General features: G+C 44.1%; 1 protein-coding gene and 1 long non-coding RNA gene across 2 annotated transcripts; one reads left to right on the top strand and one right to left on the bottom strand.

Moving 5' to 3' along the window:
• Positions 1-39,934: 39,934 nt before the first annotated feature.
• On the top strand, positions 39,935-44,374 carry LOC142494525 (uncharacterized). The gene is made up of 5 exons (XR_012801507.1): positions 39,935-40,188; positions 40,280-40,346; positions 40,712-40,737; positions 43,055-43,209; positions 44,316-44,374. It is a non-coding gene; the product is annotated as an uncharacterized LOC142494525 (long non-coding RNA).
• An 889-nt stretch (positions 44,375-45,263) lies between these two features.
• On the bottom strand, positions 45,264-46,846 carry LOC142494524 (uncharacterized). The gene is made up of 2 exons (XM_075598999.1): positions 46,773-46,846; positions 45,264-46,409 (listed from the first exon to the last, which is right to left on the bottom strand). The coding sequence occupies exons 1-2, from the start codon at positions 46,819-46,821 to the stop codon at positions 45,304-45,306; spliced, it is 1,155 nt and encodes a 384-aa protein (XP_075455114.1). The 5' UTR covers positions 46,822-46,846; the 3' UTR covers positions 45,264-45,303.
• Positions 46,847-72,089: the final 25,243 nt, after the last annotated feature.

Genomic DNA, 72,089 nt, shown 5'->3' with positions numbered 1-72,089 from the left:
ACTTGCCCTCTTGACCCTATTCCTTCCCATCTTCTAAAAACCTCTTGCTTCTACTATAATCCCTACACTCACACGCATGTTTAACTCCTTCCTCTACTCTGGTACCTTTCCCTCCTCCTTCAAACATGCAACAGTTATACCATACCATATGTAGTGGGGTTCCAGTTACAGGATACCATAACGATGTATCCGGGAATCAAGTAAGATTCTCGGATATATCAAAGCGCATTGCTCCGGGCAAACTCCTAACCTGAAATCGTTCTTGCGACTCACCGCTAGGATTCCTGCTGTAGCATGATCCAGACAAGGTAAACGGGGCATGAAGGGTTACTGTATACCTACAACATACAGGGGGTACCTAGTATAAGGAGGGATCCCCAGTACATGCCTAGGTACCCTGAACCTAGTATAGGGGTTCAGGAGATGCTCCAGCTATATTATAATGCTGTGGGGGATTTTTATGTGAAAAAGTTTAAAGTCATTTCTATAGTGTGGCAGGGATGAGGCTAGTGAGTGTAAGCAGTAAATCCCCTTATTTCATCCCTGACACCAGAACGGGGACGTACACATTTGTATCACACAAGATACAGGGAACAGTATATTTTATTAAAGAGTTATATTTAATATGTATATGTACTGATAACCTGTCAATGAACTGTGAGATTTCTGAGTCCTGGGTTCCGAGGGACCAAATGGCTACCAAGCTTGGTGCCTATAGGTCTGTGTGGAGTCCGGACTTGAAAGCCTCAGTGACGCCAAGGTGTTAGAACAGAAGGGGTACTGTAGTTATACTTGAGTACCTCCGTCCTGGGCTAACAAAGGGCTATCTGGCAACCATTTGCCCTTCCCCAGACTCTGCAGAGCCTGGACAGTGGGTGGGCTTAATATGCTAAGAGGCAGAGGTGCCAGATTGGCGGATGCTCTTTAGTAGAATGAAAAAAGGTGCCCACCCGACTTTAGAATACTGGCAAATTGGTGATTGGCTGGCAGGAGAATTCCCACACGCTGATAGGCTGTAGAGGTTTGTGAATGGAACACTGAAACCCATAAGAAACCTTGCAGCCAATCAGGACCGGAGATTCCAAGCGCCAAACTATCAGCGGCAAATTCAAAGATGCTCTGTGAAGAATAGATGCGAGCCGGCTTCAGAGATTTTTACTCATAACATTTTCTAAGTCCCGCTTTTTGAGAATGTAGCAGTCGCGGCTGGGTTTGCATGCCGAATTGCGTTCCAGGACTTTCGTGAGTACCTCCTGGTCATTGGAAAGGGCTCCTACAGAGGTTGTTTTTTACAATTTCGTTTAAAGGAAGATTTTATTTGTTAGCCCTTTTCCCAGTAAGTGTGTTAACTGTGTAAATTGTGTTATATTGTGTGTTTGTCTTTTCCTGAAAAAATTACAATTTATTTTACCTCCTTGCTTTGCTCAATCATATGATCCCGGTTTAAAGGTGTTGATAAATCTGTTCTCCCGTGACAAACATGTCAAAAATGAAGCTCTTCATATTTCCTCCAAAACCTGGCCCTACTACCTCCTTCTACATTACTGTTGAAAGCACTAGCATACACCCAGTATCACAAGCACACTGCCTAGGGGTCAAATTTGACTCCTCTTTTAAATTCTCCTCTCGCATTCAAAATGTAGCTCAAACCTATCGTTTTTTCCTCCGCAATATTACAAAGATACACCTTTCCTCTGTTTCTCTGCTGCTAAAACTAACACGGGCCTTATTTTCTCCCGTCTTGACTACTGTAGCCTCCTGCTCTCTGGCCTTCCTGCCTCACACCGGTCTCCCCTACAATCTATCCTAAACACCAGAATCACTTTACTCTTTCTTAAATCTGTCCCAGTGTCTCCCCTGGTGATATTGCTCTCTTAGCTTCCTATCAAATCCCATATCACACACTCAATTCTCCTCCTCACTTTTAAGGCTTTACCCTCTTCTGCTCCTCCTTACATCTCAGCCCTAATTTCTTGCTATACACCATCCCGACTCCTGCATTCTGCTCAAGGATGTCTTCTCTCTGCCTCTTTTGTATTTAAAGCCCTCCCCGCCTTAAAACGTACTCACTCCTCCTTAAGAAAGCATATTGGTAGCATCGTGGTTGATACTATACACTTCATATATCGACTTTGGCCCCTTGCAGATGCACTTACCAGAACACTTTCTTACTGTCTCAGTACATTCTTCCTACTTATAATCTAAGTGGTAAGATCTTCGGGGCAGGAACTCCTTTACCTAATGTTACTTACTGTATGCGTTATAGGGTGCGGTTATTTGGAGAAATTAGAGGGAGTAGTTATATGGAGCAGTTATATGGGTTAATAGGAGGAACTATAGGGAGTAATAGAAGGCGATATAAAGAGCGGTTATACAGTTCGGACTAATAGGAGGCATCATAGGGAGTGTTTATATAGGACAATATGTGTAAATATAGGGAGCGGTTATACAGAGTAATAGGAGGAGTTATAGGGAGCGTTGATGTAGGGCAATAGATGAAATTTTCAGGAGCAGTTATATGGAGTAATAGGAGGCGTTATAGGAAGCTTTATTATAGAGAAATCTGAGAAGTTATAGGAAGCTGTTATTTGGGGTAATAGGATTAATTAATAGGGAGAGATCATATGGAGAATATGGGGGATATTAGCGGAAGGGGTGTCTGACCCTTGCATTAAACATGTCAGCAAAAATACATTTGGAGTCTATTTCCCAGGGTCTCCCAGGTGGCTAAAAACAGCACCAGATGTTTCAAAGAAAAGTAATCATATCAAAAGCAGTTCGAGTTTTTCAGTTGATACATCTGGGGTTATTTTTTGCACTAGTTTTGTCCCAGTTTTGTAGCTGGAAGACTTTAGAAAATAGATTTTTAATTATTTTTTTTGTACAGTATGTAACGGTTATTCCCCCTATCCCAATTGCAGATAGAGTGCATGTGAGGGGGAATCTATGTGTTACCAGGTGTGGTGCGTATACCTGTAGGTTCACAAGAGGCCTGAGCCTCCGCTTGCTGGGAACCTGGGGTGAATCCTCTGGAACGATCTGGTTTGCAGAGCCTCCACCTGTGTATGGTTCTAGGAATGTAGAAGGTTGCCTACACAGGACCCACATACACAATAACTACATACACCGGAGTATATATAACACAGGTTTACTATATATGCAACATAACCATACTTCACAGATAACGTAATGTGTGTATCCCCTTTCTGACTAAGAGTACCACTGACTAACGCGTCACACAGGACGCAACTCTCCACCGTGTCCAATGTCCCACCACCATACAGTGCCCACAATAATTGGGTGCTCGGCACCAGCGTCCCTGTGTCCTGGATCCCCACCTAGATGTGGGGCAGCGCTGCTCCTGTGTGTATAGTATATATATAGAAGGTGTATTGTTGGTGCACTTATGAAGGTACCTGCAGCACTCGGGCCTGCAGGCAACTTCGAAAAGCATCCGCCGCTCTGTGATCCCATCTGCGATATCCTGCCTTTCCTAGCACGAGAGTCCGCCAGGGGCAATCCCACCCTGGAGATAGTCCTTCTCTCTTTGTGGCATAGGCTTGAGCCCAAGCCTCTGCACGGGGAGCGCAGTGTCCGCTGTGTCCCTAACTGACAATATCACTAATGGCACAAAGTCCCTTACCTAGGGCCTGTCCCTGAAGCACAACAAACTATAATGTGGCTCAGGACTTGACTGGGGCGTAGGGGGCTGCTGGCCTACTGCAGTGGGTCACAGACCCCTGCACTCACCTCCTAGCCCTAGCTCTTCCTGGTCCCGACTGCCGTGTCCTCCGCGCGCGAAATGTATCAAATCCCTGAGAGCAGGGAGATACTCCAGCCCTATTGGCTCCCTGGCGTCATGTGGGGCGCTCCCGAGGCTCATGGGACTTGTAGTCCCATCCAAGAGCCTTCCCTGGTAGGCTAGGGTTTCGTGGGCTGCACTCACATATGCGCAACTCCTCAGGGCCGCCGGAGCTCCACTGCGCATGCGCACACCTTGCGCAACCACCAGCTGTCCCCCCCCCCACACACCGGAGGCGCGCACACGCTCCCACACCTCCCGGTGAGTACTTGGAGAGGGGAGCTCTGACCACAGAGGGGGACCTGGCTACATGTAGAATCTATGTATTACAAAAATACACTTTGCTTGAAACAAACCAACAATGCTTTCTTATGTTCTTCACCACCAGAGCATCAATTCATAATTACACTGCAATGCACTTTACTGTATGCCTGTACTGTATGCAGAAAAAGACATGGGCAGTGAAGGGGTTAAATGATTAGTGCACCACTGCATTTATCTCTGAATTGGTTTTTAGCAAGAGCAGAGAAATCTCCACCCCTCCCCCCCTCAGAGGTCAAGTACTGAGGAATCAGCCACTTCTGCAAATAGCTCAGTGCTGACAGAGACTTCCTGGAAAGAGAATAAAATAAACCAGAAAGCAACACCAGGGAGAGAGGCCGCAGGAATAGTGCACCAGTGCTAACCCCATCAGTGCCAGAGGGAGTAGAGACCATCAGCAAACCTGGAGCTTTCATATGTTCATCACATCATCTTATGAATCACTCCACTCCCTAGACCTCCTATTGCTCTATATAACTGCTCCCTATAACTCCTCTTATTGTGCTACTTATATAATAACCCTTCCCTAAAAATTTCTGTAGCGCAATATAACTACTCCCTATAACTACTTCTATTGGTCCTTATAATTGCATTATTCCATTTGTCTCTTTTTTTCTGCACAACATATCAATTATATTGTTAGCTAGAGTATATGGGCTGATTCCCTGCCTATTGGGATTTTCAGATTAAACAAAGTATCTGCTGGCTCTCTTCACTTGAGACATTTCGTGCCGGTAATAAGACACTTCGGAGGTGTGGGGTAGGGTTGCCAGATGATATATATATATAAATATATATGTATATATGTAACGGGTATTCCCTGTGAATACAGACACTGCTGGTGCTTATTTACCTGTGTGGCCCTCAGGAGCCTAAGCCTCTGCATGGAGAGCCTGGGGTACATATATATATATCACAATATCTCGTGGTACAACGCCTCCACCTGGGAGGGATCCCGACGGAGTGGGAGGAGTCCCTCTCAGGACACAACACAATAATACTCACTGGTATAAACAGAACGGTCTTTACTGAACACATGCAAATAGATACTTATACTCTATATGAATCACAACAATACTTGCTCTCATTGAAAGTATTATCCTTCCCAACCACCGTGTACCCCCACACCGTGTCCAAATGAACTATACAGGGCCCTTGGCCACTCTACCACTTAAGTGTACCCAAGTGATACTCCCGCCTTTTAGGCGTGCTCCTTGCGTTGCTGTACAGTGTTGGTGCACTTGTTGAATGATACCTGCCCGAGGCTCCGGCCCCGGGTTCCGCACACTACGACAGGGATTCTGTCCGGTCCAACGTCGTCATCCGCCACCGCTTGGGGTGAATTCCGGCGTGGATAATATCACCGTAAGTCTCTGTGTCTTTGGTGATGTTCTGAGCCCAGAACCCACATCGCAGGGCTGCACTGCTTAGCACTGTGTCCCTGACTACAAAACAGATAATGGGACAGAGTCCCTACCTAGGGCCTGTCCCTATAGCACTACAAGCTGTTAATGTGGCTCAGGACCTAACTGGGGCCTAGGGGCTGCTGGCCTAATGCAGTGGGTCAAGGACCCCTGCACTCACCTCCTACCCCTAGCTCTTCCTGGTCCTGACCTAGCGTGGGCTGAGCGCGTGAAAAGTATCAATCCCCTGAGCAGGGGATTCGGGCAACCCTATTCGCTCCCTGGCGCCACTTAACCTAGCCCCTGTGCATGCTGGGGGTTGTAGTCTTTTTGGGAGCTATTCTCCCATTGGCCGCCTCATGCACACCTCACCTGCGCATGCACAAAGCTCCGCAATCGCCACCGTCTGCAGTGACTCACTGCGCATGCGCGAGCAAGAAGAAGATGGCGGCCTCCCTTCTGCAGGAGCCGCCGGTAGTCCCCGGTGCCGCAATCACCGGCCGGCACCCGCAAGCCCCCCTCTGTGGGAAACGAGCAGGCACACGCACTCGCGCCCGCTCCCTCTTGCCCCAACGACCGGCCGCATCCCTTCCGATCACCGCGGAAGTAAGTGCAGAGAAGGGGGGGCACAACCACCCAGAGGGGACCTGGCTGCATATATATATATATATATATAGAAACCCTGTCTTCCCATAAGAAAAGGCACAAAAGCAGCAACACTCAGATAAAGCAAAAAGACATGTATTAGCAGTTACAAAACAGCACACTATAAACCCAACGTTTCGGTCCTAGGCAGGACCTTCCTCAGGTCAAATATATATGTATAGAATAAAAAGAGAAGAGAAAGTCGCCTGTGTGCGATGAAACGCGTCAGGGAGCGTCATCACGTAAGCGACATTACGTCATCACGCAGCGCGTGATCTTGGCCGGATCACACATGGAGCAGACCGGTGGCTGCAATATCCAGAAAGCTGCACTGAAGCTCCTACAGACTGATTGCGGATATCCAAAAGGCGTCTCCAGCCCTCCAGTTTAACGTGGTGATCCATCTATATATCCATGAAGTGGGACTGTGATTGACAATCTGGTGCAGGAGACTTCTGGCTGGTGGTGAATTTATTCACAAATTGCCTCATTTTAACTTACCCTTGTCAGTGAGATTCCTTCCCCATCCCTACCTTTCCCATCATTAAATATACTTTTATACGCTATGGGGCGTGCGCTCTCCTCTTTTTTTTCATACAGTAGGTATTATTAGGATTTGGTTGATCCTCTTGAAAGCTGCCTGAGACCTTCCTCACTTGAACATATTATCTACTATCTGATGGACTTAATCTAAGGACTGGTTTTTATATAATTTTTTTATTTATGTTTGTATGTCTAATATTGTTTTATATACACTTGACAATTATTGCACTGAGTATATTGAATTTAATAATTCATTTTTTCACTTTAGTATTATGAACCGCATTTAATAGTATTTCACTTAGACTTAGTATTATATAGTGTCTGGCGCTACTATACATGTTGTTTGTTTGTTTATATATATATATATATATAGATATATTTGTCCCTTATTTCATTGCGCTGCCCCGTTGTCTATTGGGACGCATAAGTGTCCTGTACTAGTGACGACACAGGGCTGTCGACAAGGGGAGAGCTGGGACAATTGCGCAAGGCACGGTGGCTGCGCGAAGTTGGGCCCGGCCAGGGGTCGGCATGGCCGCCAAACATGCCAGACGTCAGCCCCAGCTTCCACATCTGCACACAGGACTGGAACGGCACCGGAAACCTCCCCCTAAGTGTAGCGTACTTTCCCCACCCCCTGAAAGATGTGTGGCTACGGTGTGTGTATATGGTGCAATACCTGTGGTGCACAGGAGATCTAAGTCTCCGCTACTGGGAACTCGGGGTAAACCTGAGTCGATGTTCGGTCGGTAGCACCTCCACCTGTACAGGATTCTATGATGTACAATAACCCCGCTACAGGACCCGCATACAATAAAACACACACTTATGAAAGATAACAATTTTACTAAACATAAATAACCTAGGATATCTATATATACCACCAACCAGGCCACGCACGGCCATACCCTCCAATGTTTTGCTCCCCCACCCAAGGTATGTGTGACAGCGCTGCACCACTATAGTGTTTGAGTTGGTGCACGGATGCGTTGGGTACCTGCCGGGTGATGCCACACCCGGGCACGCTGATCCCACGATGCTGGGATCCACGGATGCAATGCTGATAATGCAAAGCCTCCCCTCTACATTGGGTGGGTCTCTCGTTGATTTTACCACCATAAACAATATCTTTATTAATGTAGGCCAATCTGTGTTCTGGACCACAGGCCGCAGCCACTGTGCGGCGTCTCCCTGTGTCCTTAACACTAATATTGCTAAGCAGGGCAGGGTCCCTATCTGAGGGGCAAGTCCCTATCGCAGCCACAAACTATGTGGGAGTCGGGGCCTAGCTGGGGCATAATAGGGGGTATCTGGCCTAGTGCAGGTGCCACTGACATCTGCACATATAACTTACTCCTTCCTTGTCTCAGCTCCAACTGCCACTCTCCTAACTATCAGCCCAAACTTTAAGCACACGCTAAAGTTCCAATCTCCCCTCAGGAGATTCTAGCAGCCCAATTAGCTGTACTGTGTCATGTGTTGTGCAGCTGCTGGAACCTTTGCATGCGCGAACAAAATGGTGGCGCCCTTACCGGCTACCTGCCTGCAGCGGAGGTGAGGAAAGCTAAAGGGAGGACTGGGCTACATAAGGTAAAAGTGTGTGTTGTGGTGGGGGGAATTGTGTGTGTGTGTGTGTATTGTGGTGGGGAGTGGGTTGTGTATTGTGTGTGGGGGGGGTTTGTATGTATAAAAACTTAAAAGGTGTCAACCCTGGTGGGAGGGGGATTATTATATTGCTTTATTGGATTTTCCCTGAACAGACATGGTCCTTAACATACAGTAAAACAGATTTTGTTTTTCACCAGAGGATGATAAACATATTTTCTAGTGCAGAGTCATCCAGGGATAACCCCTGCAGCACTAAAGTGCTAAGTGGAGGCTCAGCTGTGGGGTACACAGGAGTGTAATGGTCCAGGCTCTCTGATCCAGGGGGCTTGTATTCTATAGCAGACGTCACATCTGATGCTGAATCTCCCCACATCTCCTGCAGCTCCTCACGCTGCCAGATTTATGTCAGCTGCAGTAATTAAGTCAGAGAGAGGTAGGAGGCGTGAGAACCACACCCTGCAGGGGAGCGCAACTTCACCAGCACACTCACGATGCGTCTACAAGAGATAGAGGGGTAAAGAGTATTAAAATAACCTACTATCTGCAAACCTGACATTTCACTGGCTAAGGGGAAAGCATATTGCTCTGCATCCTATTGTACTGCTCTGTAATGCATCACTCTGCATGTTACTACTGTACAATGTATTGCTCTGCAACACATTGCTCTAGATGTATTTATTATTCTGTATGCTATTACAATATTCTGTGAATTGTTTTGTTTCTCTGCATGTTATTAAACATAAATACTGTATGTATTACTACAGAATATTTCACTAAGAAATGTGCACCCACAGTTTATAATAGCAGTAAATCACAATAAGCATTATGTTTAATTCATTTAACCCTGTGGGCACTTTCACATATTTCTCCAAGTTTAGTCCATAGGACAATAAGAAATTGTGTTCTTTTAGTGTAGGTACCTGCTATATTTGGAGTTTACCTTGACAGGGTTAGCAGGCTTCTTCAAAAGATGCAACTAAATGGCTCCTTTGTTATTAGACTAAGGTTCAAAATGTAGAAATCTCACTAATATATTGCAAGCTAATTTGGGTGGAACGCTGGAATTGTATTTATGTTATTACAGATGTAGCAGACTGATTGCTACCTCTGATAACACAATATATTGTGATATAATGCAGAGTTTCCATAGGATTCAATGGCAGTGATAATGCAGAATATCTCACCATAACGCATCAGCGGGAGCAATAACCTTTACTTAAATATTATATTGCTCTGCATAATTAATTCACAGTGTATGGTTTTTACTGTATATCACTGCAAAATATTATATTACTCTGCACATTATTAGTTTATTTCCTGTTGTATTGCTCTGTATGTTGTTATATCACTGCACGTTATAATTTTGCTCATCATGTTATTATGTTGTTCTGAAAGTTATATTGCTCTACATGTTATTATATTGTTGTGTATGTTATTACATTGCTTTGTGTGTTAATATATTGCTTTGTATTCTAATAAATCAATATGTATGTTATTATATAACTGCATCTCATTACACTGCTCTGCATCCAAGGACAGACCATGTGACTGTGTAATGCTAAAGACCCCAACAGTACAGTAGGATAAATGAATGAATGAATGAATAGCCAGATACTTGTAGGGGGGACCCCTAAACATAAACTTGATAGAAGACAGGTACTGGGTTGCAGTCCCGGATGGTAAGCTCACTAATAAGTGACGCTGTTGTTAACAATTACACCATGAAGAGTGAGCATAATAACACCCTATAATGTACCAATTGTCTAAATAAAGTCCTGAACAGGAAAACATGTAGCAAGCGATTGACTCACTCTGAGTGCTGCACAGTCCATGCGATCCAAAGGTGAGGGGTCCCCAGGTGTGCTTCCGTCCAAGGGGTAGGCTAGTAGAGAAGGAGAAAAACTGGAAGAGCACTACTGTAGGTATCAAAAAAGTCAAAAGGAGGGTGCGTAGCCCATAAAAAGATTATTTATTGGTCATGGAAAAACAGGGCAATGGAGAGCCCTACCAACGTTTCACGCTTCACACAGCGCTTTCTCAAGGTAGGTGTGAAGCGTGAAACGTTGGTAGGGCTCTCCATTGCCCTGTTTTTCCATGACCAATAAATAATCTTTTTATGGGATACGCACCCTCCTTTCTACTTTTTTGATACCTACAGTAGTGCTCTTCCACTTTTTCTCCTTATCTGCATCCAAGGACATGGGCACCTTATCTGTAACTGGGGTTACCCAGCTCAAAGAGTGGTGTCTTAACCTTAGGGTTACCACTTCCCAAAGTGTATCACTTTTGCTTTGTAGATATCCATTGCTCTGCATACAGATAATTATGAATCTGTCTGTCTATCTGTCTGTCTAAATCTATACATTGCTTCAGATTTAATTATATATTGCTGTGTGTGTGTGTGTATATTATTTATTTATAAAATATTTTACCAAGAAGTAATACATTGAGAGTTACCTCTCGTTTTCAAGTATGTCCTGGGCATAGAGTTAAGACAAATAATACATGGTTACAAATAGAGTTACATAAGTGAACAGGGTATACATTATATACAAAACATTGCATGCACAGTTAAAGAATATATATATTATAGGCGTATGTAATAGTTACAGACCAGATTAAAATGTGAGACATATATTCTGAGACAGAGAGTATTGCCGCTCACCAAATGTACATCAAATATATACATATAGATAGGAGGTTCATACTGGAAAACGATACATATATTGAGGCAGGGGAGGGTTAAAGGAGAAATAAACCCAAAAGAATTCCTATTTGCACTCACCTATACTAATAAATGGTTAGGAGAGATTCGATCCCTGGGTAAAAACCCATACACCATTTAGTGATATACAATAAAATCATTTAATACCCAATTATGCAAAGACAAATACATTTGTTAAAAGAAACGGGGTGGGTGCAGAGAGTGAAGTGGGCAATCTGACCTTGTAAAGTCAGCACACAGCTAACAGACGCAAATGCTTATTGGTATGTCATGTCAGACTACTGCATAAACCCTCCTATCGTGCACACACTCTGGCATGCTACAAGCGGTGTATGCATAGCATAGTCATGGAAAAGTTTCCATGACTATGCTATGCATACACCGCTTGTAGCATGCCAGAGTGTGTGCACGATAGGAGGGTTTATGCAGTAGTCTGACATGGTATACCAATAAGCATTTGCGTCTGTTAGCTGTGTGCTGACTTTACAAGGTCAGATTGCCCACTTCACTCTCTGCTCCCACCCCCTGTTTCTTTTAACAAATGTATTTGTCTTTGCATAATTGTGTATTAAATGATTTTATTGTATATCACTAAATGGTGTATGGGTTTTTACCCAGGGATCGAATCTCTCCTAACCATTTATTAGTATAGGTGAGTGCAAATAGGAATTCTTTTGGGTTTATTTCTCCTTTAACCCTCCCCTGCCTCCATAAAATGTGAGACAGCCTTAGATTTGAAAGAACTTAAACTGGTGGTGGATGTGAGAGTCTCCGGTAGGTTGTTCCAGTTTTATGGTGCATGGTTAGCGGCCGGATACTTTGTTGAGCTTTGAGACTATGAACAGTCTTTTGGAGTCTGATCTCAGATAAGTGCTGCATGTTGTAGGGGTGAGGAGCTTGTTCAGATAGACGGGTAGCTTACCCAGAATGTATTTGAAGGCAAGACAGGAAAAGTGAACTTTGCGCCTAGACTCAAGTGATGACCAATCTAGTTCTTTGAGCATTTCACAGTGATGTGTGTTGTAGTTGCATTGAAGAACAAAACGGCATATTGAATTGTAGAGGGTGTCAAGTTTGCTAAGGTGGGTTTGGGGCGCCGAGCCATATACTTTGTCTCCATAGTCGATAATTGGCATTGGCATCTGCTGTGCAATACGCTTTCTGACCAGCAGACTTAGGGAGGATTTGTTCCTGTAAAGTACACCTAGCTTGGAATAGGTTTTGGATGTCCGGGTATCAATGTGCATCCCGAATGTTAAGTGGGAGTCAAACCATATGTCCAGGTATTTAAAACTAGTAACAGGAGTTAGGGAGGTGTTAGCGTTAGTTCTGATCTGGAGCTCAGTGTGACGATCGTGAGGGTTTGGCCCGGGATTAACGGGGTTACCCCCCAATGGCCCCCCTCTAACCTCACCAGGGAGACAAGGGGTTAACTGGGCTGAGGCCCAGAAATGTGATTTAACCCTTGTTATAACATGAAAATGCTTATTCCCCTGTGTAAATGTATTGTTGCTGGATCAGTGTCTGCATAACACACCCACTGGGACTTAAGGGGTTAATCTTATATGCAGTGCTGAATAAACAGTTACCTGAAAACTGGTAATTTGGGAACGGAGTAAGCCAGCACCCTGAGTCTTGGGGTACAGCCTCAGGGTCACCCCCCAAGTACACACATATTAGAAATATAACTTTGTCATAAGGGGGACATATATTTTTGATAAAGTGCCTCTCTGGGGCAGTCTTAAAATGTACAGTCCGAATGCGAATTGCCTCTGCCTGCCCTTTGTAATGCATACCAGAACCAAATGCTGTGCATATGAGCGGGAGTCACTTGCCTATGCAAGCTTCCTCTCTGGAAGTGCATATCAAAAGGGACCCAGAGGATTCAGGAGGTCTGGGCTTAGGTGTGACACATAGCACCAGTGAGCAAAAGGTAATTACCTAATTGTTTATGCGGGAGGCAGGCACAAGGAATGGTTAAGTGTTTGTTCTTCACACTTACAATGGAAGCCAAAAGCCTGCTTCAAAGGGGTTTATTGATGGGGGTAGGGGTGGCCAACCCAAGCAGGAAATCAGATTGAGTGACCTTATTAAATATAAGAATATTATGAGATGTCCTTGGCTGAACATGCTAAGAGTTACATATGTGTATTCATGGGATTTAGCCCATTTTTTTGAGTCTAAAAACTGTGTATCTAACAGCTACTAAGTGCCAGATATTAATATCTCTATTAATTTTCATATTACACTGTAATGTTTGGTCTCTCTGAGAGCGTCAGGTGTGATGGAATGTATTAATATGTCTCACCTGCCTGTCTGTAAAATTGAACGGAAGTTAGGAAGTGATTTGCAGTAAATATGAAATTTTGGTTGAGTTCTGAGAAACTGCCACCCCCTGTTATGATAATGAGCAGGAAAGCTAGAATTTACATCGCCTGGTCATCAAAGGCTAAATTGCTACATGACACACTTTATTCTCGCTCGGCTAGTCCCGCGAATTCGGGTATACCCGGGTGTATTCAGGTTTCTGATCGTTTTCTGCCAGAGTGCATTGCGTTATTTTCCCGGCAGGGATTTAAGCATTTTATTCCGGCTGGCTGAAATACTGCAATGCCGTGTAAAAACACATGGTGGCGCTTGCGAGCTGTTCTCTTTGAAGCCGTCCCCTATAATGAATTGTAATGCAGTATATATACTGTATATATTATATACTGTATAACAACTACCCTATAACCCCTAACATACAGTACTGTACACATACAGTACTGTATATGCACATACATAAATGATACTACTGTATGGGCGGCGGGGGCGAGATGTGTTTGCAGCAGAGAGAGAACCGCTGCTCTCTCTGCGCAAACATCGGCACATTAAAAATTATTTTAAATACTTTTTTATTGATAGTGTAGATGTGCAGGGGGTCTCCGGAGCTGAACCGCGTTGGTTTCAGGTCTGGGGACCCCCTGCTCCCCGAGATACAGCCCCCTTTATGAGGTGCCGGTATCCCTCTGCTTGGTTTAAAGGTCCCGATCACGTGATCGCGGCCTGTAAACCAAGCAGAGCAGAGGGATACCGGCACCCCCTAAAGGGGCCTGTATCTCGGGGAGCAGGGAGTCCCCAGACCTGAAACCAGTGCGGTTCTGCTCCGGAGACCCTCTGCACATGTACAGTATAAATAAAACACATATATACAATAAATAAACACTCGTTCTTTACCTTAGCGGCTATGCGCTATGGTAAAGAAGCAGCATTTCTGTATTCTAATAATATTGTACAGTGAGCAGGGGGTTCCCTGAGTCAGAAATTAATGCTCAGGGACCCCCCCTGCTCCTGCTCAATATTATTAAAAATACAGAAATGCTGCTTCATTACCATAGCGGATAGCCGCTAAGGCAATGAAGGGGTTAACTCACCGTGCCCGCTTTATTGTGGGTAGCGGGGGTGGGTGAGGGGGGTATTTGGCCCTTGGTGTGAGTTTAGGGCTTGCGGGGGGGTTGCGGGTGCACTTAACCCCTTCACGGCCGTAGCAGTTAATACCGCTATGGTCATGAAGGGGTTAAGCCCTCCCGCTACCCCCCGCAAGCCCTAAACAAGCACCGTTGGGGATAATACCCCCTTCACCCACCCCCGCTACCCACAATAAAAAAAAACTCACACACAGCAGCCGCCAAAAAATAAATAAATAAATCTAAATAAATAAATAAATGACAATAAATACATTTGAAATACATTTTTATTGATAGTGTAGATGTGCAGGGGGTCTCCGGAGCTGAACCGCGTTGGTTTCAGGTCTGGGGACCCCCTGCTCCCCGAGATACAGCCCCCTTTATGAGGTGCCGGTATCCCTCTGCTTGGTTTAAAGGGCCCGATCACGTGATCGCGGCCTGTAAACCAAGCAGAGCAGAGGGATACCGGCACCCCCTAAAGGGGCCTGTATCTTGGGGAGCAGGAGGTCCCCAGACCTGAAACCAGTGCGGTTCTTCTCCGGAGACCCTCTGCACATGTACAGTATAAATAAAACACATATAGAGTATACAGTAAATAAACACTCCTTCTTTACCTTAGCGGCTATGCGCTATGGTAAAGAAGCAGCATTTCTGTATTTTAATAATATTGTACAGTGAGCAGGGGGTTCCCTGAGCCAGAAATTAATGCTCAGGGACCCCCCCTGCTCCTGCTCAATATTATTAAAAATACAGAAATGCTGCTTCATTACCATAGCGGATAGCCGCTAAGGCAATGAAGGGATTAATCCACCGTGCCCGCTTTATTGTGGGTAGTGGGGATGGGTGAGGGGGGTATTTGGTCCTTGGTGTGAGTTTAGGACTTGCGGGGGGGTTGCGGGTGCACTTAACCCCTTCACGACCGTAGAAGTTAATACCGCTACGGACATGAAGGGGTTAAGCCCTCCCGCTACCCCCCCGCAAGCCCTAAACAAGCACAGTTGGGGCTAATACCCCCTTCACCCACCCCCGCTACCCACAATAAAAAAAAACTCACACACAGCAGCCGCCAAAAAATAAATAAATAAATCTAAATAAATAAATAAATGACAATAAATACATTTGAAATACATTTTTATTGGTAGTGTAGATGTGCAGGGGGTCTCCGGAGCTGAACAGCGTTGGTTTCAGGTCTGGGGACCCCCTGCTCACCGAGATACAGCCCCCTTTATGAGGTGCCGGTATCCCTTTGCTTGGTTTAAAGGGCCCGATCACGTGATCGCGGCCTGTAAACCAAGCAGAGCAGAGGGATACCGGCACCCCTTAAAGGGGCCTGTATCTCGGGGAGCAGGGGGTCCCCAGACCTGAAACCAACGCGGTTCAGCTCCGGAGACCCTCTGCACATCTACACTATCAATAAAAATGTATTTTAAATGTATTTATTTATATTCATTTATTTATTTATTTATTTAGATTTATTTATTAATTGTGCTGCTGCTGCAAGTCCTAAACTCACACCAAGGGCCAAACACCCCCCTCACCCCCGCTACCCCCAATAAAAAAAATTCACGCACAGCAGCCCCAGAATTAATAAATAAATCTAAATAAATAAATAAATACATGAAGAGAAATAAATATATACTGTATATATATATATATATATATATATATATATATATATATATATATATATATATATATATACTGTATATATATATACAGTATATATATATATATAATAACAATCCCTATACATATACAGTATATACTGTGTATATATATACTGTATACATACATATAAATATATATATATATATATATATATATAGATATATACAGTATATATATACACACAGTATATACACACACATGATGAACCAATATACAAATACATGTACTGTAGAATGGTTATCAAAATCATACTGTCCTACAAATAACGCTTCTCTATACAGACAATAATAATAATCCATTTAATAATCCTTACTGATCTTACAATATAAAACATAACATTCCAATCCACACAGTACATTGCATTTACATTGTATAAATAATGCATAAAATCTATGCACCATATACATTCTGCAAATGAATGTTAACAATATAATTGCAAGCTACTGTACCAGTAAATACAAACACTTCCAAACAAGTCAACTATTTTAACCAATCAAGTAAACAAAAATCAATACATACTGTAAGTACCAACCAGAAAACACAATTTAAAATCAAAGCTAACCCTTACAATACCAAGGATTACATCTATCTAATTGTAAAAAACCTTATACATTATACACAGCATTGCAATAAACAAAATACATGATGAACAATACAGTACATCCCCTGTATCTCCCTGCCTTCAGTGTAATCTGTTTAAAGCCCCCTCCCCCCTAATGTTTCTGTTAAACAGATTACACTGAAGGCAGAGAGATGTAAAGCCCCCTCCCCCCTAATGTTTCTGTTAAACAGATTACACTGAAGGCAGAGAGATTTAACAGAAACATTAGGGAGGGGGAGGGGTCTTTAAACAGATTACACTGAAGGCAGAGAGATGTTTCTGTTACAGTAAATCTCCCTCCCTGCATTGCTGTCAGTGCAGTGTATGTAAATGTGGGGAGGGGGGGACCCAATGTGCATACTGTGAGGTCTAACCACGCTCACCCCCTACCCACATACCGTTACCCCCCCCCCATCCTGGCCATGGCACCTCCGCTTCTGCAAAACAGAGACAAAAATTAAAACATCCAAAGTAATGTCCCCTAACCCCTTAATCACCATAGCGGTTATTAACCGCTACAGTCATGAAGGGGTTAACCCACCCTCACCCACCACTCGGGATGCCTACATACCCTCCCACACTAACCCCCCCCCGTGAGGCCTAACCACCCAGTCAGTACCCACAAGGGAGGCCTACCCACATACCGTTGGGGAAACACCCCACCCCCGGTACCCACAATAAAAACAGTACAATGACCCACAATAAACAGCATTATATTTATTAAATACATTACCCACCCCCTGTGCCCCCCCATAAATACAAGATTTATCCTTTTACATATAGGGTTCATAACGCAGCCCCACGCTAGTCCCCGGTGGGCTGACAGGGCACCTGGACAGACCTACAGTTTACCAGCAGCCCTTTTTACACAGGTTCTGGAGGCCTGCTGGTGGATCCTGCCAGCACCATGGCACCCAGGTGGTCTCCTTGGGTCACCGTGGGCCACAATTGGGTCCCCACGGTAGGCCCAAGGATGTCTGGGAGCCCCGGGTCAAACCCACAGGTGTCTGCGGGGCCTCGGGTGGTTCCCTCGGGGGTCTGGGGAACTCATGGGTGCTCACTACGGGTCCACGGTGCCCCCACAGAAGTGGGACCACACATCATCATCCCCGCACCTACGGGTCGGCGGTGCCCCCACAGACGTGGGACCACACATCGTCATCCCCGCAGACTACGGGTCCGCGGTGCCCCCACAGAAGTGGGACCACACATCATCATCCCCGCATGTGTCACCCGTGGAACCACCAGCCTGATACCCTTGGGATACCCGAGAATACCCGGAGGTGGTCTCCATAGGCCCCACGCAAAACCACGGAATCAAACCCTGAATGTAAAAAAAATAAACCTGGCCTATACATTCAATACATACACCCTCCCCCCCCAACACCTACAGTACAATAATGTGCAAAATAACTATTATCCAGATATGGATAATAGATTAATTGCCCATTATTAAAAACATTAACTAGCATATACAAATAAATAAAGTACTACTGACCTCATCAATACGAAGTGTCCGTTGCCAGCAAAATTCTTGTCTTGTACACAACATACATAGCAAATACAAAGCCAATACATTGCAATTACATTCAGATATCAATTAACTCCTTAGACACCTTATCAGATAATAACCGCAAAGGTAATTAAGGGGTTAAGCCGCACAGGACCGATACCCGCCCTTCACCCATGAATTTGTACTGTGGCTTCATCATGCAACTATATATATATATATATATACTGTATATATATACAGGGAGACAGAGAGAAAGAGAGAGAGAGAGATATACAGTATATATATATATATATATATATATATATATATATATATATATACACACACGTTATATACACACCCATGATAAACCAATATACAGTACAAATAAATGTAGAAGGGTTATCAAAAGCATGCTGCCCTACAACCAAACACTACTCCATACAGACACTACATTAAAATCAATTTCCTTTAAAAATCCTAACTGATCTCACAATCTACTGTATATCATCACAAACCAATGAAAAACCTCACATTCCAATATATATGATGCATAAAATCTATGCACCATATACATTCTGCAAATGAATCAACCAAGTAAACAAAAATCAAAAGCCAATACATTGCAATTACATTCAGATATCAATTAACCCCTTAAACACCTTATCAGATAATAACCGCAAAGGTGATTAAGGGGTTAAGCCACACAGGCCCGATACCCACCCTCACCCATGAATTTGTACTGTGGCTTCATCATGCAACTATATATATATATATATATATACTGTATATATATACAGAGAGACAGAGAGAAAGAGAGAGAGAGAGATATATATATATACAGTATATATATATATATATATATATATATATATATATATATATATATATATATATTCACACGTTATATACAGTACACACCCATGATAAACCAATATACAGTACAAATAAATGTAGAAGGGTTATCAAAAGCACTGTCCTACAACCAAACACTTCTCCATACATACACACTAAATTAAAATCAATTTCCTTTAATATTCATAACTGATCTCTCAATCTAAATCATCACTAAACCTCTGAAAAGCCATTTAAACAACTTACATTCCAATATAAATGATGCCTAAATATCTATGCACCATATACATTCTGCAAATTAATCAACCAAGTAAACAAAACTCAATTAGCAATCATTATTTACATCCCTAAACAATTCACACTAGATCCCGAACAATAAAACCATTAACAAATTCACGCCTAGAGCAGAACAATTAAGCCTTTGAAAAAATATAAGTACCGACAAAAATACAACCTTTACAAACCAAGCCTATCCCTGACCTTCCTCAAACACACAATACAATACCAAGGAATACATCTATCTAATTTTAAAATACTTTAAACTCACAATAAAGCATACTGTAGCAGCATAGACAAAATAATTTAAAACACATCTAATCCAGCTTTTAAAACAACATCATTTCTTACCCTGTACTGTACTGTATGTATATATCTCTCTAGACATATATACATATATACATACAGTGGCAAGAAATGATATACCACAAAAAAAAAATACACATGTTAAAAAACCTTTTGAAAAAATTAACAAGTTAAATAAAATACATTTCTTTACTGTAGTTCACTTACCATTACTTGTCCCCACCGACTCCCGTTGCGCAGCTTACTCACGAATCAATCCACGATCAGGAACCCATAAAATAAAAAACCATAAAATAATAAACATTAAACTAAAAATCCAAATCAATCCACGGGTCTTCTATCTGTAATCCATCTTCATCTGTGTTCTTCTTTCTTCTATCTCCTTCCAGCGGGGCGGGGCGGGGTCTTCTCCCCGTCTGCGGCCACGCCCTGGTCTTCTTTCTTGGCCGGAGGTCCTTCCTCCGCGGCGTCTGGCTTCAAAATGAGACAACATAGGCTTTTAAAGTCCTATGACGTCACATTTTGCGTCATGGTTCCCACGGTCCTGATTGGGCTATGAAAACCATGTGTTTTGGCCGACAAAAAAAAAATGATGAAGTCACTTAAAGGGAATGAAAGCACAGCCAATCAGAATGGCTTTGCTTCAATTGCCTTTAAGATGACGTCATGAAAAGGCACATGGCCGCCCTCACATGGTATGGTAGCCAATCAAAGTAGGGATAAAGTTCCCACGCTCTGATTGGGTACTGACTGGGTGGTTAGGCCTCACGGGGGGGGGGGGGGGTTAGTGTGGGAGGGTATGTAGGCATCCCGAGTGGTGGGTGAGGGTGGGTTAACCCCTTCATGACTGTAGCGGTTAATAACCGCTATGGTGATTAAGGGGTTAGGGGACATTACTTTGGATGTTTTAATTTTTGTCTCTCTTTTGCAGAAGCGGAGGGGCCATGGCCAGGATGGGGAGAGGGGGGGGGGAAACGGTATGTGGGTAGGGGGTGAGCGTGGTTAGACCTCACAGTATGCACATTGGGTCCCCCCATCCCCACATTTACATACACTGCACTGACAGCAATGCAGGGAGGGAGATTTACTGTAACAGAAACATCTCTCTGCCTTCAGTGTAATCTGTTTAAAGACCCCTCCCCCCTCCCTAATGTTTCTGTTAAATCTCTCTGCCTTCAGTGTAATCTGTTTAACAGAAACATTAGGGGGGAGGGGGCTTTACATCTCTCTGCCTTCAGTGTAATCTGTTTAACAGAAACATTAGGGGGGAGGGGGCTTTAAACAGATTACACTGAAGGCAGGGAGATACAGGGGATGTACTGTATTGTTCATCATGTATTTTGTTTATTGCAATGCTGTGTATAATGTATAAGGTTTTTTACAATTAGATAGATGTAATCCTTGGTATTGTAAGGGTTAGCTTTGGTTTTAAATTGTGTTTTCTGGTTGGTACTTACAGTATATATTGATTTTTGTTTACTTGATTGGTTAAAATAGTTGACTTGTTTGGAAGTGTTTGTATTTACTGGTACAGTAGCTTGCAATTATATTGTTAACATTCATTTGCAGAATGTATATGGTGCATAGATTTTATGCATCATTTATACAATGTAAATGCAATGTACTGTGTGGATTCGAATGTTATGTTTTATATTGTAAGATCAGTTAGGATTATTAAATGGATTATTATTATTGTCTGTATAGAGAAGCGTTATTTGTAGGACAGTATGATTTTGATAACCATTCTACAGTACATGTATTTGTATATTGGTTCATCATGTGTGTGTATATACTGTGTGTACTGTGTGTATATATATACTGTATATATCTATATGGGTATATTGTGTGGTATACAATATACAGGGTAGTGACATAGCCCTTTCCCAGACTTGGTTGACAGGAAAGCGACGGTCTGTGCTGGATAGCTGGTCTCCTGCTGGGGCAGAGACATGAAGTCTATGGGCAGTGTGCAGCATAGTCTGCACAGGGGGCCCTTCACCATGGACTTGGTTCCCAAGGCACTGGGTGGGGGGCAGGGGGAGGCAAAGGAGAATGCTCGGCTTTGCAGGATCTGGACTTTACAATCCACTGTGTACCGGTCATTGTCGGAGGACAATTTTGCCAGGCCAATCCCTCAGGACGTATTGAGTGTGTCAAGGGCGCCAGTGGTATCCCAGGGCCAGGGGGAGGCCGCGGGGGTACCAGGCAACCCTTGAGCGGGGGAGGTGTGACGATCATGAGGGTTTGGCCCGGGATTAACGAGGTTACCCCCCAATGGCCCCCCTCTAACCTCATCAGGGAGACAAGGGGTTAACTGGGCTGAGGCCCAGAAATGTGATTTAACCCTTGTTATAACATGAAAATGCTTATTCCCCTGTGTAAATGTATTGTTGCTGGATCAGTGTCTGCATAACACACCCACTGGGACATAAGGGGTTAATCTTATATGCAGTGCTGAATAAACAGTTACCTGAAAACTGGTAATTTGGGAACGGAGTAAGCCAGCACCCTGAGTCTTGGGGTACAGCCCCAGGGTCACCCCCCAAGTACACACATATTAGAAATATAACTTTGTCATAAGGGGGACATATATTTTTGATAAAGTGCCTCTCTGGGGTAGTCTTAAAATGTACAGGCCGAATGCTAATTGCCTCTGCCTGCCCTTTGTAATGCATACCAGAACCAAATGCTGTGCATATGAGCGGGGGTCACTTGCCTATGCAATCTTCCTCTCTGGAAGTGCATATCAAAAGGGACCCAGGGGATTCAGGATGTCTGGGCTTAGGTGTGACACATAGCACCAGTGAGCAAAAGGTAATTACCTAATTGTTTATGCGGGAGGCAGGCACAAGGAATGGTTAAGTGTTTGTTCTTCACGCTTACAATGGAAGCCAAAAGCCTGCTTCAAAGGGGTTTATTGATGGGGGTAGAGGTGGGGCTACCCCAAGCAGGAAATCGGATTGAGTGACCTTATTAAATATAAGAATATTATGAGATGTCCTTGGCTGAACATGCTAAGAGTTACATATGTGTATTCGTGGGATTTAGCCCATTTTTTTGAGTCTAAACACTGTGTATCTAACAGCTACTAAGTGCCAGATATTAATATCTCTATTAATTTTCATATTACACTGTAATGTTTGGTCTCTCTGAGAGCGTCAGGTGTGATGGAATGTATTAATATGTCTCACCTGCCTGTCTGTAAAACTAAACGGAAGTTAGGAAGTGATTTGCAGTAAATATGAAATTTTGGTTGAGTTCTGAGAAACTGCCACCCCCCTGTTATGATAATGAGCAGGAAAGCTAGAATTTACATCGCCTGGTCATCAAAGGCTAAATTGCTAATTGCTTATGCTTGGCCCAACTGACCAAAGGAACTAACCAGTTTAAGTGTAACATTTCACACTGGTCAATGGAAGTCCCAAGTCAGCTTCAAAAGCTTCAAAGGGACTTTTGCTAGACGGCTCGGCGCCATCACTGGGAAAGAAGGGTTAAAATGATATATAAGTCAAAGCCACCCTTTTACCCATTGTCTTCATGTATTGTCTTCATTGTCTTCATGCAAATGATCTTCATGCCTGCATTTCATCAGGCCTGTTGTGCTATACCATCTTGATTGCTGAGAAGAAATGCCATGCAATGTCTTGGGCTGATTGCTGTATGAAACTGCCAGTCCAGATGGGTTTGTTTTCATTATTTTCATCTTTTAAGTAAGTGTCTATATTTTGCTGTTATTTGTACATTTTTTGCGTGTTCACCTTTATCAAGGAATAAATTATATTTTATCATATCTAAGTCTCGTCCCAGTTCAAACCGAGGTATATATATTATATATTTTTGGTGTAAATTACAGCCTGTCATAAGCTACTGTGACACTCAGTCACTGGAAGCGTTAAAAATGTGGTCTTGGTCCCAAATACCCTTGTTACAGTCTTGTCAGTGTTTAAAAATAGTTTGTTTTGGGAAATCCAGCTTTCGAGTCTCAAAAAGTCAAATTGAAGTGTGTTTTCAAGGTCGGCGAGGCTAGGTCTGTGTGCACATAAAATTGTGTCATCTGCATACGTGTGTATTGAAGCTTCCTTACAAGCTGTGGGAAGGTCATTGATGAACACTGAGAAGAGTAGGGGCCCGAGAACAGAGCCTTGCGGGACACCACAGGTGATATCCAGGGGGTTGAAGTTAGAGCCTGAGATGGACACATGTTGGGATCTACCTGAAAGGTAGGACTGAAACCAGTTTAAAGCATGCTTCCCTATTCCAGAGCTCTGGAGTTTGTTAAGCAGGATAGCATGATCAACAGTATCAAAAGCCTTTGCAAAATCTAGGAATATTGCGCCAGTGAGTTGTCCCTGTTACATTCCACAATGGATTTCATTGCAAACTTTAAGCAGGGTAGTTACGGTGGAGTGTTTGGGGCGAAAGCCAGATTGGAATTGGCTAGGGAAATTTGTCTTGGTATAGTAATTGCTTAGTTGGGTGTGGACACATTTCCCCATGACTTTGGATAGTATTGGGAGAAGAGAGATTGGCCTGTAGTTTGAGACAGTGTTTTTGTCCCCACTTTTGAAGATTAGGACAACTCTGGCAGTTTTCCAGATCTTAGGGATATGCCCTGCAGACAGGATAGAGTTGACTATGGAAGCAATTGGTTTGGTAATTGCTGGGGCACCAAGTCTTAGGAACTTAGATTGTAGTAAGTCAGGTCCACATTGGTTGCTTAGTTTTAATTTGAGGAGCGCTTGTGTAGTCTGCAGGGAAGAACCGGTGGCCTCACATCTGTGGGGGCACCGCGGACCCGTAGTGCACACCCGTGGGTCCCCAGACCCCCGTGGGAACCACCCGAGGCCCCGCAGACACCTGTGGGTCTGACCCGGGGCTCCCAGACATCCACATGCCTACCGTGGGGACCCAATTGTGGCCCACGGTGACCCGCGGAGACCACCTGGTGGGCCATGGCGCCTGGCGGGACCCACCAACAGGCCTCCAGAACGTGTATGAAACAAGTTGCTGGTAACCTGTAGGTCTGTGAGATGACCCGTCGGGCCCACCGGGGACTTGCGTGGGCCTGGGGTATGAACCCTGTATGTAAAAGGATAAATCATATATTTGTGGGGGGGCACAGGGGGTGGGTTATGTATTTAATAAATAGAATGATGTTTATTGTAGGGCAATGTATTTTTTTTATTGTGGGTACTGGGCGTGGGGGGAGGGGGTATTGGCCCCAAGGGTATGTGGGTAGGCCTCCCTGCTGGGTAGTGGGTGAGGGTGGTTAGGCCTCACGAGGTGGGTTAGTGGGGGAGGGTATGTAGGCCTCCCGAGTGGTGGGTGAGGGTGGGTTAACCCCTTAATGACTGTAGAGGATAATAACCGCTATGGTGATTAAAGGGTTAGGGGACATTACAGTGGATGTTTTTATTCTTGTGTATGTTTTGCAGCAGCGGAGGGGGTATGGCCAGGATGAAGATGAGGATGGCCTTCATCGTGGCAGCCGGAAATGGGTGAGTGCTATATGTATTTATGTATTGATTGGTGTTTATGTATTTTAAATACACAGGGGTGTATGTTGTTTATTGCAATGTTTATTGAGGGCAAATGTCCCCAATAAACATGCTATTCTGCCTTAACCCCTTCATTGCCTTAGCGGCTATCCGCTATGGTAATGTTGCAGCATTTATGTATTTTAATAATATTGTGCGGGAGCAGGGGGTCTCCTGAGCTGAACCGCAGTGATTTCTGGCTCAGGGACCCCCTGCTTCCCTAGTTACAGGCCCCGTTTTGGGCCACCGGTGCCAGTGTCGCCACCATATTTATAGCGGGCACGTCGCGTATGGGACGCTATAAAGATGGCGACGACACTGCCACCCGATGACACATACCGGGGCCTGTAACTCGGGAAGCAGGGGGTCCCTGGTCCACAAAGCAATATGGTTCAGCTCAGGGGACCCCCTGCTCACTGTACACTATTATTAAAAATACATTCATGCTGCTTCGTTACCATAGCACATAGCCACAAAGGTAAGGAATGAGTGTTTATTGATATGTGGGTTTTATTCATACTGTAGATGTGCAGAGGGTCTCCGGAGCTGAACCGCTTTAGTTTTAGGTCCGGGGACCCCCTGCTTCCCGAGATACAGGCCCCTTTAGGGGGTGCCGGTATCCCTCTGCTTTGTTTACATTCCGCGGTCACGTGATCAGGACATTTAAATGCAGAGGGATACCGGCACCTCATAAAAGGAGCCTGTATCTCGGGAAGCAGGGGATCCCCGGACCTGAAACCAATGCGGTTCAGCTCCGGAGACCCCCTGCACATGTACACTATGAATAAAATTGTATTTAAAATAATTTATAATGTGCCGATGTTTGCGCAGAGAGAGCAGCGGATCTCTCTCTGCTACAGACACATCTTGGCAGGGGACGGCTTCTCGGCAGCTTCTCGCCAGGCAGCCTGTCTCGCCACCGGTTACTTGCCATTATTTCAAATGGTGGTGGCGCATTCATTCGCCAGGGATTCGGCCCTTCCTGCATACAGCGAGGGCAACACGCCAAAAACATGGCGAATTCGAATCCCATGCGAATGCAATTTAGCGCTGCTTAGTGCATAGACCCCTAAATCACTTTGTTTGGGTATATTATTCATCTATATCAATATTATTTAATAGATTTAAGTGCAAATTGATAACATTGTTTGTTTCTCACATTCAGTAGATAGTGCTAGGCTTTTGAGTAGTCCAGGGTGTATGGTGATGTTGGGTGTGGGCCAGGAGGGAGGAGTTAGTAGAGGTTAGAGAGAATAAAATTTCCATGAGGCCACAAGAAAGAACAATGTTGAGGTATATACCAGGTTCATTATGCCAGAGGTAGGTAATGCTGCATGGAGCTGTTGTGAGCCAAGTATGTGTGTACAGACTTAATAGCAGGGGTGTGACTTTCCCTTGTCAAATGTTTTGTTCCATTGCAATGTTAGGGTCTATTCAGGGTCAGCAGTGAGCTATGTGGGTGAGGGTTGAGGGGGGGAGGTAGTTGTGTACAGTCAGTGTTGGGAGAGGCTGCAGTAAAATAAGTTGTAATGGGGTCCGAGTAGCTCACCGTTTGTTGTCTTGTGTAAGAGAGTTGCAGTCTTCCTTAGTCCACCTCTAGTCAAACTATAGTCTAACTATATATTGTCACTTAAAATTATCACTTTAAATGTATCACTCTTAAGATGCCAATGCTAACCCTGCCAATGGGGAGGTGTTGAGATATATATATATATATATATATATATATATATATATATATATATATATATATATTATTACACACACACTTTAAGTTATGGTTGGTGAAAAAGGCGACAAAACATCCACCATTAGCATATAGCCAATAAAGAATATCACTTGTGAGCACATTCACATGTCTTAGAAAGGTCTGCCTTTCAACCATTATCACCAAGCATACAGTGCTCCCACTGCAGCAAGGGATTCTGGGAAATGACATGCAAATGAGCATACGTGTCACCTTTTGCCTGGAATATCCATTCACATGGAGCTCATTTAAGCTGATGCATCACCATTCACACAGCTTTTATATATAATGTGTGTGTGTGTGTGTGTGTGTGTGTGTGTGTGTGTGTGTGTGTGTGTGTGTGTGTATATAAACTACATATATATACTCTCTATCTCTCTATCATAAAAAAAAGCGCTCAACCCTAGTGCATTACCAAAAATAAACAATTTAATAGAGGGAAAGGGAGGAGACAAATGCCCACTTACAAGAAAAGATAATAAAAAGGCGTTGGACAGAAAGGACCGATACCGGCTCCAGCTGTAGCATCCGCCATCAGCTGGGGAAATACTCCGATAGTATAGCCACGTCCAGCAGCTCGGAACCCAGGAACCTCCTGTTTGATGCGCCGACATCCCTAATATAAGAATGTGTTTATTAGAGTCCGTCGTGATGGTGAGGGGGAAACTAGGCTCACTTATAAAGGTCAAGCCCACTTGGTTGCCCCTGATCCATGTTTTGGGGCCTAGAGTGTCAGCTCTTGGGCCTGACTGTTGTATATGTACTGCCATGCATTGTACAATATGCGACAATAAATAATTTGTGTTTCTTTTTCCTTTCCAGGAGTGCTAACCAGTGGTGATTCTCTGGCTAGGAGTTTCAGGGTGGACTTTAAGGTAAAAGTGTTGTCAGATTGTGTCTAGCTAGCCGGGGACCAGAATTGCTGGCCACCCCAAAAATGTTACAGGGAGCCGAGTCAGATTCCCGGGTACATGTAGACACAGATCTCCGGACAAAGTCCTCCCTGAAAATCAGTTACGCGGCTCACCGCCAGGATGCCCTACTTCAGCACAGACCAGAAAGGTAAAAGGGGGCATAGGGATACGCATATCCCCGGTATAGTCAGGGGTCTCTAGTGGGAGTCCCCTGAGGTTGTGAAAGTGAAATTAATTCTAAGTCCAGCTTCGGTACCTTTAAAGCAACTCTGAAACCTACTGTAACCTAAGCGTTATTTGAAGCAACTTTTTCGCTAACTTCTTATAGGAAGGTCTAGGAGCTCTGAAAATGAACGTGTGCATCTTTTCAGTAGACCCTAAGGGACGAGGGACAGAAGAATTTGGGGATATTTTTATTATCGTGTATAAAGGGATATATGCTTTATGCACTGTATATGAGCTGGGGAATTTCCAAGTCCCTCGTTCCGAGAACATATGGCCACCCGACTTGTTGCCACTGAGTCTGCTCGGGTCCCAGATTTGAATGTCTCAGAGATGGCAAGGTGTCAGGGCGGGCGAAGTACCGGAGTTATGCTTGAGTACCCACGTACTGGCATGAATAAGGGCTATCCAGCTACCATTTGCCCATCCCCAGACACTTTGGGGCCTGGCTCAGCAGGGGGTTCCATATACTAAGTGGGAAGAGGTGCCAGGTTGGGGCATGCCCCTTTGCAGAATTTAAATCCATGCCCGCCCAGCTTCAGGTACTGACAAATCGCTGATAGGCTGGTGGAAATATTCCCACGGGCTGATTGTTTGAGGTATTCTGTGAACGGGACTGAAATCCTATAAGAAACGCAGCATCCAATCAGCTCAGGAGATTCAAAGCGCCAAAACAGCAGCGGCAAATTAGAAATCACCAAAAGATGCTATGACGGTGAAGGGGTACCAAGGCCATGAAATAAAGGCATTCTGCTCGGCTGGGTTCCCCTGAGTAAAATAAAGTGACTGTAAAGTGTCAGTTCTGCAGCCCAGGGCTGACTGCAGTTTTATTAATATGTCTAAAATGCACCTGCTAGGAATAAGGGTCCTCTAGAACTGTTTAAAGGGTTAATTGGGTAAGCGTGCCTGTGGTTATGGGGTCAAGTCTGGCATTACAACACTGTATCACTGTCTAACCGCAGATAAGCAAGGGAAGCCTTAACCGCAAGTTAAATTGGTTAAGTGGTCTGCGGTCATGAAAAGATGCCGGATCGCAACAGTGTATAATGTGGTTTCCTCATTAAATTAAGGTCAATTGGTAAAGTACGTCTGTGGTTATTGATTGAGTTCAGGGATTGCAACATTGCATCCCGGCCTCAAACCGCAGGTCAAAAGTTTAACCGCAAACCACATCATAGCCCTCGCATAATTAAGCAGCTAACTTCTGATAGGAAGGTCCTAGCTTTCTAATTTTTGGTGTGCTGAGTGCTATGGAGTAGACATATAATCCAATATAGTTATATGAACTGTAACCTTTATTTAAAGGCATAAATGAGAAGTAGCTCGGATTTTAGTAGTTTAAAGTTATAGGAACCGGGACATTTACATTTCAGTCAGGCAGGACAGCGGATACATTAAGCATTCACCATTGTCATTTATGATCAGGATGAGCCATGTATAATGTAAGTCTGGGCTTCTGAGACTCCCTGTGGAGCTGACTCCAGAGTGTCTGCAAAAGTCTGTGGCTTCAAAAGACACCGACCTGCTACAAGTGCTAAATGTCAGGAAACATTTATAAACAGTTTGCCTAGCAGATGTCCGGGCATCCTGGAGAAAGTTACACTTTCTGCCTCCATGCAAGGGGGCTTGGTCAGGTATGCTAAGCGTGTTAAGTGTGAAGTTAGCGCATGACTCTTAGCATACCGTGAAGCCCTGGGCCAGGTTGCAGGAACAACTGGCAAACTTGCCATTCGGTGGGAATTTGCTTCCCACACCAAGATTGACTGTGTATTACCCAGATTGGCTTGGGAGGGTGTTATAAGCCCGTGCAGGCTATCGGACGGGTGTTCAACCATGTTCTTCTATGATCCATTTGAAAGTACAGCGTGCGGTACAGAGACGATTCCATCGCAACCAAGGATTGTACCCCGCTACTAAAGTTCATTAGAACTAAGGACTTGGAAACTAATTCTGCAAGCGCAGAACAAAGATACTTCTTTTGGCGGAGAAATAGGGGATGCAAGTGGAGCCCCTAGCCAAAGACTGTTTCGCGTCTCTTGTTTGCATATTAACCCCACTCCTGGGAATTAATACCTAGAGACTGCATTTTGTGGACCTTCATTCTGGAAACCATTTATTTAGTTTTACCTAATTTCCGGAAGTGTTAGTTTGTGTTATCTTGTAAATCAAGCTGTGTGTTTCTTGTGTGAATAAATTACAATTTATTTTATCTCACGGTTTGTCAATCAAAGGATCGGGGTATATTTTCGTAGGATAAGCACTGGTCTCCCGTGAAAGATGCTCTGTGAGAAATAGCAGCGATCCAGCTTCAAGGATTTTGAGCTTAAATATTTTCTAGATGCCGACTTTTTGCGGCCAAGTTCTACAAATCGAACATAGCGGTCGCGGCTGGAACTGCATGCTTATTTGAGTTCCAAGCGGTTTGGGACTTACTCGCGGTCAACCTATTTCAACGCTCCTGAGCTTATCCAGCGGTCGCGTGTGGAACTTCATGCCGATTTGAGTTCCAGGACATTTGTGGACAAGTCCCGGTCAACTGCAAACTTGGTTTAAGGACTGTAGTGGGCTATGAAAGTCTAGTTTTTTTTCCGCAGACCCACAGTAAGTGTGTTTTCATCTGCATAATTGTATTCCATTGTGTGTATGTCTGTTTCAAAGAAATAAATCACAATTTGTTTTACTTCTTGGTTTTTCTCAGTGATATGATCCCGGTATAAAGGTGTAATATCCTGGTCTCCCGTGACATCCGTGTTAAGACTAAACACTGACAGACAGACACACACACACACACACTCTCTGACAGACACACACACACACACACACACACACACAGACAGACACACACACACCCACACACTCTGACAGACAGACAGACACACACACACACACACACACACACTCTCTCTCTGACAGACACATACACACACTCTGACAGACACACATACACACACTCTGACAGACACACACACATACACACACTCTGACAGACAGACACACAATACACTCTGACAGACACACACACACACACACTCTGACAGACACACACACTCTGACAGACACACACACACTCTGACAGACACATACACACACTGACAGACACACACACACACTCTGACAGACACATACACACACAAACACACTCTGACAGACACATACACACACTGACAGACACACACACACACACACACTCTGACAGACACACACACACACACACACACACACACACACACACACACACACACACACACACACACACACACACACACACACACACACACACACACACACTCTCTGATAGACACATACACACACTCTGACAGACACACACACACAAACACACTCTGACAGACACATACACACACTGACAGAATAAGACACACACACACTCTGACAGACACACACACACACACACCACACACACACACACACACACACACACACACACACACACACACACACACACACACACACACACACACACACACACACACACACACACACACACACACACACTCTCTGACAGACACACACACACACACACTCTGACAGACATACACACACACACTCTGACAGACATACACACACACACTCTGACAGACACATACACACACTCTCTCTCTCACACACACACACACACACAGTCTGACACACACACATACTGACAGACACACACACACACACACACTCTGACAGACACATACACACACATACACACACACACACACACACACACACACACACACACACACACACACACACACACACACACACACACACACACACACACACACACACACACACACACACACTCTGACAGACACATACACACACTGACAGACACACACACACACACTGACAGACATATACACACACTGACAGACACACACTACCAGAAACAGCGCCGGGAGTCCCGCTCACCATTGGAGGTATGTTGGAGTCATCGGGGGCTGCGGGCGACATCGGGAGCTTGCGGGAAACATCGGAGGTTTGAGGGGGCCTGCGGGGGTTTGCAGCGGCTTGCGGGAGACATCGGAGGTTTTAAAGGGCCTGCGGGGGTTTGTGGCAGCTTGTGGGAGACATCGGAGGTTAGACGGGGCCAGCGGGGGCATACGGCGGCCAATGGGGTTATGCAGGGGCCTGCGGTGGCAATTGGGGATATGTGGCGACCATTGGGGGTATGTGGGGGCCTGAGGTGGTAAGTGGGGGGCATTGGGAGGTATGCGGGGGCCATTGGGGGTAAGCGGGGGGCATTGGGAGGTATGCGGGGCCATTGGGAATATGCGAGGGCCATTTGGGATTTGAGGGGGCCTGCGGGGGCATACGGCGGCAAATGGGGGTATGTGGGGTCCTGCGGTGGCAATTGGGGGTATGCGGCGACCATTGGGGGTATGTGGGGGCCTGTGGGGGCCATTTGGGGTAAGAGGGGGGCATTGGGAGGTATGCGGGGCCATTAGGGGTAAGCAGGGGCCATTGGGAGGTATGCGGGGGCCATTGGGGATATGCGGGGGCCATTGGGGATATGCGGGGGCCTGCGGAGGTACTCTCTGGCTGCTACAGGGAGGAGAAACGTGCTCAGAGAGGTGGGGGAGGAGGGAGGGCACTGCTCAGGGAGCCGGAAGCAGGGTAAGCTCCTGCAGTAACATGAACCCGCCCCGGCTTTTTTTTTTTTCCTCCAGTGCGAGTGGGGGAAATTAAACAGCAGCGTGAGCTGCTTGGGCCAATAGGAGCTCGCCACGGTGTTAAATCCACTCGCCTGGGGCGTGCAGATGTATAGGTTTGTCGAACACTGGAGAAGGATATGTCTCAATATCACAGGAGACCAAGACTTATACACAAATTAATACCGGGATTCTAGACTGAGCACACAAGTTGAGTAAAATAAATTGTAAATTATTTCTTTTCAGACAGACACACATCTTCACAACATACACTTAATAAAACACTTACTGGGATGGGGAAACGAAATCAATTGGTCTTGGAACGAAACAAAGTCTCTGGCCACCCCTGTACGCATGCAAGTGGGTGCGCAACAGGATCCATGTAGCAGTTCCTGGCTAGGGGCACAAGTTGCCACCCCTATATTTCCGCCAAAAGGTAAAAGTTTGTTCAGTCCTTACAGGGTTTGTTCGGGAACCCTTAGCTCTAACGAATTCCAGAAGAGGGGGACGATCCTTGGTTACGATATTATTAACCCCTCACACTCCAGAATCGCTGACGCTAGAACTTGGTCAAATCTTAGTTGAATCAGGTGAATCTGCTAGGGACTGGCCAGCAGGCATTTTTATAGGGTTAAGGGTCCTATACCTAACATGCATAACCAATCCCGCCCGTGGGACCATTTGTCCCACCTATCCCCGACTTGCCAGTACTTTGCAAAAAGGGCAGACGTTGAGTCCCGGTTTGCATGGAGCAGCCGCTAACCTCACACCTTAGCTCCTTAGCATACCGGGTCCAACCCCTTACCTGGCGACACTAAGTCTGGGGTTTGGCCACCAAGTGTGAAGTACCCATTCTTTACACCGGTATTTGGCACTTACAATATCCCGGCCATCCTAACACCTAGGATTGCTGAGGCTTTTCAACTCCAGACTTCTAATAGACATTGAGGCACCAACTCTGCAGGGTGCCTCTGAAGTACGGAGATGAAAAATCCCTCAGTTCATTCATCCTTAACATATTTGCATGTTAAAGGATTTATCCCGGGCTGACAGAAAAAAATTCCCGTCTTTACATTTAAAACCACCAGTACAATACAGTTTATTAATAAAAGTATTTTCTGCTTTAATAGTTTTTCTATATGGCTGGGGAGATTGACATTGAGAGCCTCAGATTTGGATTGATTGATTTTGAAGCCGGAAATTTTAGAAAACCTGTTTAGCAGGTCAAATAAGTTCGGTAGTGAGGTGAGGGGTTTCGTGATCATCAAGAGGATGTCATCTGCGTACAGGGCCGCTTTATGGGTTTGGGAGTATGCGTTTAACACTGAGATGTCTTTAAACTTTAAACTAAACTTTAAATTTCACTGGCAACACAAATCTATAAAATATCTGGGTGTCCACATCACCAGAAACGTCAAAGAAATATACGACGCAAATTACCCCAACCTAATCCGGACCCTAAAATCAGACCTACAAAAGTGGACATCTAAAAGGATCTCCTGGATAGGAAGAATCCATAGTGTTAAAATGAACTTACTCCCCCGTATTTTATATCTCTTCCAAACTCTCTCAGTGCCACTCAGATTGAAGGACCTGCACTCACTTCAATCCGACATCTCCAAGTTTATATGGGGAGGTAAAAAACCAAGAGTCAGCAAAATTAATATGAAAAGGCCGGTCTTGGCTGGGGGTCTAGCGGTACCCTGCCTGTTATCATATTACAAAGCGGCACAGTTGAGCCAAATTGTGCAATGGCAGTCTGACCCGAGATCTAAGAGATGGGTCGAATTAGAGAGCGCAGCCTGTGAACCTATAGAATTACGTAATCTACTCTGGCTCCCCAAAATGGTGCGAAAAGGCGCCAATATGCCGCTATCCTCAATGACCAACTCATTGTCAATCTGGGAGGCCACAAAATTTAAACATTCCCTCACAACAACACGCTCTTTGATGTCACCCCTGTGGAACAATTCCGAGTTCGTGCCGGGCCTATCGGTCGGTAATATCTCAATTTGGAAAAAGAAAGGTTATAATCGGATTAAAGATCTGGAAGGCCATGACAGAAAAGTTAAGACGTTTGATCACATCAGATTAGAAAAAGAGATCCCCCACTCAGAATTCTTTAGATACCTCCAGATCAGGGCGTTCTATAACAAATTTGCCCCGTACCCACAATTGACATCCTTCGAAAAGCTCTGTCTGGCAGAGACCGACACAAAGGGACTTACCTCGCAGCTATACAGCGAAGTGATCAGTTCTAGCAAACAAGCCCATGAGATACCCTCATTTAGATCGCGTTGGGATACAGACATCGGAGAATGTCTGGAAGACGAGGACTGGAGTGCTATTTTTCTAGCCACAGCAAAGTGCTCCATATGTTCCACCCTCAAGGAAAACGCATATAAGGTCCTGATGCGATGGTACCTTACCCCACTAAAATTATCAAGGTTCGTGCCGGGATCCTCCCCGCTGTGCCCGCGCCAATGTGGAGGATCAGCAGACCTGCTACATATGCTGTGGTCTTGCCCGCGGATCTCCTCATTCTGGGAGACAATTAGACTTTGGATACAGAGACTGTTTGATCTCACTATTCCCCCAGATCCGTGGCTGTTTCTCTTGAACAGACCACTAGCGGGTCTCTCTAAAGCTCATAATAAACTTATTGCTCACTTTGCACTCGCAACGCGGTGTGAGATCGCAGCATTATGGAAAAGCTCAGACATACCAACCATCCCAAAAATTCGGAATCGTATTTGGTTTATCTGCCAGATGGAAAAGTTAACGAGTCTGGTTAACGACACTGGCGACAATTATCTAAAAGTCTGGATGCCTTGGTTGGCACAGACAGACATCCCGGGGTTAGAAAGGTCATCAATCTGGCTATGATAGTTTCCAAGTCCGTTCTCCTTGGGAGAGGTGTGCTACACCCATGCTCGGCATAAGATGATTACATCTCAAACAGGTAACATACCTAGAGAGGCAGCGTAACAACTCTGAGACACACTCACGATCACTAGCATCCATCCCAACCCCCTCTTCCCCCCCTCCCCCCCTCTTCCTCTTGGATCAATGTTTGTCTACCGGTTTGTCCGTCCGTATGGTTGATTGTTTGTCGGTCTTCACGTTTGTTTGTCTACCCATGTAGTTGTCTACCTGTTTATGTATACGTCGTCTGGATGAGTCGTGTGTCAGCCGACTAGTCGGCAGGGCGGTTAATGATTCGGTGACTGAGCTTTTACACCTGGTCCCCCCCGATTAGAAGGGGGGTTTGACACCATAATATGGACCCCGGAAAGCGAGCCGTGTCTCGATACCCCTTTAGGCCCACCAGTCTGACCACAGATTAAAGTTCTATTCCATTGATATTAGTAACATTATACTTCCAGATACACTGAGAATCACCATGATATAATGTATTTTGTAATGTATTGTATTGTATAATATTATAAAATTATAAACTAATAAAATTTAAGTTACAAAAAAAAAAAAGTATTTTCTGCTTATACAACTATTATAAACTTTATATGTGTGTGTATGGTTTCTTTATTCCTAGCTGCACTCCAAAAATTAGAGTGCTAGCTCACTCCTAGCGCAAGTTAGCTTACTTAATTGAACGGGCTGTGATGTGGTTTGCGGTTTAACCTACTTCTCAAGCCAATATACTTTCCCCCTTTCAAGTTAAGACGCTAACAAGGCAACTGATACATTTTGACAGAAAAGCACTTCAGCTAGACAGCAAACCACAAAGTTTACATACATTTCTATTACTGCTGCTAGGGATTGAGCTGCAAAATGGAGACAATAAAGATGGTGTAGGGTAAAACATGTCAGTGCAGTGAACATACAGTTAACCCCTTCAGTCCCAACACAATTTAGGGTTAATCAGCCAGGTATAATGCCTTTATTAGTCGCCTGATTAACCCCCTATCGCCACCCTCAACAGGGAGGAGTCAGAGAGCAACGCGAAGGGCAGGCAAGCGGTACCAGAGTGTGACGATTCGTCGTCCCGGCGTTCAAGGACTCACTCTCCTCACCTTACTGGCCCTCCGGTGACATACACTCAAGATGCGCATTCTTCTGGTCTTGTGATGCGCGCGCGGACCTTGCGCAGTCTGCTCCGGCTTCTGCGGATCCTGATCCCGCCCCTCGCCTTGGTGTACGATGCAGGCGCTCATCCAGCCTTCCCGCAGATGCACGCGGTAAACTCCGCCCCCGCTCTGTTGATCAACAAAACCAGCGTGGTTTGCTCTGCCCACGCTCTGATGTCGCGCAGAACTGGTGTGGGAGTAGCACTCTCTCTAAACCCTGCCCTCTGAAATCTGTGACACGCGCGGGCTGCAAGCAACCTCCTACCTGATCAGGCTGCATCATCGGGCACACCTGCGTGCACCAGCAGCCTATTAGGTTTCACTTCCTTGTTACTCCCCTGCTTGCTATTGGAGCCTCCTCCTTTATATACCTTTCACTTTCAGCTTACCTTTGCTGAGCATAGTCGTCGTGACGCCGTGCCTTGCCACATCTAGTTCCTGAACCTTGCCTTGCCTGACCTTGTTGCTGTTAACCTCTCGTTGCCTGAACCCTGCTTTTACCTTGGACTCCGATTCTCTCTACTCCTGATCCGGCTTGTTGACCTTTCTCCTGGCTCCTGTCCTGACCTTGGCTGAAGTACTCCAACGATCTGACTATCTCCTATCCTGCACCTGGCTACGTACCCCGACTATCCGATACTCTCCAATCCTGATCCTGGCTATGCACAATGATGAGGTAGAAGAACATAGGGCCTCATGCAGTAAGCGTTGATAAGGGAAATATGGCCATGTTATAGCCAAAATTGGGTTTGAGATTCAGTAAGCGCCGATAAGTGCTTCATATCGCCAGGTTTCGGAGCCGATAATTTGGTTATGGCCAGTCGCCTGCCGATAAGCCTGTTTTCGACACTGATCGCCACTTTTTTAAATCGGCTGGATTCAACAAAAAAAAACAGCTTATCGGGGCTGATCGGCACTACGAAATTGAGATGTTATGGCCGATTTCTCCCGCCAACTAAAGTTGGCATTTTGGACGGGAGAACGATCGCTAAGGCTGCCGGAACGGCACTTAGAAAAAAAAAATCTTCTGTACATCAATGGAAGTCAATGGAGCGGGGACGTATAACAGTATAGTACTGTTTACGTTTCATTGCTCACAATACAAGGGGGATTTGCATTACAGTGTGGGGGCATTCCCTGCATTGTGTCACAGCTGACGTGTCTTATTTGCATAACATTCGACTTTTACATGTTTTCAGCATTTGCGGGTCACATTACTCATCATGTGATGATGTGGCAAGGGAAAATACTATACTACACTCTTAAAGGAGAACCTCACATCATATCACACATTTTACTCAACTCAGCGACAATTATTTACATGATGTCACACATGTCACACATGTCACACATACACAGTATATTCATCTTCCTTTACATTACACAATGCTTGTAATGTGACACGCATCTTTAAACGTTCATGTACATCTGTATTCTCATGTTTACATATACTTTTGGGTCCTCCCTATTTTCATGACGTCACTTATTGGACGCTCAATCACATTGCATGTTTACATTGTAACCGTTGCATTACAAGCACTTCAACCTAACTTATACACACATGTACAGTAATTCATCATTGGGACACCTTGTAAACTCATTCTATACCAACTATCCTCCTTACACAAATGCATGCATATGCACACGACTATTCATTGTTGCCAACATGTCACAATAACATGGATAATTACACATGTTACACAAAACTTTTCCCACGTCAATCTCAGCCTTTTTGTCTCATTACATGACTGACTCTTGCGTTCACAAGTGTTACATGCATTGCACATGCAACTATTTATTTGCAAGCAATCTTTGTACAAAGCTTCACGTCACATCATTGCCAAATATCATCATTCCCTGCAGAATACACACAACAAATACTTAGAACAACAAGTGCACACAGCTTGCCACAGAAGTACTTTATTATGTTAATGTAACACCTTGCATTTTACTATGTCACCTGACATCATCACATACCTATTTAAAGGACGCACATTACCTGCTCATTCACAGCTACTCATTTCAAAATGTTGCGAATGTTTAGGAGACGCAGGAACATTCTTTTCTATGACATGCTTGATGATCAAGAGAATCATATAGGGCAAGGTAGGGACACACCGAGGGACAGTGACAGTGACGCGGATACGACAGGGACAGGGAGAGGGACAGGCCGAGGGACAGGTAGAGGGACAGGAGATCAGAGGAGAAGACAGAGGAGACAACTTGTGCCTCGTCCGCGTCTGTACAGGGAGAGAACCCTGTTAGATGGGATGAGTGAGGAGGAGATTGTAAGTCGCTATCGTTTGAGTTCAGCAGCAATCTTAGCTCTTTATGAGGAGATAAGGGGGGATTTAGATTTTTTCACAGCCAGAGGTCGTGCAGTCCCTGGGCTTGTTAAAATGCTGTGCTCATTACATTATCTTGCTTCCGCGTCATACCAGACAACTGTGGGCATAGTGGGCGGGGTCTCGCAATCTACATTCTCGCGGGCCTTGACCCAGTTTCTCTATGCACTCAATAGACGCGCTAGGAATTATATTCATTTTCCTACAGAGGCGACAGAGTGGCTGGAAGTCAGGACTGGCTTTTATAATATAGCAGGGATACCATCTGTGCTGGGTGCAATCGATTGCACACATGTTGCTTTGATTGCACCTAGTCAGAGTGAGCATGTGTACCGCAATCGGAAGCACTACCATTCACTCAATGTACAGGTGGTATGTGATGCGACGATGAGGATAATGCATGTGGTACCCAAGTTCCCTGGTTCCAGTCACGATTCCTCTATCCTGAGGAACTCTTCAGTCTTCCATGCGTTCGAAGAGGGACATTTTGAACCTGGTTGGCTGCTGGGTGAGTACATATTTACATGTTCTAACACAAAACACATGTTGATTTAGGAATGTTGGCATTGTACAATTTGATCACTAATGTCAGCTTATGTGTGCTCCATTCATTATAGGTGACTCAGGATACGGAATTAGGCCGTGGCTCTTGACTCCGGTGCTAAACCCTCAAACTGAAGCAGAGGACAGGTACAATGCAGCCCATATATCTACAAGATCTGTTATAGAGAGGACATTTGGCCTACTCAAGACCAGGTTTAGGTGTCTGGACAGAACTGGTGGGGCTCTTCTATACAAGCCTCAAAAAGTGTCTGATATTATCCTTGCCTGTTGCATTTTGCACAATGTTGCACTCAGGCACAATGTACAGTCAGACCTAGCTGAGGCTTTGGTAGACGAGCATCCCACCCATGTAGCTGCTGAAAATGAACAAACAGCCAGTGGTGGCCAGACACGACAGAATCTCATCAATTCATTTTTTTCTTGTAAGTACAAACTCATATGTTCCTAGTACTACTTTTATAGTTTAATTATGTTATATTAACAATAATGTTTCTTTATATAACCTTCTGTTAGGACACAGATGAATATGGGTTGCACACCTTTCTTTTCTCTGCTGTGTGCACAAAGGGATGTGGCACCGGTATGTTATTGTTGCACAGGTTATATAATCCCTCTTCAATTGTACTTTAGTTGTGTGTATGTGAATACAACTTGGGTAACAAAGCAATAATATTGTAGCATTGTGTTATTCCTTATGCTAAGACAAAACACATATTATGCCCATAATCATTCATGCTTCTAGTATGCTTACATACAATGTTATTGGTGCAGTGTAACATGTACATCCATATGATGTGTACACCAGGCTGATTTACATTTTGAATGTCATGAAATATACATGGTGTTGTACATTTAACACCAAATACACACTTTGCTGTGTTGTTTACGGTACTGAAGATGGCATGTCAATGTTTGCAATTTATATATTGTTCCTTTGCATTATAGGTATATCTCCAGTATGACTGATCATGGTATGTATATTTGCTGACATCTCTCATAAGATGTGGCTACCTCAATCTTCCTATAATTATTGGAACTAAAAACCCAACATATTGGTTTAAACACAAATGTTACATATATGTACTTTCTGTATCATGTATATGCATTTAGCTACTCTTGAGCTTTCATGTGCATTGTATTACAAAATGATTACTCACATTTCATCACATTTTATGTATGTTTCCTTATAATTTCCATTAATGTAATATAGAGGTGGTTGGAGAAAAGGGGATAACTGTACTTATTTGTTTACTTACGGGAGCACATTCATCACTAGCATAGACACACTTTTTAAGACAACTGTTTGTGTGTGTATCAATTGGTGTAGGATCCATGTATAACACCGACAAATGATAACACCAGCTTTATTATGGTAGCTTATATCATCATATTGACTATACTATGTATTTCTAAACGATTAATAAACACAGTAAACTATAGTTAGTTAGGTTAATGAAATATACACAGAAACGTACTTCATAACATGATGGTGATGTCATATTCAGAACATCATGCATTGGAGGGGACCATAACATCTGGCCAGTAACATTATTTGCTACAGTCCCAAACCATTTTATCTACATACCCATGTAACAAGAGATTTTAAAAATAAATGGCTACTTGGTTGTAAGTGTCCTTTACATTGGGAGAAGGAGTGGCTCAGTGAGTAAAGACACACACTGGCACTGATAGTTTGAAGCAGGGGAGTCTGGTTCAATTCCCGGTGTGGGCTCCTTGTGACCTTGGCCAAGTCACTTTATCTCCCTGTGCCTCATGCGGCAAAAAAACATTTGTACGTTCCACGGGCCAGGGACCTCAGGCTGAAACATGTGTCTGTAAATCGCTGCGTACAACTAGCAGCCCTATACATGAACATGCTCATATTATTATTATTATTGTTACATAGTTTCGACAGTCATACGTTCCATTACATATTAGAATACACAAATGTGTTAGCAGAGTGGGAATGGTTGTTATATATAAAACACACCATGTCATAAAATGTTAGTAGTCATTAAAGAACACTCAATAAAAATTCATGAGGCACTCTTTTGCAACATCATTATGTTAATTAAGTGCTTATGCAATATAGGCATAAGGGTATCACATTTTTAATTGTTTGTTAATAAGCGCTGCAAGCAATATAAAATTAGTTCCATATGTAGTATAGTAGTCGGTGGCTCCTCCTCACAATCATCTCATATAAAGGTAGACTCTTCTGAAATCATACATTGATCCGATTGTATCTTCCCCGACATCTCTGAAATACAGCAAACACATGATGGTCAAAGATGGCACCTTACTAGATATGCATCCGTGACAACGCGTTACGCAGCTCTATATGATTGTGTAGATACACACGTCACTCACTTATATGTTAGAAGTAAAACTGTTCATCAGTATGTAATGTTTCTTTAAATTTGTAGCAGGCATAACTATGTATAAGAAGTGAACGTTGCCTGTATACTGAAAGATGTGCGCGCACATCTTTGTGTGCGCACGCACTTCACGCTTGGCTCCACTAACTGTTAGCGCATGCGCAAAACAAAGCGTACGTTGTGCGTTCAATACATGTTGAAAATACCAGTAAACATAACATCTTTATTTCAAATACAATGAAGACGAAACTACATTCGTTCTAAACGAGTACATCTGTATTCTTTTTAAACAGACGTGTTTGAACAGAAAGCACGGCCGATAACACAATGCGCAAATGCAATACGTGTGACGTCATGTTAAGCCAGCGTGAAACGCACGCTAACACTCCTCCCACTCAATTAACATTCGGCTAACGCCCAGGGTACGCCTACAAACACTGAGCCGCACGCATCACACACTGCAGTTACCGTTACTATAACAAAACATGACAGCCAATAGGCTTTGAGGCGCGCACGTCGCTTGGGGGCGGGACTTACATCACTAATCCTTTTTAAGGACGCCTTGGCCCATGACAAGGGTCCCACGTCATACGTGGTGGACCCGGTTTTCAATGTTGTAGATGTTGCATGATAACAAAACAGGTATGTGTTAGAGTAATGGTAAAATGTTGCTAATATGTTTAAAGGGATAGGAAAGTACGTATATTTATTCCGTCAGCAATGTGTACTACTCTTTCAGGTCCTACTATATTGTATTAGGAAACAATTTGTTTGTGATCGCTACATGTTATGCAGTCTGCAATGTTACGCTGTATCCACGCATTGAAAGTGAAAATGGTGGTTACAAAAAAAAAAAAAATTTAAACGCAGAGTCAACGCATAACGATTGTTATATTTACCATTCTTCTAGAATTAACTCTTCGCCTGGCTGCAACTGGTCGCTCCAGAAATGCAAGCCATTTTCATCCACGCTTAACCCAACCGCTGAATCCAGTATGGCACATATCTCCTCCAGGATGCGCTCATAGGAATCGCCACTGCTTTCTTCAAATAATTGGTCGGGAGGTAGGTTCATTTCTTCCGGTTCCCATTCCAATGCAATTTCAGCTGAAAGGCTTGGTACATAATCATAGTACTTTTGTTCTTGTACAATGTGGGTTTCAGGAATGGAGGCTGCAGATATTGCAGCACGTATCGATTCAAACGGATCAGTAGTAGCGGATACATTGCTATTGCCATTAGGAATAAATATGCCTTTCACGACAATATAAGTGCCGTCTTTCAGGATAAATTGTTTTTCCGGGGCAATCTTCCAGAAACCATAGGTGTGTTGTAGCTTATCCTGGTCACGTTCAAAAAAGTCATTACTTGATAAAGTGAATCTTATTGAGGAATTAAAATTCCGTGCATGCTTACGGTCTTGGTAATAAGGATATTTTGCTCGAATGAAATCATCGATTTGGCGTGTGCTTGCTTTCTGTCCGCGACTGTTCAAGATGGCTTCACAGATCATGTACTTATACCCTAAAAGGGGATTAATATTGTTAACGAATTCATCAGCCATGTCTGAGTAGCACAAAAGCTGTGTGCAGGTCTGTGTTATTTGCTCATCAAAATGAATGTGCTGAATGGCTAACAAACTCCTGTTTTTCCTTGTCAAGGTCAACAAAAGTAACTACTTTGACTCCTTATTTCAAACGCCAATTGGATTTGGTTGTCTAATTGGGTTAACAGTTGTGGTTCGTGATATGGGACTGTGGGAGAAACATTTCTCCTTCTTTTATCTCGTTTGTGAAAAACATCCCTAGACTGTGAATGCGTTCACATAGTGTTTTTTTGAAAAGTAACAAAGACCAGTGTGTGAAAATATTTCTTAGCCAGGCATATCAGTAAAAACACACCTGCAAAAAGAAATGTTTTTTCCCCGCTTACATTTCTGTGTGTATGTGAAAGTCTGGTTAACTCCCTGTCTGCATGAGTTTAAATACGTGTGTATATATATATATATATATATATATATATATATATATATATATATATATATATATATATATATATATATATATATATATATATATATATATATATATATATATATATATATAATATATCTCTTATAAAAATATATATATATTTATATATAATATTTTTTTTTTTTTTTTATATTGCAGGAGTACACACAACATTGATGGCATTAAGTATACCTTGTATGAAACCTATTTAAATGGTGAGAAACATGATTGAATTAAGTAATAAACATTTGTTTAAGCACAATACTGTTAGAGTCTCATACTTAGGATATTTCTCAAACATTAGGCCTGTATTATTAAAATAGTGTGCTTTCACAAGGAAGCATGAAGTGTATTAGTTTGTGTATACCAGTTTATATAGTACTATATATATATATATATATATATATATATATATATATATATATATATATACACACATATATACACACATATACACACATATACACACATATACACACATATACACATATATACACATATATACACATATATACACATATATACACATATATACACATATATACACATATATACACATATATACACATATATATATATATACACATATATACATATATATATATATATATATACACACTCACACACTCACACTCACACTCACACTCACTCAGTGTGTGTGTGTGTGTATATATATTATTATACATTCTGAGATGTTATAGAAACGAACACACAACTGATTAAAGGACAAAATTACAATGGCCAAGCAAGGCAAAGGTAAGTAATAATTTACACATAATCCTGCTGTACACGTACAAGAAAGATGTTTGCACTTACTTAGGTGTTTTAATAATTGCATGTGACTAATATGCATATGCAATTCTTACATCAATTAACACACCCAAATGCAATGTTTTGCTGCAAAGTCAATGGCAGCTTCTCTAAACTTAGCAACTGGCTCCTGGTGGACCATTACTGAACAGACGATTACAACATAAATATTTATAACACAATTAATTATGAGTGTTAACATTTCCAAAACTTCACGTGTACAAGAACATAGTTGAAAGTTTGGAAACAACACAGTCTTCAGCATACATACAATAGTAATTAGATAATCTGAAGTCAACAAAACAAGGCCAAACACATATTTTCTGAATTATAACATTTATTTTTTTTGTTCCTTTTGCGAGCGAGTAACAGGCCTGCTTGTTGTCTCTTGAATTTTCCTTTTTCTTTTGCCACCAACTTTAGGCACAACAGAGCCACTTTGAGTGGCCTCTGGCACTTCACGGGCAGGGCTTGTGGCCAGTGACTGTTCACCTACGGGGCTTGTGGCCAGTGACTCACCTACAGGGCTTGTGGCCAGTGACTCACCTACAGGGCTTGTGGGCAGTGATTCACCTACAGGGCTTGTGGCCAGTGACTCACCTACAGGGCTTGTGGCCAGTGACTCACCTACAGGGCTTGTGGGCAGTGATTCACCTACAGGGCTTGTGGCCAGTGACTCACCTACAGGGCTTGTGGGCAGTGATTCACCTACAGGGCTTTTGGGCAGCAATTCACCTACAGGGCTTTTGGGCAGCGACTCACCTACAGGGCTTTTGGGTAGTGACTGTTCACGGACAGGGCTTGTGCCCAGTGACACATGTGAGCAAGTTGGTAGACACTGCACAAGTGATGGTTGGTCTGTTTCATGTGTGTCTTGTTTTGTTTTTGTCGCCTCCTTTGTAGGTGTCTGCTGCTGAATTTGTAGAGATGGCAGCGGTAGGATGTCATCAGGAACCTGCACAGCAATGTCTGCTACTTGACCGGTAACATTTGGGCCTGGTGAATGAATCTCAGATGAATGTGGTGAAAACTGACCTGCATGAACAGATCCTGGCTGGGAGGTGTTGAATTGTGGTACATTAGTCATTCTCCAGTAATTAGCTTGTGTTTGCTGAACAACTAATGCTTCGAATGAGGTGTTGATTTTTTGCAACTGTTTAGGCACTTCAATGAAGACTCTGTGGAGATGTGCCAATTGTGATACTGTTTCTTCCTGCAGTCCAATCATCCTTTCCAGCACTGTCATCATGTCTGAATGGCGACGATTTTCTGCGTCCACTATTTTTCCCTCTGAAGCTACAATTGCATCGTATGTGGAAGTTGATGGACGATTTGGCGGTACAACAGTTTCTATTGGCACCTCTTCATGGTCACATGATTGTATTTCAGTCTCTTCTGTGGCGTCATCCTCATCATACTCATCATCCTCATCACCATGATGTTCTAAAAAGAAATGTACACATTATTAAATGGCATGTTAATGTATGCTGTGTTACTATGTAATTGTACTGTGTCCTAAGTAACACCTAACATGTTAGCATACGTTTTATAACCTCATTAAAAACTACCTTGACTTACGAATAATGTTTGGACTCAGTATGAAATATGAATGAATGAAAAGTTGCTCTAAACTCAGAAGTCCTACATGATAATTAACATCACTAACACAATACATGTTGCCTTACACTTAATTTTCACTGACACTAAGTAATCCTATTTAAAGAAGATGTGCAAAACAAATAATGCACATGACAACATAACATATAGAAGAGCACATATTATATGGCCAGCAAATGATACACTCACCTTCTAGTAGTGTTGAGCTGGCTGACCCAGGTGAAGACACTTGTTCCATCTCAGGTGACACATGTCCTCCAGGGGCAACTATATATAACAATAACATAAGTTTTACATTTACATGTGTAAATATTGAACAAACACTTATTGTATGTTCTGTATTTATGATTAACTAACAACATCAGTTCCTTAACCGAAAATGTGTGTGAAAGTGAACATAAATAGTTGTAATAACACTGTACATGCCTGTGTACTTAGAATTTTTGAGTTCCCTAACATACAACATACTATGTTTCTGCAGTAATGCGTGAGGATAAATAGATTAAATGAGTACATAAAAATCATATGTTGTGTAGTGATATCAGTATCATAATGTACATAACTATCATGAGATGACCATTCACAATGGTTATCATGAAGGTGGTCATATTGCAAAAAGTGTTGTTTTTGGTAGAGGATATGTGTGGTACATTAATCGAAGATGTGGCACACCTGAATGTGGCTGTGACTCAACAAGACAACACATGCAGTGTGTGATAATGTGTCTTTCATAGTAGTTCAACTATAGATATGAGTGAACTAATGTGTGACGTACGCTTTGATAAGTAATGAGTTGTTGGGGCATTTAGTAGCTAGAGTTAAGCTTTCCAATGAGTGTGATTAACTTCAGTTGTGCTATTCAGGTTGTAAGAAAGGTATTCCCTTCCCCAAAAAGCCTAATCAGCCACACCTTTCAATGACTTGAAACAGGTGCAAATGGTGTGAACTAAGTTGACCGTGAAATGAGGCTGTAATTAGTGTGTGTGCTGAACCCCACCCCCTCTGTTGAAGTGTATGCTGTGATGAGATATTAATTGCAGCTGCTTTAACACAATGGTAGATGAGCTAAGTAGTCATCTGCAGTGTTTAAGTTATGAAAACAATGACATAACATATGATACGTGTGCCTCATTATGCTGTCTGTATATGACATAAAGCAAAAATGGACCTTTTCATAAGCAACTATAGATGTGTTAGTGCCAGTGATGTTTGTAGGCCGTTACATGCAATTTCTTTGATGCATGCTTAAAATAGGCAGTAATGTCATGTTTGTCGGAGTAAAATCAATAAAATACACAATAATATGATACATATTTCTGTTCTGTACCTGTAGCTACTAATAATTTCTCATGAACATGTGTTACACGTGTACTACCCTGTTGTTCCCCATCTTCGCCCACCATCAATTGCTTCCACTGCAGCTATGCATTTTGGGAATTCACATGTAAATGAGCACGCAATGGCACGTGCTATATTAGTTACTGCTTTTAGTAGGACTACTACATATATGTCTATTTTGAGATATATATATACAGAATCAGACATATACATATATAGATGCAGGTATGCTTATATTGTGAAGACAGTATAAAAAGCAGTGTAAATATGCAAAATAACTGTAAGCAACGACACGCCTAGTACAGTAATATTTATCACCTGCTGGAAATTGTGACGGATAAATTCCAATGTCACGGTCACCAGCCAAGCCTTCCACGACGACGGTAAGTAATTTTGGCCGAAGCAGCTCCTCCAATGGAGTCAATATGAGACGTTGTGGTGTGGGCCCACCTCCAGTGCCAGTAGCATGCACGCGTTGGTCTTGTATTTTCTTTTTCAATTTGGACCTAATATCATCAAATCTTTTCCGACAATGATACTTGTCCCTGACACTATTCCCACAGGCATTGACACCAATGACTATTGTGTCCCACATTTCTTTTTTGCTTGCTGCACTTGTCCGCCCTTGAAAAACATATAAAAGATATGAGGTAAATGAATAATAATATAAGCACCAGTTTCCTACACTGCTAGCTGTTCCAAGTGATAGCAAACATGCTGTTTTATGTGTAATATGTGCAGCACATGAGCATTCACTACTAAACCTATACATGTAAGCAAGGTTGCATTCATATTGTATGCAGTTCTGGCAAATTGACCGCCTGTGTTTATTTGTCCTTGTAAGGCATGATAAAAAGCTGTGTTTCCACACTAATGAACATAGAAAGATATTGTGTACCCATATTTGCATATGAACAAAACTCAGATGACCTAGGATCACATGTATTTGAATAATAAATGTAAAGTTACACTTACCTACTAAATGTCCATATATACTGTCATAGTGCTCCAGAATGCCAGTGACAAGAGCCCTATTTTCCTGGTCATTGAAGCGAGGATTACGTGGCTTCTCCACACGTTTTTTCCGAGCAGGTTTAGGGTCAGAGCTTGGCTGGTGCTGACTGGACTCTCCTTCTTCCAATGGAAGAGCCTCCAAAAGCTGGCCACCAGCAAGCACGCCACCACCATCCACCCCATCAGCAACTGCGCCACCAGCAGCACTCCCAGCACCAGCACTCCCACTCCTAGCACCAGCACTCACACTCCTAGCACCAGCACTCACACTCCTAGCACCAGCACTCACACTCCTAGCACCAGCACTCACACTCCTAGCACCAGCACTCCCACTCCCAGCAACAGCACTCCCACTCCCAGCAACAGCACTCCCACTCCCAGCAACAGCACTCCCACTCCCAGCAACAGCACTCCCATTCCCAGCAACAGCACTCCCACTCCCAGCAACAGCACTCCCACTCCCAGCAACAGCACTCCCACTCCCAGCAACAGCACTCCCACTCCCAGCAACACCACTCGGTGCACCAGCAACATCACTCCCCTGAACAGTACGTTCACTCCGACGCGTACTCCCACGAGTAGCACTCCCACTCCCACCAGCATCACTCTTCCCACGCTTTGCGGGCATACTTCCAGCACTCACAAAAAACAGACAAGAAATGTACAGGCAATCACACGACCCACTTCCACATATAAAACAAGACAAAGATGTAAACAAAACAACAAAGGACAAAGCTCACCCAATACACAACAAGTCTCTCAGTCAATATGCAAATGTTCAATCGTCCAGCTCTGTGCGTCTCTCTCTCTCTCTCACTCCCAACAACACAGAGAATGATTAGCAGTACACGTTGCCTTTAAATATGGCGCGCAATCAAAAACATGCTTGTTTCGCCTGATTCAGCAAGATTTGTGATTGTGCAACCTAACAGCACCCCGCCACGCACGCTGATACACCTGTGTGTGATCGGCTCATCATCGTGAGAGTGGGCGGATTTGTTTTCGGGTTGATTTTGAATGTATTCGGCACTTACTGCATACGGAGAGGGAAAAACGCCAATAACATGACTAATCGATAAGCTTGCCGATTTCACATAATCGTCGCTTACTGCATGAGGCCCATAGTTCGAAAGTAGTGCTCTAGTGACCGGAATATGTAATAAACAATAATTTCTTGATTGAAGGTGGTAGGCTGGGTTAAGGTATATATATGAGTGAGGTATATATGGGTGAGCATATGTGTCTGACACCTGAATAAATGTCCTGGTGAGTGTGGGTAATGGAGATATATGAGCCCCACCCCCTCACTGCCAATGTGGACTGGTACTGACAACCTGCTTGAAACACCAATAAAATACCTTTGAGTACTGTATAAGGTACAAACTCACGTGACCTTGCCCATTGTGCCTTCTGGAATGCGTGCTTCTGCCGGTTGAGAGAAGTTCAGGTAGCCACAGATGTAGAAGTGCAGCGCACAGCAAAGAAACTGGATCCACGGGACAGCAGCAGTATAATAAAAGAAATCCTTTATTGAAAAGACATGGTGCAGACAGGAATGGGTGCAGGAAAAAAGCCTCTGTCTCTAACGCGTTTCACGAGTACTCTCCGACGAAGCGCCACACAGGCGTGAAACGCGTTAGAGACAGAGGCTTTTTTCCTGCACCCATTCCTGTCTGCACCATGTCTTTTCAATAAAGGATTTCTTTTATTATACTGCTGCTGTCCCGTGGATCCAGTTTCTTTGCTGTGCGCTGCACTTCTACATCTGTGGCTACCTGAACTATGCACAATGATGATCCGCAACGCTCCACTCCTGAACCTGGCAAGTACCTCAACTACTCTAATATCTATAATCCTTACCGGCCTGAACGACTACTCTACACTCTAGGCGCGCCCGCGTGGCTGTGGGTCAGCGTATCTCAATTCCCTGCCTCAGCACCGCGGTCGCGCTTCGTTTGTGGTGAGCTACGTGTTATACAGAGGAAGAAGAGAGGGACGTGGATCTCGTCAATCTCAACAACAGATGGTGACGTGATCGTTCCAACAGGGGTTTCTACAATAATCAACATCTCTACATATACCCTCATGGACATTGAAAATCATGTCCTCCAACGTGGGCTTTCGTTTGCACCGACTAACAATGTGGACTTTTTTTAAATAGATCTTGACATCAGTAGATTTTTTAGGAACCTACGGTGGAAAGCTTTTTTTGCGCAGGATGAGCCCATGACTTCCCATTACCTGACGGTGCCTGCTTTACCGGGTGATTCAACATCTAACACCATTATTAATCATACATTAAGCTTGAAGAAGAAGAGTTCACAGAACCACCCTCTACTAGTCATGCAGTAGAAACATACATACAACTGACATTGTCTGAATTATCGAAGTTCAAGCAGAAAACCAAAAAGCATGGTGATAAGCATTCCTGGCCTAATATCACAGATTGCGAGAGACAAGCGCTTAAGGATCCACGGCTTAATAAGTCAATTATCATTAAACCAGCGGATAAGGGGGGAGCGATAGTTGTCATGGACAGAGTCTCTTATTGTTCTGAAATTCTAAGACAACTAGCGGTTCATGACAACTATCTCCCCCTTGCCCAAGACCCTACTCCAAGGATAGGAATTGTTATACAGGCACTTTTGAAGAGAGCTGAATCAATGGGCCTGATTAACAAGTAATTAAAGGCATATCTTACGGTTGACGACCCCATCATACCGGTTCTGTACGTGTTACCAAAAGTACACAAGCGGTTACAGGATCCCTTAGGTCGCCCCATAGTTGGGGGCATGAATTCTATATTCGAACCTATTGCCACCTTTTTGGATGTGCTGGTGAGACACTCGTCACTATGGGCCGATCATATATACAGAATGCCACCCAGTTTTTCTGAGAGCGCTGAACATGAATATATCAGGACAGTTACTGGTGACTATGGATGTGGACAGCCTCTGCACCTCGATCGCACATAGTGATGGTGTGGTAGCTGTCCGGTTCTATCTTGCCCAGACACAGTCCTTTACGCACAAGAACAAGAGTTTTTATTAGCGCTACTGAAACTGGTGTTAGTTGAAAACTATTTCCTGTTTGAAAATCAATCCTTTAACCTAGTAAGAAGTACCGCGATGGGGTCCAATGTGGCCCCATCGTATGCAAATATCTTTATGAATTTTTTCGAAGATCATTTCTTCTACAGTAATCCGCTGTTCATACGCTTTGTTTCAGCCTGGTCACGCTATATAGATGATATTTTCATGCTGTGGTCAGGCGCTGTGGACTCTTTTATGAATTTCATCAGCAACTGAATTTGGCGATGGATACGATTAGTTTTACGATCCAATATGATCCTAAAGAAATTTGCTTTTTAGATACAAGGGTCTTCCTATCAGATAAGGGTATACAGACTGATCTGTATTCGAAGCAAAATGATCCCAATACTTTTCTAATACACAATAGTTTTCATCCGCCCCACAGTATGTGTTCGCTCCCGAAAAGTCAGCTTTATCGGGTGAAAAGGATTGTAAGTGATCCCGACAATGTTGACAGGAGGTTACATCAGATGGTGGATCGGTTTGTGGCCTGGGGCTATCCTAAGGAAAAGATGGAGGCAGAAAGGTCAGTTGTCTTAAATATGGACAGAGAACTCCTGCTACGTCCTAAACGTGTGCACAAGACAACTGGCACGATGCCCTTTGTTAGCATGTTTTCAACGGCCAGTTTTGATATAAGTCGCCTTATCAAAAAATTCTGGTATCTAATTGCAACAGATGACAGTTTACGCAAAACCTTGACCTTTTATGTCATAAAGAAGTGGTTAGAAAAAGTACCCAGGCGCTATCTCTATATGGCGTGTATAGGATGTAAAAAAATTAAAAAAAAAAAAAATGTAATACAGCCTGAGAGTAGTGTTCTTAAGTTGTCCTCCTGTGACTCAGAACCCCAGCAGGATCTATCCAGGACCCTTGTTGGCAATATAATACAAAAAGAGGATGGGGGAGCACAGTTTTAGGAAAAAGGTAGTTAGTGGTATGTCCTATTGGACTGGTGATCGATGTGGTGGAAGACACCTCTGTTTGAGGCAACAGTCTATGTAGCAGACTCCATATATTGGAGGTGCACAGACAGTAATGTGTGTATGTAGGTGGGGAAAATAGAAGAATAAATAAAAAACTTACACGGCCTTGTGTAAGTTCTATCACATCAAGGTTTCTTTGGATTGATTTTCTTCCTTATAGGGTATTTTCTTCTGCGGTCGTCACTTCTCTCTTCTTTGTTCCTTCAGCTTTCTTCGTTTGATTTGTTTCTCCCTCCAGGGTTTTTTTTCCTCGTGTAAATGAAAAGGTAATTAGATCAATACATATATATAGCAGCTATGGTGTAGGGAAGGGTGATGAAACAATAAAACAATAAACCGTTGCAATGCAATGGTATAATCAAACACTCACACGGGCCAATGTGAGTGATCTCTTATCACGGTATCTTGATGTTTCCCAATTAGGGAGTTAATACAGAATTTCAGATGTCTATGAACATCTGGCAAATAGTGGTGTTGGTACAGCCTGATATTCGGGGTAGATGGGAGTAAAAAGCAATATAACTTAATACTCACACGGTCCAGTGTGAGTACACACTTGTAGTGGTTTCTTTTCACTTCTGGTGTTTCTTGTGAACTTCCCCTTAAAGCTAAATTAAGGCATGGATGCAGACTATAGGACACTGTGGTCTAAAGGGTTAAAACTTTATTAAAATAGAAAACAGCAGCTTATGATAATACGAATACAATATAAAATGAAGAAACCAATGGTTTCTAATGGCAATAAAAACCAGGGGAGTGCTAGGGTAGTTAGTGATAGGGGATCTCTCACTCCGCGTCCGGATAGAGAGCTAAGACTCAACCTCTAGTTCTGCTGGATGTACTACGAAAATGTCCCAAATGATAAGCAGAGCAACGCGTTTCGTCCTGAACAGGACTTCCTCAGGCTCAATAGATGTTGACCGGCTGTGTGACTGTGTTCTTATGCAGTTTGTAGCCAATCTCAATCTTGATGTGATTAGTGATCCTCTCCTTCCGCGACGGAGCGCCGCCATCTTGAGGGCTGCGTGCACATCTGGCATGGATTGGTGTGTGCATTGCAGTGTCTCTTCATAGTAAAGTTTTGAAATTTTGAAGGGGAGTTCATGGGTGGTTGCGTGCGCATCCTCATGTGTACAGCGCAACTCCTGCCCTCGTGTATCGGTGTAAAATTCCTTCGTAGGTCTGAATGGTATTAACCCCAAAAATGAGTGGGTTAAGAATTAGTTATTACTCCTCAATTAAAATGATTAAAACCTAAAAAGTTAGTGTACTGTTATTGAATCCTGCTATGTGAAATAATTTTTTTTTTCCTATGTAGTTTCTTTTTGTTGAATTATGCAGGCTTATTTATGTTAACCCAATCATAGATTTAAACAACTCAATAGTTGCGTGTATAATGCAGGCTTCTTTGTGTTAACCCGATCGTGGATTTAAACAACTCAGTTGTGTGTATAATGCATACAGTGATTAAACTGGAGGATATTAAAAAGTGTTCGTTCTTGCTCTATATAATGAAGTCGAAATTGATTTCTGCTTTGTGTTATTTTATGGTGATTGCATAGTAAGTGGTTCAAAGGTATTTACATAAACCAAATAATGAATTCTAATAACTAAATGGTTTTGTATAAGTCGTTTGATCAACCTTTGTTAATACAGACTATGTTTTTGAAACTATATCTGGATAAATAGTGGTATTTTAAGTGACAAAATACGTATATGGATTGAGGAGTAAAAATAAAAATTGAATGAAAAATAATAAAATAATGCAAAATAAAGTTTCCATGAAAAGGTTTCTAAGTCTTATTGTCCTTGGTTTAAAATCCATAATAGTGAAAAGTGCAATTGCTGGTTGAGGAATTGCAATGTGTACAGATACTATCCGGTAGTAAAGGTAAGGTAAAACTTAATAAAAGAAGAGATAAAAAATGGATAGTGAAATAAACAAAAACAAAAAAAAAAATAACAAAAAAAATAACAAAAAAATTACAAAATGGAAATCGAAATGGATAAGGGGGTGAAAAAAACATATTTCAAAATATATATACAAAATGTATATATATGAATGGATAGTGTCCAGTGTGCAAAATAATTGTGGATAAATGCACGTCTGTCTTCAAAACCCAAAAAATGAATCTGTGATGGGGGAAAGAGCAAAGTGTTAGTGGATACATCAGACTTATACTTGAGATGGTAATGTCTAGTGGGATGATGGGAGACTTACATAAATGCCCCTAGATCTATATCTATATTAAGACCGCTGGGGGTTAATGTCTTTAATTTATAGATCCAAAATGTTTCTTGTTGGCATAGCTTGCGCAACCTGTCCCCACCTCTCCAGTGGTTATCCACTCTCTCTATCCCCTTGTAAATCAACAGGTCTGGGTTTCCTTCGTGGAACTGACTGAAGTGTTTTGAGACACTGTGTGTCATTAGCTGCCTTCTTATGTTACCCATGTGTTCCAGTACGCAGACCCTCAAAGATCTTGAGGTGCGGCCCACATACTGGAGTCCACATGGGCAAGACAACAGGTATACGATGTAGTCTGTGCAACAGTTCAAATTCTGTTTGATTTTAAAAGTCTCCTTAGTTACATTGGATGTAAATTCCATTCTGTTTTCCTTAGATACGTGCCAGTGTTTTTTAATGATTCATTGGATTTTAATGGCATCCGAATTGTAGGTACTAATGAATGGTGTTTTAAAATCATTACTTTTATTTCTCATTTTTGGTATCAGCAGGTCACTATGTGTAAGTGCATTGGTTTTATCGACCGCTGATTTAATGAGTTCCTGTTTATAACCTCTTTCTAGAAACCTCCCTTGTAATGTTTTTGCTTGGTCCTTAAAAATACTGTCGTCTGTGCAGTTTCTTCTCACTCTTCGAAATTGGCCAAATGGTATATTCTGAAGCCACTTGGGGTGATGGCAGCTGCTGGTCATTAAAAAGTTATTGGCATCTGTTGGTTTAAAAAATGTTTTTGTTTTTATTTGTGAGTTTTCTATGTATATTGTGAGATCCAGAAAATTAATATTTGTCTGGCTATGTTCTGATGTAAACTCCAAATTGATGTTATTTTGGTTAATATATTCTATAAAACTAATCAGTTGTGACTCCTCCCCTTTCCATATGAATAGTACGTCGTCTATATATCTATGCCAGGAGACCAGGTTTGTGCTAAAAGGATTATTGGACCATGTCATAAAGAAGGGCACCCATTATTCGGGACTCTACAGTGGCGACACGTTTTATTCTAAGTCGGCTAGAGCCACAAGCCGGGAGGTTTCCCGGCTTTCTAAACGAATCCCCTCAGCGTGCCGCGCGTCACTGATGCGCGGTTACGCTTCATCGGGTGTGTGCGCGCCATGCGTGCGTGCCCAGGGCTCCCCGAAGGGAGCCCTGGTGTCCTCTAATGTGGGGGACGGTGGTGGGGGGCTCCGGGGGTCCCGATGGACCCGGAGAGGGGAGGGGGGTGCCTCGATCGGAGGACCGATCCTCCGAGGCTCCGGCGTGCGCACGGGACACCCCGGCGCGCGCCCGGTTTATGTCGCGGCCGAGACCAGGCAAAAGTTAGAATAAACTCGGCCGCGACAGTATAGTGCGAGCTGATTTCGGGACTGCTAAAACTTCTAAGATAAGATTCTTGGGTCCGCCCCAGCTGGGAATCTTCCCCTGTTTATCCTGTACAAACAAAAAAAGTTATCTATTGGCGCTTAAATCTATTACTAAATGGTAAATAAGTGACTTATAATAAGTGCTTAAATAATAGTGAAAATTCAAACTCTTAAGGTGAATATGTGATATAGTGAATAAATATATAAAATAAGGTGCAGCTTCAACCCTTCATGTAGATCGCTTTTCCTCAATCCAAAAGTGTCAGGTATCCAGGATGTTTGTGGGGAGCGCAGATATATATGTGGAAAGAAAAACACAAGCAAAATAGTGCAAATATGCCTTTAAAAAAACTGGATATTCAGTGAGTTCTTAGTAGAATCCAGAGAAATTTATACTTGCATATTTCCCAAAGTACACATGTACATAAAGGTATCTTTTATCCCGAAACAGCAGCTTTCACCGAGATGTATGTATGTATGTGTATATATATATATATATATATATATATATGTATGTATGTATGTATGTATGTATGTATGTATGTATGTATGTATATATATATATATATATATATATACTGGGACCTTATCGGAATAGAACAGAAATACAGGACATAACGCAGACTGCTCAAATTTTATCTTCTTAAAATACAAAGTATAAAAATGCACTCACATTTTACAAAATATAATCACGCATTTAAGATATAATATCCGCACCAACAGAACTCTGCTTCCACAATCTGTATGGCGTGTGATGCCTGCTCTCACGTGTCTGGAAGGGAATCCCTCAGGCTGACTGGAGATCGAGCTGCAAGCAGACAGATGTCCTTGGATACGCCCACCTCTGACATCACTCTGATCGTCACGTCTCCAGGAGGCGCCTTCCAACAGCGTGGAGTCAGGAAAGATAGTGCAGACCAGTCTCAGCTCATATGTCCCTCTGCTCACCAAGGCTGGATTACACTCTACGCGTTTCACCTATGAGAATATCAGATGAAACATTACACCACGTGTAACACAGAATACTTGGTATATTTGATAAAATGCCCTTGTGGTATGGCCTACGTTGGTGAAACCACGTGTAAAATGAAAGAAAGGGTCAGCCAACATAAATCCACAATTCGTTGTAAAGTGCTTGATCAGCCAGTCTCTGCCCATTTTGTATCTGTAGGAAATAGCATCAGTCAGCTGCGGGTTCAAGCCATAGATCACGATTTCTATCCTTAAGAAATGAGAAGCCTTGTGGATACACGAGTTGGGGACCTTGAATCCACATGGTCTAAATCGTGACTATGATTTAACGGGGTTCTAGGAAGTGGACCTTATAATAGCAAAGGGATACTGAGTTTGGATTTATTTGTGGCGGGTGCACTCGGGTCACCGGCGTTTGATTGCGCTGCTGCCCCCGGTGTGTCAGCCACTGACCATACAGCACCTTTCCAGTCCATGAACGTGGCAGGTGCACCCGTGTTACTCTAACATAGTCATATGACCTATTATAGGGGGTTCCCCATTTAAGACTCGTGTGTCTGGTGGGCTTCTTTAATTTTACGGAATATACCTTGCACCAATGACTACATCTGCATGAATGATGCTCTACCTACTGGCTGGGACTATTTCTGTCTAGTGTATCAGGACTATGTATTCTGTGTTACTGGGGATGTTTCATTTAGTTTCATATTGATTTAAATGCAATAATGTATGCCTTTGCTATCTCCTATTATTTGAAATACAGGGTGCAAATCTCCATTAACTCATCCTTTGTCCCTCTGGACTCTCTCCCAGTCCCCTTTTTTAGAATTCCCCTTTTTTAGAATTTCAATTTTTAATATGTTTTGATGTGAGTATAGACTATTGTGGTTGGTGATACAACTTTTGCTCTTTAATGCAATATATGTATATATATATATATATATATGATAAATACTCTGGATTGGTGAACACAGTGGTCACCTTGGTGACTCATTTACAGTAGTTATAACTGTTAGGGCTCATCCAGGGTGGTGCTGAGTGGGCATACTCGCTCACGCTAGACACGTTGTGACAATGCACGTGTCCTGCGTGAGCAGGCGGGCGCACCTGCTCGGCGCTCAGCCGCTTGACGAGTGAGCAAATTTTAATTTGCTGCTCGCAAGTGCGTTACGTGAGTGGTTCGCCAAATGAGGGTGAATCAGCTCCGTGACGTTGAGGCCATGCCCCCCACACACGTGCGCACATAGCCGTCCAGGAAAAGCACAGCCGAGTAGGGCGCAGCGCTTGAGTGCCAGCGCGCCTCTACCCACCCTGGACGAGCCCTTAGTCATTGGCTTATTATGTGCCATAGTACTGCTGAAGACGCAAGGGAGACTTAGAACAAAGTAGCGCCAGGGTTACATATCATATATACTTTCTGACAGCTCTTGGAGATCTGCCTGCCGCTTTGTTATTGTTTATACTGCTTCATGGGTGTGCGCATGCGCATTGCGATGATTGGCGTAATCGGTTGCCAGGGACGCGAGCGGAGCTTTCACTGCTCTCTCTGAATGATCGGGTCTTAGGGAAAGCTCAAAGAAAGCTCCACTTTAGTCCCAGTGCATAGGAACAACAGAGAGGGTAGTGTACAAGCCAGAATCTGGCCCTGTCTTAGTTATATAGCCTTATTGGCTTGGATGTGGCACTTTGTAATGACATCTACACTGTTGTTGTGTATGTTCAAAAGGGCTAGCTGTGGCATTGAGAGGGTTAACCAGGCCAACAATAAAGGTATTATGCTCGGCTGGTTAACCCTAAACCATGTTGGGACAGAAGGGGTTAAAATGTATTGCAACCATCAGCCTATGTTTTCCCCTACACTATCTTTTTTGTCCCTGTTTTGCAGCTAAGAAGCTACAGTATCTGCAGTTACACTGAATGAATAAATGAAAATGTGCTAACTCTATTTGTGACACAAGGGGGAGCTCCTAGCGCTGAACCAAGCGCTAAGTGAAGAAGCGTGCCTGTAAATAAGTGGCTGCTTTGAAGATGGGTATCACTTCCTAAGCCGTATGTGACCATCATGTACAGAGGTTTCTATAACCAACACCTTAAAAACTGTCCCTTGGGGGCGTGTCGATGACGTCACACAGGACGGTCGGCTGAAGGCAGAGCTCCAGAGACCCTTCCGACTAAACTCTAATTTGCAGGAGTTTTAGCCCACTAAAAAACTTAACAAAACCCACAAATAAATCCCTAAACCTGTCAGGATGACATCTAAGGGGAAAAAACCCCTAACTCAGGGAGTGGGGAACTTCTTTACGCCCGCAAAGCAGCCCGCTGAGGCGGGGAATAAGAGGCAAGATGGCGCCCAGACCCCAGGCCAGAAAAGCAAACAAGGCCCCCACGACCCACCAAGCCCCGCTGAGGCCACCCTACCCGTGGACGGAGGCATCACTAAAGAATACCTGGAGGGGTTGCTCACTAAGCTCCAACGGTCCCTGCAAACCAACCTAAAAGAGGCTGTGGCAGAGATCAGGCAGGACATCCATGGCCTGCAGGAACGAACAACCACGCTGGAGACCAGGCTAGATGAGGCTACGCACCATCAAACTGACGCAGACGAAGAAATTATCCGCCTGGGCCACGAGATCAACGCCTTAAAGGACAGCCAGGAAGATCAGGAGAACAGGGATCGCCGCCAGAATTTGCGCATCCGCGGCATCCCTGAGGCTGTACTGCCCTCACACCTGCGGGACTACTTGTCTGGCTTCTTCCTCCTCCTCTGCCCCGAGCTTGAACCGCGGGACCTGGAGATGGACAGGGCGCACAGGGCCTTGGGCCCCCGCTCTGAGGACCCTAACCGCCGACGGGACGCGATCGTGCGCCTACACAGCTATTCAGCTAAAGAAAGGCTGATTACAGCAAGCAGAGGGAAGAGCACGATCGCGTTCAGAGGCGAGCAGCTGCAGGTCTATAATGACCTGTCCAAGCGGACCGTGGACTGCCGCAAGGCCCTCCGTCCCCTGACCCTACTCCTACGTGAGAAGGGGATAACCTACAAATGGGGGTTCCCCTTCAAGCTGGTGGTCCCCCATAAGGGCAAATTCCTCACACTGCGCTATCCAGAGGACATGGAGCACCTGTCCAAAGTCCTGGGACTCCCGCTAGAACCCTTCCACCCGGGAACACCACCCGGAGGGTCAGCCACGAGACAGAGATGACATCCCCGTGCGAACATCAGAGCGGATCGCGGGGCAAAGACAGTCCCGGGAAAAATAAAGGCTTACCCAGTACAAACCACGGCCCACACCTGAAGAGCCCCTAATTCGCACATCACATGCAAAGCAACACCTAAAGGGAAAATATGTACCCCCCAAAATGGCGACGGGAGCACCCATACCTCTACCTTTACACGTGGCCATCCCTCTCTCTGGCGATCACTGCAGCCTGCGCCCGGTCACGGATACAGCACCAATCCACAGCCGCCTCAAAAACACCACAGCAAATGCGGGACCCCGTAAAGCTGACGCCGGTATCTCGTGGAGGGCCATGGCTCGCATAGCTTCCAACTCCAAGGAGCCCTCAAGATGGCGACGGGTGAGTCCATTCCTCCCCACGTGGACCTTCTCCGCCCCGCGGCTGCCTGGAGACCTCCACAAGATGGCGTCGGGGGAGGTCCCACACCAACGAGACGCTCCCCACCGCCCTAGACGAGCACCGGATGACGTCATCGGAAGGCGCAGTGGGTTCCCGCCCGCGACGTTGGACGCACCAGAGCGGCACTACGGCTGCCTGCAAGGATCATCCAACTCCACCCAGCGCCTACCTTCTGGCCGTCTCCCCTCCACCTACGCCTGGTCCCATGTACCTGATCCTGGTTCCCCCTGCACTCTCTCCCCCCGCGCCCGCGGGGAACCCTGACAGCACGTCTCCCCTTGCCAACGACACCCTGTCCCCGGCCCTCCCCCCCTACCTCCCCCACGCAAGAACCCGATCAGCGCATACCTGGGCTGACACCTCGCAGACGATCAATGGAGGACCGGGTTGGTACAGCTGATGCACCCCAGGCTCCACCTCATAACACATTAATCTAGATGCGGCCCCTACCTCCCCCCCTCCTCTTCCTCCCCTGTCCCCCTTAACTCCCCCCCCTCCCCTTTCCCCCTCCCACCCCCCCTCCCCTTTCCCCCTCCCACCCTGTCCTCCCTCCCTCCTCCCCTCTCACCCCCCCGCCTCCCCAAACTCCCCCTTCCACTACCTTCCTCCCCCCCCCTCCACCTCCCTCCCTTTATCTTCCTACCCCCCCCCTTCTACGAAAGACGCCCCACCTATTCAGGCGTGGAGCACTCCCAGGTTGAATCACCCTGGACCTCACCTGCCCTGCAGGAATCAAAGAGACGCTGGGTCTCCCTCTGCGCTGTTTAGGAATTGGTATATGTTTAAGTGATCTAACAATGTACACATTATGTTCGCCTGAAATGTGACACATTGCTTGAATTGTACCTGCTGCAGAATACACATGCGCCATACCCCCTCGCCTCCCCCACCCCCCATCCCCACCCCATCCCCCCCCCACCTGCCCCCCCCTATCCACCTACCCAACCAACACACCCCCCCCAACACACCACTCCCCCGGCCCCTCCCTCCCCCTACCTCTCCCCAGCCCACTCCCCTACCCCTATAATCAATCCCCCCCCCACCCCCTCCTTCCCCACCCACGGATCACCCCCCTGTTGAAACACACTTGATTATCGCCGCCCCAAGGAAGCCTAAGAGCGGGCTGCTTTGGCTCAATATTGCATATAACCAGACTGTCTGGCTCTGTATACACACTGTCCAACTAGTACGAGGTACAATGTTTGTATTGAACGTCATGCTGGTAAAATGTCAGAGTTGTTCTCCCCCCTTTTCTACCCCTTGTCTCCCCCCCAACCCCCTCTCTCCCCACATCCCACTCCTCTTTCCTACCCCTTGTCTCCCCTCCCACCCTACCCCCCGCCCCATTTGGCTGCCCAGCTACCACCTTAACTCAGAGTTTACAAATAGTCAACGTCAATACCTATCAGAATGTCACACCAACAAGCTCTAAGGTTTATTTCCCTTAATGTCAAGGGCCTCCACACCAGAAAAAGACGCCTGGCCCTACAGGAGCTTAAAAGGTTGGGGGGCGATGTTGTTTTCCTCCAGGAGACACACTTCACATCCCAGGAACCGCCCAAAACATTCCAGCATGTGTATCCGATGTGCTACTTTGCCTCTTATAGTAGTAAACGCAGAGGGGTCGCCATTCTGATTCGTCAGGGCACCCCATTCAATCTTACTAAAATCCAGGCAGATCCAGAGGGAAGATTTATTGTGGTCTACGGTTCACTTTCGGGCTCGGCAATCGCCCTTATTAACCTATATGCCCCAAACGAGAACCAGACAGATTTCTTAAAAACAGTTCTGGCTGAAATTGACCCCCAATATCTATCATCGCTACTTATTGCAGGCGATCTAAATATGGCTCTCATCCCTAAAGAAGATAAATCAAGCCTCCCAGGGCGACAACACTCCACTCAGTCACAAAGACTGGGGGAAAAATTCAAGGACATTATGGGGGATTTTTCCCTTTTTGACATTTGGAGAACGCAACACCAGGGACAAAGGGATTATACCTTTTACTCGGCCCCTCACCAGACATATTCCCGTATAGACTACTTCCTTGCTACCAAGAACATTCTCGAAGCCGCCCTAGATACTGACATTGGCCCAATCACGTGGTCAGATCATGCTCCTATCACCATGACCCTGTCCATCCCATTCGTGAAAACAACCTCATATTGCTGGAGACTGAACGACTCCTTACTGAACCACTCGGGGACAGTACGGGAGCTCAAAAAATCCCTTAAGGAATATTTCCGGATAAATATAGGCACTGTTGCCTCTCCAGCGAGCCTGTGGGAAGCCCATAAGGCGACAATCAGAGGACATTTCATCTCGATTGCCTCCCATCGGAAAAAAACTAAACTTAAACAAACCAAAGAGCTAACAGACAAAATAATAAACCTAGAACAACAGCATAAAAATAACCCCTCCCGGAAAATTTATAAACAATTGACTTCTGCCAGAAGCGACTTAAGAATAATTCAAATGGACGATGTTGAAAAAGCTCTTAAATGGACGGGTCAGAGGTATTATGATAAAGGGAACAAGGCCGACAGACTTCTTGCTAGCAAGCTACGAGGCATACACAAAAGATCGCAAATAACGGCGATTCGGAATAGTGCTGGGGAGCTTCTATATAATGAAAAAAAAATTGCAGAGGAATTTACTACATTTTACTCTAAATTATACAACCTAAGGGCTCACTCTGCTAGCCCAGACCCGAAGGAGCTATCGGCTACCATTGACTACCTAGCTGATTGCGACCTCCCCTCACTAACAGAGGAGGAAATCCTTCTCCTGAACGCCACAATAACGGCGGAAGAACTAGAATGGGCCGTCAAGGCCTCCAAAATTTCTAAAGCACCGGGCCCTGATGGTTTCACGAATGCCTATTATAAGAAGTTTCTCCCCATTCTGTCCACCCACCTTTTACAATTGTTCAACTCATTTCTAGAAGGGTGTCCTATCCCATCTTCAATGTCGTCTGCCAATTTGGCCATAATTCTCAAGGAAGGGAAGGACCCCACACAATGCGGTAGCTATAGACCAATCTCACTGTTGAACAATGATCTAAAACTATACAGTAAAATACTGGCGAACAGACTTAATCCAATCCTCCCGAGACTAGTTCACATGGACCAGGTCGGGTTTGTCCTGGGCCGCCAGGCCTCAGACAATACCCGTAAAATCATTAATTTAGTTGACCATGCCCATCTTACAGACTCACAAGCTATGTTATTAAGTTTAGATGCAGAGAAGGCTTTTGACAGAATTGACTGGCTATTCCTAGACCAAACATTAAAAAAATTTGGATTCAGGGACTCTTTCCTTAAGGGTGTCCAGGCGCTCTACCAAAATCCATCCGCCTCAGTTAGACTATCAGGTGGCGGATCGGAACAAATCCACATACGAAATGGCACCCGACAGGGTTGCCCCCTTTCCCCTCTCCTTTTCGCTCTCACGATTGAACCACTGGCGACTAAAATAAGACAAAATCCGAACATCCAAGGTATCCCCATTGCCACTGAACAATACAAAATTTCCCTATTCGCTGACGATATTATCCTGACCTTGACCAAACCCCTAACTTCCCTCCCCAACCTCCAGATGGAGCTGACGGAGTTTGGAAAGGTATCAGGGTATAAAATAAACAGCGACAAATCAGAGGCCCTAAATCTTAGTCTTCCCGACCCCATAGTCAAACTTCTTAAACTAAATTTTAGCTACCGATGGTGCCCCTCATGCATTAAATATCTGGGAATTTGTGTATCTAGGCACTATCGGGACCTATATAGGGATAACTACCCGAAACTATGGGATCAGATCAAAAAAGATCTAGATCGGTGGGAAGGTTATCAGATCTCATGGATTGGGAGGATGATCTCTACCAAGATGAATATACTCCCAAGAATGCTGTACCTATTCCAGACGCTCCCAATCCAGGTCCCGGCCGCCGATCTAAAATATATACAGAATAGACTACTCCACTTCATTTGTCAGGGTAAGAGACCCAGGGTCGCCAAATCAGTCCTGATGACCACTAGATCCAGAGGAGGGTTGGGGGTACCTGACCTATATAAATACTATCTAGCCGCTCAGCTCAGGCAGGTAGTGATGTGGAACTCAGACCCGACCCGATGTTGCTGGGTGGGAATGGAAACTCGGTGTGCCAAATTGCCTTCTCTGCAAGCCTGCCTCTGGAGCCTGAACAGAGGAGATGGCCATTTACACAATCTTAAGCTACAGGCCTCACGATTCACGTGGGACACCTGGTCCAGATGCAAACATAAATTTAACCTCTCCTCCACAAGCTCACAACTCACCCCCCTCGTTAACAACCCCAAATTCCCTCCAGGATGCGGATCTAAGCTGTTCGCCCTCCTTCACACTCGGGGTATAGAGGCGATTGCCGACGTACTGAGCCTAGGGAAGCTCCTGAGCTACCAAGAACTGAGGAACAAATTTAACATTACAGAATTGGACACTTTTAAATATCTACAAATTAGAAATTTTGTTAGAGCTACGTGCCCTCATCCAGAATACCCCACTCTCACTACGTTTGAACACCTGTGTGAGGAAAAGTCTTACCAGAAAGGACTTATCTCGGACATATACAATATCCTAATGCGCTCAACGTCCCCATACACAGCACGACTACATGCTGCGATGGTCAGCTGATCTAAACGTTAATATTGAAAGAGAGACTTGGGAGGAAATCTGGCAGGCAGCCTCAGAAACTTCCCTTTGCACCACAATTAAGGAAAACATCTATAAAATCATGTTTGGCTGGTATCTTACCCCAGCACGATTAAACCAGATCTACCCTCTGGCATCAGACCAATGTTGGAGAGGCTGTGGTAATAGAGGGGACATGGCCCACATCTGGTGGACCTGTCCAGAAATTGTGAAATACTGGGCCAAGGTCCAAATTCTTATAAAAGAGGTCACCGACCTAGAAATTCCTATTGAACCACTGACCTTCCTGTTGGCTGCACCCATGCCGAATATAGTTCGGCCCACCAGGAAATTAATATCCTTCATTCTCACTGCAGCGAGATGCTGTATTGCGGCCTCCTGGAGGAAAACAACTACGCCAGCGCTAAACACGATTAAGAAAAGGATTGGGGAAGTGATTACTATGGAAAGGCTAACAGCCAACATCAGACAAAAAACCCCGGCCTTTGAGGAAATCTGGGAACCCTGGTTCCATCTTACTAGAGCGCACCAACCAACCCAGGTGGGAGGGAGGCCAACTCCCCCTCCATAAGAGAAAACTCAAACGACTCTCACCAGAAAAGCCGTAACAGCCAAATGGGATGACAATAACCCTCCCCCCAACCCCCTCCCCCCCCCCCTCACTCCCCCTCATCTCTCTCACCACCCTCCCTCTCTACCTTCTCTCTAAGAAGGCATTCCCCCTCTTTTCTTGGACAACTTAGGTTACCATTCTTTTCCCCCCCAAAAAAAAATATGTTATGGGAAAATGTTAGGCTACGGTATATGTCAGAACTGTTGTATCATCTAAATGCCTAATAAAAACATTGAAAAAAAACAAAAAAAACTGTCCCTTGCAGTCGGCGGAACATATGAAAGTGAGGGGGTTATGTAATGAGCGCTACCCCAATGACGGGATTGTAAATGTTCATCTGGAGATAGTTCAGTTGAACACAGGCAAATTGCACCCTATTGATGTGGAGGCACTAATATGCCCTGAGCCCCAAAAGCAGCCCAAATACCCGATTTTCTTGGAACTAACACCAATATAGTAAGTCAGGGCATATTTACAAGAAGTCAGTGAACTGTCTGTGCGTAGCCTAACCCTCCATCCCATCCTATTGGAAGAGTGTTGCAAGATATCTGCCCTAGACCATATGGAGATCTCTTCAACCTGCGAGCAGGACTAACAGAAATTCCACAGGGGGAATGAAGCGCATGGACGCATTGTGCTGCTACCCCGACCGCGATGAGATTGACCACCTCTATTCTCTGGAAAGCACGCCGGAGGAAGATGCTCAGCGAGGTTACAAGCTGATACCAGAAGTGCGGGAATGGACGTCCAAGATTCCTGGACGAATTCAAGTATTCGTCCAAAATATCTCTCCGTACCCCATGGCCTTCGATCCAGGATGAAGATTGGGCCGCATGTATCCTATCACCCCAGTGGAGATGATGCCTTAGGTGAATACTGCCGCGATGTCTGAAAGGCCAGCCGAGCTGACATTCAACTTCGGAGACTCAACCCTACCAGCCGAATGGAAAGACTGGTTAAGGGTCAAATTGGAAGAACGCCGGTCCGTATTTTCTATGAGTGAGATGGATGTGGTTTGCAGCCGCAGTGCCCAATACACCATCAGGCTTAGTGACACTACACCCTTCCGAGAATGTTCTCGTCGCATCGCCCCTCGGGATGTGGACGATGTAAGGGACGCCTTACAAGAAATGGAAAAAGCAGGGATTGTGACTGAATCCCGAAGTCCGTACGCCTTGCCCATCATGGTTGTAAGAAAGAAGAATGGATTGGTTGGATTGTGTATCGACTACCGGACACTGAACAACTGTACCATCCCCGATCAGTACACTCTTCCCCGCATCGAAGAGATTTTTAACGCACTAACTGGGAGCCAGTGGTTCAGTGTTCTCGGTACCAATGAGTGAAGAAGACCTGGAGAAGACTGCCTTCAACTGTTCCCTGGGCTTCTACCAGTTTACGTTCATGCCCCAAGGCATCTGTGGAGCTCCAGCAACATTCCAGCGCCTAATGGAGAAAACCATTGGAGACATGAATCCTAGGGAATGCTTGGTCTACCTGGATGATATTATTGTCTTTGATAAAATCTAATCTATTTACCTATTACGGTTTTGTATATATTATATACTTATTATTTCCCTGTATTGGGTATATGGGTATGCATTCCTGATATAAGTCACTATTTGTGTCTTAACACTGTGAAGTTTTATTAGCTGCACACTTCCAATCACATTTTTTCTGGGGTGGATGCCTTCGTTCTCCTTCTAATGGTGCAGCGCCTCCATCTGTAGTTGGCCCCAGGTATACGGGGTGGAATCCCTACTGCAGAATCCCCTCCCAGGGATGAGAGATTCCAGTCTCCACACAAGTCTCTTTCAATTAGCAGCAGCTCTTTATTTGTCTCTCTCTCCACAGCATATATATATATATATATATATATATATATATATATATATATATATATATATATATATATATAACAAATGGGGCAGCCGGCACTCCCAATACCATACACAGTTTGCGGTTCATGTCCTATACCAATAGTAAGTGAAAAGTAATCCACTCCAGCAGGAGCAGACACAAGACAGCACTCTAAGGTAAGTAAGAAAACTTGTGTTCAAAAATAAACATAGCACAAACATGACCTATATATATACAGTAGAGGCAACTCTTATTCTAACAAAAACCAGTGGCAATTCCCCAAAAGACCCAGGTACACCCAGGTACATTCTGAATACATATAGGGTGAAGATCATCGGGAAGCGCAAAACCATGTAAAACAGAAGAAATTTTCTGATGGTGCAATATTGTGGTAATATTGTGAATAAATATTCAAGGTGCAGTGTGCTAGGTACTCACAAGTGTATGGTGAGTGATGTTCCAATAAAAGTATCTTTTCAGGGACAGCCCATCTGACCAGATTGTGGGTAGGTCTGAATGAATTTATAAGTGCTGAAGACCTTAGGTAAATAACATAGAAACGGACATAGTGCAGACTGTATAAAATTCTATTAAAAAGGTAAGTGATAATACAATGCACTCACAATGTGTTAAAACAAAACAAGCGTTTAGATCACACAGATCGGATCTTGTGCGCAATGAAGCTGTCTCAGTCCCCCCTCCGCCTCGGCGTGCGTGTCACCGGTGCGTCTCACCCAAACCGGAAGTGACGTCATCTGCTCTGGGGGACTCCGATCCTGTAGTGATCCTCACTCATCAGCATCACTCTACGCGTTTCTCCGTATTGCGGTTTCATCAGGAGTGTAATCTGACAAGTGCTGAGAGGCTATTTATACGCTACGCTAGATTTCCATTGGCTATACATTAAGTATGCTAATTTCATGGTAATCTGATTGCGTGGTGATAAAAGACTTAATTGGTTCACATAAGTTAAAGACTCACATCAAACATATGTGAGTCTTCCAAAATGACACATAATTTTAATTCAAACATTATAACATGTATATATTTAAAATATCAAATAGTATGAACATAGTATAAAAATAGATAAAAATAGATAAACTAGCTATTTACAGCAAGATGTGCAATTAACCCCTAAATGAACTAGGCTAATGCAGCTAACTTAGTATTGGTATTATAGCAGCAAATCTATTAAGAAAGAAGAAAAACAGGTTAGGGTCACAGAAAGGGTTTGATATCGAACTCTATGTTTAAACCCTGAGGGTTTATGGTTTTGAGCTCGAACATCCAAAATGATTCCCTTTTTATTAAATTTAAATCTCTATTGCCCCCCCTCCAATGGGGCAGAACTTGTTCGATAGCTTTAAATGAAAAGCTTGCAGGATTCGAGCTGTGTTGCAATACCTAGTACCCCTAGAGAATCCATGCTTACACCTGCCCCTAAAACATCCATTGATGATGGCACTATAAAAGTGCCATTCATCACGCAGTACAATAAGGATGCAAGCAGAATTAATAAAATCCTCAATAATCATTGGCCGATACTTAAAAATGACCCAGTTTTGGGAGAGCATTTGGCTGATAAAGTCAAAATGGTACATAGGAGAGCTCCAAAGATTAAAAATTATTTATCTCCAAGTGCCCTAATAAATACTCCTACAAAAAAGCACACGTGGCTGGATCCACCCAAAGGATTTTATGGATGTAAAATGTGCACTGCCTGCCAGCATAGTTCAAAAACATCACACAGTTTCAAATCTAATACGACACAAAAATCTTATAATATTAAGCAACAATTGAACTGTAGATCTAGTTTTGTCATCTACCTTGCAGAATGCGAGTGCGGCTTACAGTACATTGGTAAGACCACACGTCCGCTTAGAACGCGTATACTAGAACATCTGGGAAACATAAAACATAAAATAACAACACACAGCGTGTCAAACCATTTTTTTTTTTTTTTTTTCAACATTCTGTTTATTGTGTTTTTCAAAGTGTATAACATACAGTTGTCACATTGTCAAAATAAAAAGCTTTCCATGGGACAAACAACATACATACCGCCATTCATACCAACCTGGGAGAAGGGAGACAGGAGGGTGTGGGGGTAGGAAGGGGGGGTGAGGGGGAGGGGAAGGGGGGGGGGCAGAGGAATCCTTTCTGATGTACGATGTTCTCCGCTCCTGGTCCGTAGGTCAGGTGTTACGTCCAACTGATTCGGTGAGGCACCGGGTAGTGAATATAGGGGGTAATGGATCCGTGTTAGCGTCCTCCCGTGGCGGGCATACTGTCTCTCTCGTATATGGCTGATTGCAGCTTCTGCTCGCCATCCAAGGAGAACTCACCTGCCGCTATTAAAGCCAGATGGAGGCATTGCTCACCCCTGGGATGTCTGTCTGTGCCAGCCAAGGCAACCAGACTTTTTGAAACTTTGGGCCAGTGTCGTTGACCAGACTTGTCAATTTTTCCATCTGGCAAACAAACCAAATTCTATTCCGAATTTTATCTAATGATGGAATTGCATTCTGTTTCCACAATGCTGCAGTCTCGCATCTCATAGCCGTAGCAAAGTGTGCGATCAATTTGTTCCCTGATCTAGATACGTCTGTCGTGGGTTTGCCTAGAAGGAACACCCACGGATCTAGTTGAATTTTGAGGCCCAGAAAGAGCCTCTGTAGCCAATCTCTAATTTGGATCCATACGGGTCTAATTCGTGGACAAGACCACAGCATGTGTAACAGGTCCCCCTGTTCCCCGCACTGCCTGGGGCAGAGCGGGGAAGCTCCCGGCGCGAATTTTGCCAATCTAACTGGGGTGAGGTACCACCGCATTAGTACTTTATATGAGTTCTCCTTTAATGTTGTACAGATCGAACTGCTGGCTGCCGCCTTAAAAATTTCAGCCCAGTCATCGTCCTCCAGTGGCTCCGTCAGATCCGTTTCCCATTGCGTCATGAATCTGGGTTTGTGTGAACCGTCACTGTCAGAACCGACCACCACCCTGTACAGAGCAGATATAAGTCCCCGTGTGTCGGTGCCTCGACCACAGAGCTTCTCAAAATTAGTTAACGGCGGTCTAATAGTGTGTTTGGTGTAAAATGCCCTGACCTGGAGGTATCTAAGAAATTCTGTGTTGGAGATGCCAGTTTCTGACTGTATTAGATCAAACGGTTTAATGGTGTCGCGTCCCTCCAGGTCTTTTAGTTTGTGGAACCCCCTGTTTTGCCAATGTGTGAAGTTTTTGCCAACTAAACCCGGAGCAAAATCTGGATTCCCGTATAATGGGGCCATTAAGGTGTGTTTAGAGGTTAATGAGTGATTAGTTTTGGCCGCTTCCCAGACCGACAGTGAGTTGAGCACGGAGGACAGAGGATCCTTTAGGTCTTTCAGTCTAGCTTTTGGGTACCAAATCAGGTTTTCGATTGCAAGCGGGGCGCAGACCTCCTTCTCTAATGCCACCCAGCGTCTCAGCTCTGGATTCCCATGCCACTGTGTAATTTGGCATAATTGGGCCGCTTTATAGTATGCCAACAAACTCGGCACTGCCAAGCCTCCTGTCTCCCTGGATCGTTGCATAATTGTCATTTTTACCCGTGGTGTTTTATTTTGCCAAATAAATTTTGTGACTGAATTTTGTAGTTCTTTAATCTCTGATCGTACCACTGGTATCGGAAGAGTTTGAAAGAGATATAGTA

This window comes from Ascaphus truei, chromosome 5, assembly GCF_040206685.1.
Source record: "Ascaphus truei isolate aAscTru1 chromosome 5, aAscTru1.hap1, whole genome shotgun sequence".
In the NCBI taxonomy this organism is placed as follows: domain Eukaryota; kingdom Metazoa; phylum Chordata; class Amphibia; order Anura; family Ascaphidae; genus Ascaphus; species Ascaphus truei.
The sequence above is the reverse complement of the archived record's forward strand: the minus strand, read 5'-3'. Positions and strand labels throughout refer to the sequence as shown.

Coding starts and splice junctions, on each gene's coding strand:
- LOC142494524 (XM_075598999.1), bottom strand. CDS start 46,821: ATGGAACAAGTGTCTTCACCTGGGTCAGCCAGCTCAACACTACTAGAA. Junction 46,410..46,772: donor CAGCTCAACACTACTAGAAG/GTGAGTGTATCA, acceptor ATTTCTTTTTAG/AACATCATGGTGATGAGGAT.